Source organism: Crocodylus siamensis, chromosome 15 (assembly GCF_052110815.1).
Source record: "Crocodylus siamensis isolate JL-2025a chromosome 15, ASM5211081v1, whole genome shotgun sequence".
Classification (NCBI taxonomy): domain Eukaryota; kingdom Metazoa; phylum Chordata; order Crocodylia; family Crocodylidae; genus Crocodylus; species Crocodylus siamensis.
The window spans coordinates 39,891,985-39,963,788 of record NC_143409.1 but is presented as its reverse complement, the minus strand read 5'-3'; the positions used below and the strand labels follow the sequence as shown (position 1 = coordinate 39,963,788).

Below are 71,804 nucleotides of genomic sequence, written 5' to 3'. Positions count from 1 at the left end.
ATGGGGAGGACTATGGGGGGCACAGGAGAAACCTATTCCCACAAACGTTTCTGCAGCTTGCACAGGGAGGATGCAGTTGTGGGGTGGACACAAATGGATTTGGACCTTTATGGTAGGAAAGGAGGCTGTAAGGTGATGCAACCATAATTCAGAGGGTGCTGGAAACTCCTGAGACACACACAGATGGTACCAGCCAAAGTTACTCCTTATTTCAGGGATTCACCAAGAACCATATTGTGGCTGCTTGCATACAGGAGGGAGCCATCTCCCATCTCCTCTGGTGCTGCCTCACAGCACATGCCACCACCTGGCCTTGGCTGCATGTGCCCCAAGCTGAAAAGGGAGGGGAAGAAGGCGTTTGTACACTGGTGGCTCAGTAGTTCCAGGAACAGGTGCCTGAGGAGCTGCAGGGGAGGGGAATGCCAAAAAATATAAAGGACTATCAGCAGCCATCTTGCCCTTGGTGCCCCGCAGGTTTTATACTGACTCCTGCTCTAAGATCCTTGCTAAATTCAACTCTGGTATATTGTACAAGTCAACTGAGTCACCCTAGGGATGTTTAGCCTCGGGTCTCTGGACTCTTACCTCTCACATGGACCACACCAGTCATGCTTAGTTAGTCTTCATGAAGCTTTTATGTTGTGCACCCCCACCATCATACATAGCTGTTCACGGCACAAAAGCACCACATTATTTATTCATCCACATGAGGAATGGTGGAGGAACTGGAAAAAACTGCTTCTCTTATTGTTGGAATTGAAGACCCCACAGAGAGAGCTTTTTGTTTTTAGGAATGACCCTTTAATTCTCATTTTCTTGGCTAATATAAGGGATCCATCTGTTCTGTTACATTTTTGGCAAACAGACACCAGCTTATACTATTATTACCTTATTTATTCACATAGCATGCTCACTTTTTATCTGAAAATTAGTTACTGAAATTGCGGTTCACATCTTAAACGAGGAAGCTCATTCTGAGCAGTGAAAAGGACAGATTTTTCTTCATTCTGTGTTCCTAGAACAAAGCATGCGTCTCACTTGGGAGCATGTGATATGCCAATAAGTACGGTAATCAACTGAGAAGCTACAGCTTCTGCTAATAGTGTGTTGTCATTCCCGGAAATGGCAATTTGAGTACCTGCCCTCAACCCTATCCCCCTGCCCAGCCTTCTTATGTTAGAGGAATGCTAGTAAAACTAGACTTCCGGACAATTTGGGCTTGGTTTTTCGTCCCAACAATCCCAGGTCCAGTCATCATCACTATGTTGTATAGGCTTATCGTTGCCACATTAATAGTGCTACTCTTCTGTCTTTTCAAAGCCCATGTTCAGGTAGGTAGGTGTGTGTCTGTGCATATTTGCCATCCCCCCCCCAGTCCATTGAGTTTGCTTTTTCAACCAAAACTGATATTAAACAAATCTGACAATGGCAAAGGCTTTCATTCCTTAGTACAACTAAACATTTTAGCAGAAAATAATGTTAAAAGTTTGTTTCAGGTGGGTTGTTACAAACTGGAAGTTAGCAATGCTGTTTCATGATCTCAGCACTTGCTATTTTATTAGAAGGCTCAAGATTTTTTGTGCATTTTTAGCACCTCCGTTGTTGGAATTGTGTGTGTGTGTGTGTGTGTGTGTGTGTGTGTTTGCGTGTGTGTGTGTTGGGGAGGGGGAGGAGGCGTGGAGTCTACTCCAGGGTAAAATTAGCCCTTGGAAAGCCAGAAGTATGTTACACTGTTGTACTAGTCAAATATTATTCCCAAAGTGGCCATCTGCTCAATGCAAACCGGCTACTGCAAGCTTCCTCAGAAAGAAGGGGCAAGGTGCTGCAGATGCCCACTGAGACAGCTACTTTGGGAGATCCAGATACCTGTCCACTCCAGCCACCAGCACAGCTTACACAGCTGTAGAAGAGCTTTGTCTTTTGTGGCAAAAGATTAAATAGGTTGAACAAACCCACCCACCCTGCACCTCAGACCCCTTGTCGTGTCCTCAAGGGCTGCTACCTCTCTTTGAGGAGGAGCAGTGTTCTTCACCCCTACCCCAGCTTGGGTTTAAGGCTGCTTTCCCTTTGCAACACATTGCCATTATCCCAGCAGGTCTGTGCTTGCGCTCAGATCAGCACCAGTGCACCTGCTATCTTTCACAAGTCATTCTTTTCATTTAGAGCAAAAGCGCCTGGAGACAACATATCTGGGAAAAATCAAGCCATTTGTCAGTCAAGCCTTATCTACCAAGTAGGTCAATAGCAAAGACAGCACCAAACCAGGCAGTTCTTAGATCCAGTGTGGAGGGACTCTCTTCATAGATCAGGGCTGTTACTTTATACAGATCTCACCTCCATTATCTGACCTGTTAAACCAGCACAGGCAAGTTTGGGCTGTTTTTCTCAGGCACGAGACTTCCACGGACATTTTACACCTGCATTGCTGGCAACTAGCACAAGTGTTCGTGACCCAGGGAATCTGTTCCATTGTGCCGGGGCACAGACGCACGTAATGCTTTTGCTTTTGCTAGAGACGCGTGGTATTTTCCAAGACTTGTATCAAGGGTCTCTCACATCTCAGAGCACCCCACCCAACCAAAATCCCCAAAGCATCGCAGCTCTTGTACTACAAAAGATACCTATATTTTATATACAGGAATACGGTACACAAGACACACACCTTGCTTTGGAAAGCAGAATGAAGGGGGGAAAAAAAGATGTTTCCTGACTGCATGGCTCAATTTTGCCTGGCACTGCTTAGGCAAGAGCTGGAGTATTAACCCTTTCACAACCAGTGATAGCTTGGCAACAGCAGTTAGCTGCTCAACTCCACAGTAGCTGTGAGAGGGTTAACACTGTAGCTCTGACCTTGAAAGGTGAACTCTATCCCCTCCCTCCCTGAGGCCGGTGGAGGGAGAAGCAGGACAGCCATTTTCCAGCATCTCCATCCCGCCATTCACTCCCACATTCCATCATAGCAGGGGGAGGGGAAAAAAAGCCACTTTCTGGCTTAAGACACAACCCAAATTTGGAGGGTTGATTTTTGGGGAAAGGGCGCATGTGTCGGGAACTTGAGCAAATACAGTATGTCACATTCTACTTAGGACTGGAAGGGGCCTCTGGGGCTGCAGGGTCCAGTCTCCTGTGTTCGCAGGCAACCGTATACCCTGTGGGTCCCCAAAAAGCCACTACTTAAGACCCTCACATACACTAGGAAGCCTCCCTCAGGTTCTCACACTCACATGTGTGTTAGGTTGCCTCTTCACACAACCTACACCTGGCCGGATCATAGCCAGGCAGCACGGCCAGCACCAGATACAAGATCTCATTTACCTTCAGTGAACACAGATTGCTCACTTCTGTGGATGTTGATGAACTGCCCTGCACCCAGGAAACACCTGAGCTGGCTGGAGGCTTCCTACATCCTAAGTCTTTTGCTCTTACTGATTCCAGTTTGCTCTTTTCTGATTGGCTTCTGGCTCATGGCCATTATGCTCTCACAGACTCCTAGGGGTTGCTCTCAGATTGATTGGTCTGTCAGCTGTGCTGCCTTGTTCCCTGACGAGGCTCACCTGGGTCGTACTGCTGTAAGCTGGCTGGCTCAGAGCTTGGGTCAGGCTTATTGAATGAGGCAAGGATTTAATGAGCTCTGGCTGAAGGAGGTGGGTGCTGGTATCCACTTGTATAGGCAAGGCATGTTGTTTCTGCTCTGTGAGTTCCTGGAGTCTCTGATGCCTCCTTGGTACTGTTACTCCTTGCCCTACCACCACTGGTGGAGGGGACCCTGTGAAACGGTTTGGGGATTGCTGTGGGACCACATGAGACTGCATAGAATTGGGCCCTCAGCTTCTACTGCTGTTGGTGTGCCTGTACAGATGGTTGCCTGGGTGTGGGTGCTGCTGCTTTCATGGACTGTGAAGTCATTATGACCCCCACGATGAAATAATACCATAAAGGATCCCTCACCACGATGGGCTGTAGGAAGAGTCTTTGCATGCACCAGGAGCTCTCTGCTATCCGGAGAGCGCTCCCTGGTCTTCCTGCAAGGGATCTGTAGCATCCCAGCTGGTAGCAGTAGTAGGGGGATGGGGTTTATATTAACCACCTCACAGGGTCCTCCTCTGAGGTGTGACCTTGTTATTTGTGGGCTTGCCTACATGTTCACTGATGCACCATAGTTACATAGTGCATTAAGTTTGGTACTTGGTTAACCAAGTACTAATTCAATGTGCAGTAACTCATGCTACTGTGCAGTAGCGCTAGCACATGGTTTTTTAGTGATGTTTACAGCACACTAGCCTAATACACTGCAGTAGCATACTAGCACAGATTTTGCATGGCATGCTATTGTGCAGTGTTATTAGGCTACTACACAATCAGCATCTCATGTAGGTGTGCCCTGTTAGACCTACAGTCTGCCTGGCGGGTGTGCATAGAGGGGCTTGCTCCCAACCTTGTCAGTGCTGATGTCCCCATACTGGCCTGGAATAGGCATTCTCCTAGCTGGGCTGGGTAAGCTATGGAGGGCAGTGTGTGCAGGCCAGCCTCTCTTGGGTGTCTGTTTTCCTCAGTAGTTTGCAACCTCCTGAAGCCTGATCCTGAGCAAGGACTTAGCTCCACTCTGGAAGGCTGTGTTGGCAGGGAGCAGGGTGAGATAGAAACAGGTGTCCTCAGACAGATCACAGACCACTGCTCCCTGGTGGCATGGCCAACACCGAGATGATGCTTCTTTTAATTAAGCCGGAAGGGAGGTGGCTCAGTCCACCATCCCCAGTCGAAATGTATTTGCATCTCTCAGACCCACTTGAACATGTGGATGTCCTGCCATTCCCCCCAGTGCTGCATCGACTGCACTGCTCTCTGCCTTTGGGAGGGTTGTGTCTTTGCCCCCCTCCTGCTAGGCTGCAGGGTTCCCAATCTGCTGTTTTCTCACTGGCCTGTGTCTGTCTAAATAACCCTCTACTTGATTCACTGCTCTTATGGGGAGACTTGGTGCTTTCTCCGCTGGGCCCTGAGACATCCAGACAGACTGCCCTTTGAGTTAGGAAGAGGTGCAGGAGGCTTGGAGGGTGCTGCCACTAGGGACCCTCTTAGTTACTGGAGGGGGAGTTGTTAGAGGACTCGGAGGGCTTTGGCACTGGGGATGCTGTGGGTTATGGGGGGAGCACTGTGTCACTGGCTTTGGGCTGGGGCAGTAGCAGGAGGGCAAGTTGGGGAACTGTTCACCCAAAGGGGTTAAAATGAAACAGAAATAACCCAATTCCTGCTGCAGGGAAGTTGGAGAGGACAGGAGAGAAGCGTTGCTGAGTCTCCCTTCTGCCTCCTCCCCACACTGCCTTCCCCACTCCATTGAACAGGCTGCCCAAAAGGAGGAGTGTAAACACACAGGTGGAAAGACAGACAGCGCAGGAGGAAGGCCAGATGGATGGGAAGAACACGAGAGCTGAAGGTTTCTGACAGTCACCAGAGCAAGCGAGAAAACCACACACTCAATTTTGGCATCAGCTCTTTGGCTCAGATCATTTCCCCAGTTCATCAGTCCCCCTCCAAGGGGCGAAATGTGCTGCAAATGTCATGAATGAATCACAGCAGGGAGATCAGCCTTTGCTCACAGACAGCTCCGGGCTCTCCTTGTCCTTAGCTCACTCTATGGTGTTAGCTACGCAAACCCACTCTGCTTTTTTTAAACAGATAAAATCAGCCCTAAGCTTCCTCTTGTCAGTCACAGAAGTTAGGCGAGTCTCATTTTCCTTTTGAGGGCATAAATGCCTTAAAAAAAGCATTAAGGAGTTAAGTCATTTGTCAGGGTCAACCTATTCCTTGAGTTCTGGCGCCATCATGCGGCTGTTTCCATTTGCTCCTTTCTGGTAAAAGTTCCAGCGTTTTGCCCAGGCCAGTGGTCTCCAAACTTTTCTGATCGCACACCCCTATCAGTAAACAATTTTTGAGCATGCACCCCCAATATATGTATATTTATTTATTTATAAATTATATACATGTACTACTCAGTGTAACACGTACGAAGTTTGGAGAGCACTGGACCCTGTACTACCGTACCTCCGCGTTGTGGAACTCCCACCTTTCCCTCAGGATACCTTGCGTACCGTACGTGACACGTGACCATCTGACATACAGACTGAGTGAGGGCACTAGTGTCAATCCATATATTAAATATTAGTAAAGCTTAATTTCTTTCTTATTTTTTTAGATAAAAAATAAATAGAGAAATTCTAATATTTTCTTCCCGTACCCCAATGGATTGTCTTACGCACCCAACTTTGGAGACCACTGGCCTAGAGGACCTAACCTTCAACCTTTCCAACTTTCACCTTCTCACTGGGTGCGTCTACAAGAGATACTTTATTGCGCAGCGACTAATTTGCTGCACAGTAAAGCATCACCATCTACACATGTGTGGCAATTAAGGTGCAGTAGATTAATTTACTGCACTACTGGATAGCCCTGTCAGATACAAGTGATATCTGTTAGCACAGTAAATTACTGTTTAAACACACACGTAGATGGCGACGTTGGGATTTAGTAAACTAATCCCTATGTCATCATCTACATATGTGTCTAAGCGCAGTAAGTTACTGAGGTAAATTTACTATTTACTAAATAGTACCTGTGTCTGATGGGACTATGCTACAATGGAGTAAATTAATCTATTGTGCACTAATTGTGGTGCATATGTAGACGGTGATGCTTTATTGTGCATTAATGTACAGTAAAGCACGTGTGTACGTGCACCTGCTGAGTACCTCAGATAATACCTACTCCCTCTCCAACCCTCCTCTCAAAGTTGGTTCATTGTACCGTGTATTCATTGGTTAAAATGGACAAACAGTAGGCCTGTGCGAGTCGGCAGCGATCCGATCCGGCTTTGGATCCAGCCGCTTCGGATGGCTGCGATCCGATCCAAGCTCGGGACCGGGTTTCTGTCTCGATCCCGCCGAAGCTTCAGAGCCACCTCAGAGATCCGGCCATAGGGTAGAATGGGGAATCAATGAAATAGCTATAACGTTGTTGTTTTTTTTCTGGTTTGGATTAAACTTGCAGAAATGGTAGCCTCTGCAGAGAGCATGAAGCCCGCCAAGTTTCAAGAAGATCGGTGGAGGGGTTTTGAGGAAACTGTACCCCAAATTCTTGAAAGCAAAGCTCCTGTCATGTCTATGTGTTACACCACAGAGGGGGCAAAACTGCAGGGCTGGTAGCTCTTGCTCAGGCCATGAAGCCTGCCAAGTTACAAGGAGATCGGTGCAGGGGTTTGGGGGGAACTGCACCTCGAGCTGCGGACAAGCAAAACTCGTGCCATGGGTGACACTGCGTGTGCTAAGGCACAGCGGGGTGACAGCTGCAGGGATGGTGGCCCCTGCTGTGGCCACAACACTTGCCAGCTGTGGAGGAGATGGGTACAGGGGGGTCCCAGGGCCCTGCACCCCAAGCTGCTGACAGGCAAAACTGGTGCCCTGGGTGCTTGTGGGACTGTGTCCGTCTTGGGGCAGTTGATTGTATTGATTCTTTCCTCTCCTTAGCCTGGTTTTGTAGGTGATAATTGATGGCAATTAAGTGGCTACATTAGCTAAGTCCTGTGTATTGAGCTGGTCCCTGAGTCCCTGGTCCCTGAGTGAATCATGATTGATTGGTAACTGGGAATGCAGCAGCTTAGCAGCCAGGCCTGCGGCAGTGTCCCTCCTCCCTGCCCCAAGACGGACTTAGTCCCACAAGCACCCATGGCACCAGTTTTGCCTGTCAGCAGCTCGGGGTGCAGGGACCCACAACCCCCCTGCACCCATCTCCTCCACAGCTGGCAGGTGTTGTGGCCACAGCAGGGGCCACCATCCCTGTAGCTGACACCCCACTGCACCTTAGCGCACACAGTGTCACCCATGGCATGAGTTTTGCTTGTCCACAGCTTGAGGGGCAGTTCCCCTCAGATCCCTGCACTGATCTTCTTGAAACCTGGCAGGTTTTGTGGCCTCAGCAAGAGCTACCAGCCCTGCCGTTTTGACCCACCTGTGGTGTAACACATTGACTTTTGCTCTCAAGAATCTGGGGTGCTGTTCCCCCCAAGCCCCTGCACCGATCTTGAAACTTGGCAGGCTTCATGATCTCTGCAGAGTCTACAATCCCTGAAAAGTTCATCCAAATCGGATGAAAAACAACAAAGTTATAGATATTCTATTGTTTCCCCATTATACCCTATGGCCAGGTCTCCGAAGCGCTTTGGGAAGCTGAACGGGGCGGCGCTTCGACCTAGACGTGCTGCTCCAGACCCCAAAGCGTCCGAAGCTTCTCTGGATTTGAAGCTCTGACCAAAGCCTCGCACAGCTCTAACAAACAGCACTGGAAAAGTTACTGTCCCACTGAGGACAAGGGCTCTAGCCATAACCCAGGGAGCTCTCTCTTTTAGGGTAGCATCCAACACACCAAACCACCCTCCCTTTGGCTTGTTTTCTTTGCCCTGGACTCACATACCTCTATCTTGGCTGTTCAGTGACCAGATAATACATCTGGGCTTGCTGAAACATCCTTTGAGCAGGTCTAGGTATGTTTGAGATGTTGCACTTGTTTCAGAAGCTACCTCACCTCATCAATTTGTACTAAACCAGTGGGTCTTAACCTTTTAAAAATCAAGGCCCCCCTTCGAAAATGCGAGCTTGTAGCTTTCACTCATTTTTGACTACACAAAAATAATAGAGCAATTTGTCTGTTGCAAAGAACTCAGAAAGACCACACCAGGGCAGAAATGTTTCTACCCTATGACTTCCTATTTGAAATCTCTGGGTTTATCTTGTGAATCATGTTTGTGCAGTACTAACTTGTTTGGCACAGCACCCTGGTTGAGAATCACTGTACTAAACTCGCAGAAGGCAGGCTTAAAACCTCTTTAGAAGACAGGTCTATGCTACGGTGATGTCAGAAAACCACAGTGATATTTTCAGAGCCATGGGACTTGTCATCATCTATTCTGAAAAGTAGTTTTAGGAGCATTTTTGTTTTCAAAAAATTGTTATATAGGAAAGAAAATGCTGTTTGTGGGAGTCAAAAACCTCTACAGCCATTCTCTGCCAGGTGCATGGAAAGCCAGTGCTCTCCCAGATGCATGCGTGTGCCTGTTGGCCACTAAATTCCAAGGCTGCAAATACAGCCTGTTGCCCAGCCCTTAATGAAGAGCACATCTAATCCTAAGAAAGCCTCTTGTACAAGGGCCCACTGATAAAGTACAAGATAATGCTGTGGTATCCATTTGCATAGGCAGTCAAACAGGATGTTTCTCCTTTGCTTTATCTGTATACTAAGGGAATCAAACTCAGCCTTTCTCCCAGGACAGAGTTTCTTCAAGACCTGGTCACCAGCTGATACAAAATTGGTATCACAATGGTTAAACCAGGTTTTAATGCAGCTTCAACTACAACCATAATTGTCCATAAACCAAATGACAGCCAGTTGGCGTAACTGCCTGGGGAACACATTCTCCTAGATACTGATTCAGTTGGCTGTGGTGGGGGGTGAACACCCATCTCCTCCCACCACCTATGGGCTGTTTGGCTTTGGCTCTGAACTGGGTTTTGGTGTGCCCCAGGCAGGTGCTGGACAATACCCTGCCTTTAAGTACTCAAAGCAACATGGAAATAACTTGTAGTTGAAAATGCCTGGTTGGCATTTTGATGTGCTTTGAGTTTTTTGATGTGTAAATCTGATTTTCATACCCATATCACTTAACAAAGTTTTTCCATGAAAAAACAGGTCACAGTGTGCAGAGCAGCTGAGGCATCTCTCTATGCCCAGCCATCAGGTTCACCTGCCACCTAGACCCTAGATTCTCCATCTGTGATTTCAAGTTCTCCACCAGTGTCTTTGTAAAACAGGCCCGTAGAAAGTGGTACAGCAAAAGTGCCAGTACTGTAACTGCATTGATGCTACAAAGGCCTCCGCAAGGGTAGCAGCTGCTATTGCTCTGGCTTATGAGACAATCTCCCAGCAAGACATCCATCTGAATGAAGAAGCTATGGGGCAATTCATCAGTTGCAACCATTTTTTATCTTGGTTAAGACCAGATCCAGCTTCTTCCAAATTCCTCTGCAAAGGTAGAACAACACTTTAAATCCAGAGAGTTTATACCATTTCTCACAAACTCATGTTGCGCTATAAAATGGCTGCAGGAAAAAGTACCTGGAAATATATATGCTTTTCTCAATGCTGGCATGGAGCAGAGCTGATTCAAATGCAGTGCCTTCTGCAGACCTGCAGGGAACAAAATCTGCATCGATCAAAACAGATCCTTGTTTTGCTCAAAAGAGAGCGCTGCCTGTTTTCTTTTGGCTTCCTCTGAGTTTTCTGTTTACAACTGAGCTGGCATTTTCAATGCCTTTCTTTTGGAAGCCTGTGGGGAGGGGAGACCTGTGTCATATATGATGCACTTCTTTCATTTAAGGTTTCTCTTTTATGATACATCCATTTCGGTCCCTTTGTGAGGCTCTTACACACCTCAGCTAGAAGAGCTTGGGAGATGTGGCATTATGGGATGGTTTGGGGAATTTTAATTAAAATACAGGTATTTTTGAAATTGGGCTTCACCAAATGCTATTATCCCTGTTAAAAGGTGTCACACCTAACCTGTAACACAGTTTGGAGTGGTGGGGTAAAGAAACCACAGCAGTAAGTAGGTAATGCTCATACTGCTTGTGTTGATGTCTCAGAACAGCACCATTGCTGAGGGGCTCACTGAGGACCTCCCTGCATAGCAGCAGTGCTGAAATTGCTTCAGTTCAAGCAATGGTATAATCCCCGACGCAACACATCACCCAGGTAAGAAATCAACTGGCCCAAAATTTGGATCCTTAAACCCTGGACAACATACTGTGTGTGGGGTATAAGAGAGGACAGTTGCGACTAGCTGATTGTTTTTTAAGCAGCTCACAGCCATGAGAGGGGGGACTGGGGTTAAGACTATTGCCAAGTCATGCTGGAAGCAGTGGTCTGGCCTTGTAGGGTTGATTTATTAAGTTGGCTGTCCCAAATTTATGCCACCTTCCATTGTTCTCTGCCCTGAAATGAAGTTTTCTTCAAAATCCCTGGACTCCAAGATAGTCAATGGGGAAATACTGCTTCTCCTGAGCAACCAGATAATGTGATTTATTTTCCCAGGTTTCTAGAAAGAGCATGGGCCAATGCTGTTTGACAGTCTTTGCAAGGAAGAGCTACATAAAATTGAACCCAATCTTTTTTTCTTAGCAATAGCACTAGGGCTCTCTCTCTCTCTGAGGTTTCATGTGAAAAGTTGTTGGTAAGTCCATGATTCATTTTCCGCTTCCTCTAGCATTGGTGAGTTAGCATCTACAATGCAGCTCTTTGTGTTTACGCAAAATGATAGGGTTGATAATGACTTGCACACTCCCACTGGGCAACTAGCCCAGCTGCTTTGTTATCATGAAACACACACAAAAAAAGAACATCCCAACCCATCATCCAAGCCTCAGAACGTGGCTGGAAGATTTTGGAGGAGGGGTTCACTCATGATATACATGCAACAAACTCTATGGGAGTGAAAGTTGGAATACAGGGGGCTGGACTAGTTTATCGTGACTTGATGATGTGTTGTAAGGTATTGGAACTCACCCCCTCTCTCACCTTGGCTCAACATTCAATTTAGAGTAAAAATCAGCCTCTTCTAGCAGATAGCATGTCTGCTGGCCCAAGAAGCAGGAGACCCGAGTGCTAGGTCCGACTTCACCCAGAGAAGATATGAGTCTACACCTCCGACTTCCCTAATACAGTGCTCACACCACCAGGACAAAAGTCAGGCATTATGCATGCACTTAGAATCATAGAAAACACTTAAACCCAGAAAACATTTCGCACTTCTCCAACCATCCTGAAGTTAAACCCCTGACTGGTCAAACGAGGGAGATATGTGGGGCCAGCAGGAAGAATCCAAACTAGCTGTGTGCCTCAGCAGAACTGTACTGCTCTGAAAATGTGCAGGTGTGGGGCTATAGCATGAACTGTAGCTCCAAACAGGGCAGGAACTTCTCCACTGCTTCCCTTCAACTGGTTATTTAAGTACAAGGGGCAGCAGCACAGCTTCAGTTAACCACCCCCACACCTGTGATTGGATCCATAGCCCCAGACAACATTGTGCTAAGATGCTGTATGACTCTGCACCCTCTGAATGGAAAGCTTAACAAGGCCCTGAGAGTGGACAGACTTGTCTTGCAAAGAGATAAGCTGCTTCTAGTTCATCATTTAAGTGTGCAGAGATAGGGTTCTGCAGGCTATCAGGCAAGCAGTACATGGTGAGGTAGGTTTGTGGGACTGTGTATGGGGTTGAGAGGAGGTTATCTATGGGAATGAGATGAAGGTGAGCCATGGAATCAAAGGGTGTTGTGGGGCAGGAGACATGGAAATTGGAAGTAAGAAATTTCCATTCTTGCCCATCTGTGCTGTTCAAAGCATATGCATAAGTATGAGAAATGATATCACATTTCCCATAGTATTTTCTTTTGTTTTCTGTCCTGCTCTGAACTCTTTCAACAGAACCCCAACCAAATCAGGTCTCCAAAAGTTCACAGATTTTATTAGCGAATGTATCCAAAGGAAAGAAGGGGGAAAGGGAACCAACTCTTTCCAGAGGGCATCTGTAAGATCTGTAACACTAATATGTGCTAAAATTCATAAATACAAAATGTTGGTGCAGGTTTGTGGGCGTGGGTCATTATTTACATGTTGTGACAAGCTGCTGGCTTGCTTTTGTGAAACAACATTACAAGGGCCATTACAGGGCCCCATGTTTGTCTATGTGCTGCTGCCACCACTGCTTTTTCCAGAAGTCCCAGTCTTCTGCAGCCGGCTAGTGCTTGGTTGTCGAGGCATCCTTTGAGCAGATCCTTCCCGGCTGCTCCGTTCCGCCAGCGCCTGGGCTCCACCCACTGCAGAACTGGTTTTATTTCTCCCTGGATGGACAAATAAACATGTTAACTTTAGCATCCCAATCTCACATCATGATCATGTTGCACCCACGCTGCTAGTGTTCCTCGAGACTTCGTGCAGTAGGTAAGATTCCATTAGATGTTGCAAATTAATCCAGCATCCAATGTAGGTAGGCAACTCATGAGCTGTAACTGAATTGATGTCAGGTAGCATAAATCCAAATCCAACTGCAGCAGTGGCACTGAATCATATTCAGCAGAATTGGTTTCACCAAGAAAATTGCACAAATGGCTTTGTTCTTTAAGTGAGATTGGTTGTGTGTGATTGCACAGGAACACCAGCATTGGAAATGGCAACTTAGGAAGAATTTAAAGAGCATCTAACATGTCATAATTGGGATATAAGCCAACGTCCCCGAGTCCATGCCTCTGCAGTCCACAGTCACAGAGTCATGCTGAAATCCCTCTTGTTCAAGGCACTTTGTTAAAGACCTCTCAGCTCCTGGGAGCTTTCTGATTGTTCTATTGAGCTTTCTGGCAGTTTGGGGGCTTACATTCATTGCATGGCTGCAGTGAGGCACCACTGAACGTTCATTATAAATACAGTGTTGCATTTGGGCTGTTGTTTCCCTGTCTCGGATATTGAGAGGTGTTGCAAGATCAATGGCTACACAATGTACAGTAACCTCCCTTGATGTCATTTGGAATGAATCCTGTTTGTATTGCCAATCGGACAGGGAACTGTAGAAACTTTATTCCACTGTTGCAATACTTACCAAAAAAGTCTTTCCTACATGGGAACATTGCTGTTCCCTGAAAGCCACTATGCCAACAGCTTGCTGCACTAGAAAAAACACTCTGATGGCTTCCAAGGAACAAAAATGTAAGTGGCCCATTTGCATTGGTATGCACTCTGACAAACAGGGAGAACAAACCCAGCAAATGCATTCACTGGTCTCAGACATGTCAGTTGCTCTTTAAGAAAAATGTATTATTGTAGACTTATTATCTACCAGCAGTTATCAGCCCAAAGCCAGCCAAACAGCCTTGCAATTTTTCTTCTTAGCCCAAGCTCAAAAGCACTTAAGCAACTTTACTAATGCAAGTGCTGTCAATGGAAGCACACAGACTGTACAGAGGAGAAATGTAACCTTATCCCATTTGAGCCAAAAACAAACTGACAGCAACAATTAAACACCAGGGTTTGCTATTTGCCTTTTGGCAATCCAATAGATGTTTGTATGTGTAAACACCATCTTCCCTCAAATGCATCCAGCCAGCAGGACTAAGTCCCTCCTTTGCTTAGGCACATGACAGCATGTGTATCAAGCCATGTGCATATACAAAATGAGGATCTGAGCACACAAGGCTGGTATAACTAGCTGCTATTGGGAATTGGGCCTTTCATCTTCTGATTTTATATAAATCTATTGTGGAGAAAGGAAGGATCGCTTTGAAGATACAAGTGGTGTGTGTGCCTTCAACCCTCCTCTCCCGAAGCCAGTATTAAAAACCCACGTTGATTACAACAGGTAGGACCAGGCCATACACCCAAGATGAGGGGTAAGACATGCACTTTTCCTTTACCATCTGCATTAAAACAGTATGTCATAATTAAGGAAATCAGTGCATATTAGTGTAAACCACAAAAGGAAGTTATGTCAAATAGCTTCCTCACACAGCAATGAAAATAATAAGGATTGTGCCAAAAGGCCCTTCCCAGACAGTCATTTGGGCATGCAATGTTCAGTGTATGCTTGGTGGTTTGTCGTTTAATGGTTTGTGTGTCCCCTCCAAATCAGCTCAGACTAAACATCCATTTTAAAACCACAGATACAAAGATGCACTACCTCAGGCTTTTAGTTTTTCCCCTCAAGGAGTATTGCAATGGCTTTAAACCTCAGCTTTTGTTTCACTTGACAGATAGAGATGTATCTCTAAGACCACCTCTAGCAACAGCTGGGCCCCAAGAAGCTAGGAATATTTATGAAGGGAGCAGCTGCTGGTTTCTTCACTTCTTCTATATTAGTGCAGACAGGAGGCTGGCGAGGCTATGAGGTGCTAGAAAGGAATATGCAGGGTATGTAGAGTAGGAAGAGACAGGCTTACAAAAGTGAATGAGGACCCATGGGAGACTGCCACACCACCATCTCCAGGTGCTTTTTAGCTGTCGACAGCACTGTTCTCTTCGTCTCTCCTCTGCCCAGCCTATTAGTGGCCCTCACTCAGGGGATTATGTCCTTTTCACTCTTTAGTGGCAGCAAGGACAGTTCATGTTTGATACCTAGAAAGATACCAAGATCTGTTTCTAAGCACCTAAAGGAAGACAAGCATTAAGGAATGGCCAAACATGGAATTGTCAGGAGAAAGTCATGTTTAACCAAGCTGGTTGCCTTTTATGACAAGGTGAAAGGGTTTGTGGATGCAGAGAGAGCAGTGGATGTGATACACTGCAGATTTAGCAAGGTTTTTGCAATGGGAGATAGCTTCAGTCTTGACACTAAACTAAGGAAAACACAGGCTAGCTGAAACTTAAGGCAGGTGAGTAACTGGATCATTGTGTTCCAAAAGGAAATAATGGCTCAAAGTCAAACAGGGAGCAGGTACCATATGACGTTCCCTGGTGGTCTATCCTGGCTGTGGTACTGTTCCAATATTTTAATCACTTGGGGGTAAATTGAACACACACTTTTTAAATTTACAGATAGCCCCAGACTGGGTGGAGTTAGCTGACGCTACAGAGGACAGGATAAAGATCAATACAACTCTGAGTTATTAATAAGATGATTTTTCCAATCTATTGGGTTAAATTCAATAAGGACAAGTGCAAAGCGTCATGTGCAAATCATGGGAAGGGAAGCAAGTCTTCCATTCTATTCAACACTGGTACAGTCTCATCTGGACTGGAGCACTATGTTCAGTGGTGGGCACTGCCCTTCAAGAAGGAAGTGGACAGACTGGAAAGAGTCCAGAGGAAAGCAGCAAAAAAATGATCAGAGGTCTAGAAATTATGGTAGATGAGGAAAGGTGGCAAGAACTGAGACCACTTAGTTTTGAGACGAGTGAGGGAGATTTGATAGTAGGTCTTCAAATAAAAGAAGGGCTATTTATTAAGGATGGTTGGCGATTAATTGTTTTCTGTGCTCACAGGAAACAGGATAAGAAGAAATGAGTTGAAATTGCAGTAAGTTTCAGTTGGATATTAGGAAGAATGCTCTAAATACGGGGGTGAATACACACGGCAACAGGGAGCGTGTGGAATCTCCCTTTCTGGACACTCTTAAGTATAAGTTTGACAGCTCTTTGTTGGGATGGTTCAGGCAGGGATATTTCTGCTTTACAGCAAGCTGCTGGATCAAATGACCTCCTGGGGACCCCATTTCTTTATGATTCTCTATAGGGAAAAACCGCAGCTTCCAAATCTGCCTTTCATTTCTCAACTGCTGCTGCTCTTATGCCTGCCTGTAACAAGCTGAGGAAGCAGACACAACGCTTGGAACAATCCAGCCAATTTCAGACCCCAAGTTAACAGGCTCCTTGGTGCAGCTCCTTACTCGAGTCCCTCTGCCAGCACATGGGGGCTCAGTTACGTGCTTCTGTATCTTAAAGAGTATTCCATGCCTTGGTGTTGCATCAGACCCACACAAACATCATCAGGCGGGCACTGGCCCTAGTCAGCATCAGAGCAGTCACCCTGATTATAATAGCAGGCCTTGAAAGGGCACAGACACGGATGAAAGGGCACAGCCTTGCAGCCATTCTTCCTCTCCTTTCAGTTATTATATTAGTCGTTCCTGACAGCACTAAGAGGCAGCAGCTGATTCCAAATAGATACCGCACCCTTGATAGATCTATATTTCAGGCTGTATAAGTACGCCACAGATTGAAGAGTGGTGAAAGGGGGGCTGCTCCTTATCAAGTATGCCACAGAACAAAGATGTTAAACTTATGGCCTGTGAGCTGGTTCTGGCCCTTGGAGCTACGTTGTGTGACCCAAGGGGCTCAGAGGGGCCAGGAATTTGGGGACACAGCTTGCCACCAAAATCAGAGCAAAGAACCCTATTGGTGACAGATGTGGGCAGCTGGAAGGGAGTAGCAATGGCTGCACTAACCTCTGTGGCCGCTACTGCCACATCCAGATCTGGCTCATGAGGGAGACCTGGGGTCCAGATCTAACCTAAGTGCAAAGTGAGTTTGACACCCCTGCCACAGAAAACTGCTGGTACCAGTCCAGAGACTGGTACCATGGCAGGATTCACTTTAACTGAGCAGCGAAGCTCTGGTCTGTCCCCAAGTACAGGTGACAGGAACATGGAACAAAGAACAGTAGTGACTGCAGAGCAGTCTGAAGCCTGCCTGTTCAGTGTCAGCCATAACACATGATGAGCTGCAAGCAGCACTTTGGTTCCCAGATTGTCTGTGAACATGGCCTCGTGCTCTTCCCATGCTGACTGTGAACATGTACGCAGTGAGATGAGAAACTCACTGTTCTCAGTGCTGCATCCCTGTGAGGATAACCCAGGGAATAATACCACTTGCCAACGTTCTCTACAAATACGGTTTAAAGGCAATGGCACAACTGTGAGACTAACTCAAAGACAGAAGCAACTGTTAGATATTCTTTAAGTGGACACACGAAATGAATGCGACTGAGCTGCCAAACTCCTACAAGTCCCGTATCTAAATTCTTATCAGATAGCTCTTGCTTTTGTAAACACAGATAACACCTAGATCTGATCTTTGTGCCTTTATTGGACAAATATGCAAAAGAAGAAACTGATGCTAGTTTGATTTGAAACACTGGTTGGATTGGAAAGGAAAAGGTGTCCTTGCCCATTAGCTTAAATCCTGGGGCCTAGCTGAAAAGGAAGTGGTTGAATTCCTCTCCATTTGCAGGCCATGTGAGCAGACTCAGCAGGCCATGCTCTTCTGCTCTCCTGGTCGCTCCTCCCCTTCTCTCAGCAATCTTCTGGGAGCTCTTGGGCAGGGGATTTACCCTTTCTTGGGACTTTCGGCACAATTTATGGGTCTAAACCAAAATGGCAGTGAGATTAATGTATTATTTAGAGAACTCTCAAACTAGGCTCAGGAACATTGGAGCCCTCTAGTCCTCTAGCCAAAGCCCTATGTGATGATTTATGGTCCTCTGTAACATCTGGCAAGTTACCTGCCTGAGCAAAGTCCACAGCACTAAAATTAGGGAACTTCCCAGGTGCAACCAGAAGGAAAGTACCTTGCTCACAGCTCTGCACTAAGCTGTTACTGCAGAGTCTCTGTATCTGTGGGCATCCATTCCAATCAGCCCAGAAAGTAAAAACTTGGCAAAAAGACATTTAAAATACAGCTGCTGTTGTCACTGCCAGACAGCATTGCCCTCCTGCCTAACAGCCGCTTGCGACTAAAAGCAGAACATATACCAGAGGAAAGGAAGAAAAGGCAGGAAACAGCAGAGTGAACCGTATGGTCAACCTGCCTCTGCAGTCTCTGGGAGAAGATGAAGCTAGCAACCTCCCAGTCTATAGGCCTAAGGAGCAAGGGGGTTGGGGGCAGGGGAATGACCCCATATTGCTGTGTAAGAAGTCACATAGCTACATTCTTCTGAAAGGCAACAGAAACAAAACATGATTTTCTGGTTGAACTAGATCAGGTTCCCAGAAGGTGCAGACACAAGATCTTTATCCTTTTGGAAGGCTTTTGAAGCAGGTCTTAGAGGGATTTTCCAAAGCACCTAGGAAAATAACTTCCAATGATTTCAACAAGCACCTCTCCCAACCTTCAGTACTTTAATATGGCCATATGTACAGAAGGTTTTATCTCCGTGAAATATAGACAGATGTGGGAACTTAAGGATAGCTTTAAATTATATTCTAATAATAATAATGGGATCTTTAAACATCTAAGTGTGCCCCTCATCATTCTGCTGGGAAAACACATAACTCTGCTAGTTTTAAGTGAAGGTCTATTATCACTTCAAGCAAGAATTGTGGATGTGGTTTTAAACTCATCTTTTCTTCTTGGGGCCCCGTTAATATATTGAAGTCAACTATAAACACTCATCTTGTTCACTCTCTTAGCTAAAGTGATGCCACCAAAGATGACAGAGAAATAGGCAGTGTCCTAAGGACTTAGAGGGAATAGGTGTATTAACCTGGGATCTTAAACAAGGCCTTACAGGTTCTTTTAAAAGTTGGAAAAAGTTTAAGACCTCTCATTTTTTTAACTGAGAAGTTAATGGAGACTGGGTCTTTTCACAGACATGTGGTAAATTATCTACTAGGTGCCCCTTAATTAATGATTAACAGAGAGGAAAAAAAATCAAAATCAAGAATTATAATTCTATTGAAGTGATGTTGTTGTTGTGATGGTCCAGAAAATAAATTGGAGAGGCAAGGAATTTTGTAGGTGATATCTTTTTTTGGACTACCTGCATGGTTGGGACAGACTCAGACAAGCTTTCAAAGTCCTTGCTTCAAGACTTTAGCAATGTAATATATTCTATGATTCCAGAGATTAGATTAGTTTTATGTACCACTCTGTTTTTAAGTTACAAAGAAATTCAATTTCACTCTAATATGTATCTATTTTATACAAGAAGCTTTTTTTCACTACCAATACTTTCAAGATCTTCTCAGGAAATTGTGAGCTCCCCTTCCTACAGACCAGAAGGCTCTGCTGCTAGACAGAGAGAAACCATGTCTCTTATTTGGCAGCAATCTCGGACAGTGCTAATAACCAAACAGTATGTCTGTTTTGCTCAACATAGTAATTATTCATGTTGTCTCAAGAACTGTTGGATGAGGAAGAGGAGAAAATGGATACAATACTGTCCTTGCCAAAGGCATCCGCTTTTCACTTCAGGTCCTTATCCAGTTTGGAACATACCTTCATGCTAATCACACTGCGGCTGGTTAAAAAGGTAGGGTTTGCCCTAAGCCTGAAAGATGGACTAAGCAGCACTTTATAAATTATAACGATCACACCCACTGCAGCAATGAGATGCAATGCTCTTCTCCAGCCAAGTTCATTGCTGAAGATTAAATCTCGTTTGGTGTGCTCACCTCAGCCTTCCTCCCAGGAGTGAAGATGGATTTCCCTGTCTTTAATATCCATAGAGCAGTATACATCAGACAGACAGATGGTGAAAACTTTTTCTGCATTTTCTAGGCCAGAAACCAGGCAGGTAGTGAGGGTTAATCTCAATGTGTCTAAAGAAACTAAGTTTACATGATCTTCTGGACTCAATGATCTTCCAAGGTCCCTTCCAGCCCTCATGTCTATGAAATCTATAAATTTTGGCTTAGCTGGGCTACCAGCCAGCCCACAGCTTTGCTAATACTTCATGATGGAAGATACTGAACAATGGACTTTCACCACAATTTTTGACCAGAACCATGCCTGGGGGAAGACCCCAACTTCACACAGATGCAAGTGTCTTCCACAGAGGTAGAAAATGAGTTCAGCTAAGCTTGGAAAGGCCTCATTCAAAAGCTTGGTGTACGGATCGGCATATGTGCACAACATTAAGATGCAGAACTTGAACAGAATTGGGTTGTTCCCTCCAACTGTGCTGCTAATTATTCTACTTGTAATGCTTCTGAACTACACATTGAGACACTTGCCTCATGGACCATTTTTTAAACTCTTTAGAACCCAACACACCTAGAAAGGAAGAGAAGAACGTGAAGTTGAGTTACAAAGCAAGGAATCCCATGGCCTTAGGTTCTACGAAGACTGAATGCTGATGACACAAGAATTTCTGCTGTTCTGTGGCTGAAAAGACACTGTCCGAGACTCCCACAGCGGGGGTTGCAGAAGGAAAGAGTGGCTGGTTGTGTTTTTTTAAACTTTGGGAAAGTCTTTTTTGTTCATATTTTGATGAGGAGGCAATTCCACATGGCCTAAGGCAGGAAGAGGGCTCACTCCTTTTGGGCAGCAGCCAACAGAACTGATGAACATTCCCCCCAAAAAGGTATGCTGAGATCAAGGTGGATTAAAAAAAAAAAAAAATCAATGATTTTTTAATTTTAAATCAGATTTTATTTAATTTTTAAATTTTTTTTGTTAAGATGCTTTAAAAAAAAACACACCCTACATAAAGATAGTTTTAATTTATGTTAGAGCTCAGAGAAATCATCATGTAATAGGGGTTATAACGTCTAATTGTATACCATTTGAGACAATATATTCATGTAACTTTTTTTTTTTAGAAAAGTTTTATAAATATGTCATAACAGGTCATGGACTATATTAGGGGCCCAATTTGATGGGGTTCCCAGAGGGTCCTCTACAGATTAGTAAAGAAAAACACTCTACCCAATGGAACTTGGTGCTCAGTCTAAGAGATTTCATAGATTTCATAGACATTAGGGCTGGAAGGGAACTCGGAAGATCATCAAGTCCAGCCCCCTGCCCGAAGGGCAGGAAGTCAGCTGGGGTCGTAGGATCCCAGCAAGATAAGCATCCAATTTGCTCTTGAAGGCGTTCAATGTAGGTGCTTGAACCACCTTTGATGGCAGGCTGTTTCCAGACCTTGGGGGCTTGGACAGTAAAGAAATTCTTCCTTATGTCCAGCCTGAAACAGTCTTGTAGTAGATCATGACCGTTCGACCTCGTCATCCTTTGGGCGCTCTGGTGAACAAACATTCCCCCAGGTACTGGTGGTCACCCCAATAAACTTATAGGTGGCCATCAGATCACCCCTGAGCCTGCACTTTTCTAGGTTAAAGAGCCCGATGGCTCTCAGCCTGTCGTCGTAAGGTCTGCTTTCCTGACCTCTGATCATGTGCGTGGCTCTTCTCTGCACTCTCTCAAGCTTCTCCACATCCTTTCTGAATTGTGGAGCCCAAAACTGGATGCAGTACTCCAGCTGCGGCCTCACCAAGGTTGACTACAAGGGGAGAAGGACATCCTGGGATTTGCCTGAAAAGCATCTATGGATGCAAGCCAGCGTTTTGGTTGCTTTACTAGCTGCAGCATCGCATTGCAGGCTCATGTTCATCTTGTCATCAATAATGACCCCCAAATCTCTTTCTTCTGTAGTGCTAGCCAGCGTAGCACTGCCGAGCCTGTAAGGATGCTGCAGGTTTTTTTCCCCCCCCAAGATGGAGAAAGGTGCATTTTTCGGTGTTAAACACCATGAAGGTTCTTGTCCGCCCATTTGCTGAGCCTGTCCAGGTCACCCTGGATCACCCGCCTGTCTTCTGGTGTGGATGCTTTGCCCCAAAGTTTGGTGTCATCAGTGAACTTGGCCAGTCTGCTCCTGACTCCAATGTCCACATCATTAATGAAGGTGTTGAACAACATGGGTCCAAGAATAGAGCCTTGGGGGACCCCACTGGTCACAGGACACCATGATGAGTGACCTCCATCAATTACTACCCTCTGGGTTCCGACCATGGAGCCAATTTCTCAGCCAGCGGATCATGGTGGACCCAAGCCCACAACTGGCTAGTTTTGCCAAGAGATAATCATGGGATACCAGATAGAAGGCTTTTTTGAAGTCAAGATATACAACATCAATCTCTTCTCCCTTGTCCAGGTGATGTCACCTGGTCGTAAAAGGAAATGAGATTGGTCAAGCAAGACCTACCGCAACAAACTCGCGCTGGCTATCCCTTAGGATGTTGGCGTTGGGCTGTCCATTAAGGATGGCTTCTTTAATAAACTTTTCAAAGATCTTCCCCAGGATAGAAGTCAGGCTGATGGGCCTATAGTTAGCCGGATCCACCTTCCTCCCTTTCTTGGGGGATCCCAGTAAGCATCACTATGATGCTTAGTTTCAGTTCTCAAACTGTGCATGTCTCTCCAGAATAACATCCTTGTTAACAGCAGTATATGGAAATGAGAGATAACAGACCTGATTACATACCTATCAGCCCTATCATCTCTCTGCAAGTTTGTGTACATGGAGTCAAGCCCTTACCTCTCTTTAAAAGTGCAAAGTTTCACAAAGTTAAGGGCGGGGGGGTAGATCCAGGCAATGAGTAGGAGTCTGGAGATAAATGCAAGGAAGGAGAGGTAATAGAAACAAGAGAGAAATTTTGAGTAGGATATTCCAGAAGTCTCAAGGGATACATTTCTGAGTATAGCTGCTCCACTGATTTAAGATCTAGTGAGGGGATAGTATGATAGGAGGGAAAACCTATCATGGTAGCAGGCTTGCCAGGCTGTAAGAGAGACCCTGTTTGGGATATTTTAATGAAGGTTATATCAAACAACAAGAATGAACTTGTAGAAAACAAAATTTAAATTGAGGCTTCCTGACTGAGACAATGAAAGATTTTGTCCCTTCTGTATCACCCTTAAACAGCAGGGAGGGGAGTATACCAGTGGCAAGCGTGTCCATCAGCAGCAGTGGGCTGCAAACCAAAATGGAAATGTTAAACAACAGTGACTGAAGTGGAGTGGCCAAATAAATAAACAAACAGCCACAGAATTGCACAGAAGGTCATCTAGTCACTTCCACAACAGCCTGCAAGAGCTGCTTCCCATAATACAACCCAGTCTCAGGTGCTTCACTAAGATCCAAGTTTAATATTCCCCTAAATTCCAGAACCTGAAAGCTGCTTTCCTATGGTTAACATACTGGTTTGATCCCTTTTATTCCTAGCTGCTTGTCCATAGCTTTAACTTGTCATTTATAAAACATCTGTTCCTCTCCTAAACTGAGATTTACCCGATTTAGACCTATCATGTCCTTTTATCTTTTCTAGTAAGTCAGTCAGTTCAGCCCCTTAACTGCTTAAAGTAACAGAAAATCTCCCCAATGTATTGTTATTTTTACACACAGCTGAATAAAGAGGATCTATTGCCTCCCTGCTCTGAGACAAAGCTTTTTCATATGAAACCTAACATTACATTACCCTTTTCTGCTACCATATTAATCAGGATTACGAATTATAATAGGCGCATATCTGGCAATTTACATGCCCACGCTACTAATAAACTGCTTTGATTTAATGCAACATGGAATGATATATTGCACAAATGGCAGATGGGGCCACATTTTCAAAGAGCTCATCATCTTTTGAAATATTTGATTTTCAAAGAACTCTTCTGACAAATCTGTTCCTCAATGCCACATGCACTTTGAACATGTAGCATGCCAGGAGACGGGTTCTCCGCTGTTTTCAGCTTCTATTTCAGATCTAACCTTGACCCAGGTTAGAACAGCCTCAGGGTTGTTCTAACTGCTTCCAATTAAGACCTCCAAAGAACCATATCCCTATGGGGCATCGTCAGCATGTACCACACAGAGTCATCATTTCCCCTTTTGCACAGAAGCTGGCTTTATGCCCATTGAGAACTCCCCCATACTGAGGGTACCTTCTCCAGAAGATCTGTACTGTCCTAGGGATTCAGAGAAAACAGATGATGAAAGAGAACCAAAAAAAAAAAGTTGTAACAAGAACATTCATTTTGCACTTAAGCACTCGGGTCAGGTTATACCGAAGTCAAAGCTATATATATGTGCAGCCTTAACTCTGTTCCCTTGTCTATAAGCAAGACACAGTTACATAAATAATACTCTGTTAAGATTTGTTAGAATTTGTATTGTAAGGTGAAATGTGTCATTGCCTAACCTTTTCATCATCTTCTAAACCTGGACCAAAGTTTTCATACTGGGGTGCCTAAAGCCAGGGTCTAAATACAAGCAGGTGACCTTTTAAAGGCAATGAGGATCTATGGATCTGAAGTGGAATTTGTAGGTTCTAAGCATTTGGGGGTGGGCGGGTAGTGGTGATTATGTGACTCGAAGTCTAGGAGCCTAAATATAATCCTAATTTTTGGAGGGGGAAAAAAAAACAAACTATCCAATATGTATCTAACAGAGGAAAGGGGGAAACTTCTGCAGTTCAGAGCTTGGCAATTCATTCTGTACTGCATTATTGGTCTTATACACACAAAAATTAGAAGCAAGCCAAGGCCCTCCGTAGGCTCTGCACCTAAAGTCTAGGGAAAGGATTCTCAACTAGGGTGTCATGGCATCCTGGGCTGCCTTGAGATCCTTTCAAGGGTGTTGTGGGGTGCTAGGCAATGTTAGCACTACTAGGTATGCCAACAAGATTCACATGATAAACCTAGAGAGTTCAAACAGGAATCCATGGTGCCAAAAGTGTTCAGATCTGTTGTGGCCTTTCTGGATTCTTTACAACAGAAAAATTGTTCAATTATTTTCAATAGGCTAGAAAATGGGTGAAAACCAGGAGCAGGCATTTTCCAGGGGTCCCTCAAGCCTATCAAGGGGCGCGCCTTGAGTAAAAAAAAAAGAAAGAGCCCCACTTGTTTCTGGCAAAATCCTGGGATCACACAGCCTCTGACAGAAATAATGGAAGTACTGCAGCAGCATCTGAAGTGTTTAAGTGTTGGGTTTAACTGAATTAAGCAAGTAAAGGAATAATATAAACAGTGAAGCTGACTTCAGTTACTTACTTTACATTAGAGGCAATTTATTTTATGCCTACATTATCATTTTTGACACCTTCCAGTGCTAACACTGCATTCCAATGAAGACAGCAGAATGAAGAGGACAGTTTACGCTTCTCAGCTTTCATTTCTGTTTTTTCTACAAACTCAGAAAGGCAACACAGAATCATTTCCTACTTGGTTTGTTTTCCTGGTCTTCTTCATGACCACATGGGCTATTTTGAAGAAACAGCCCAAATTCTTTAACACAATTCTGCATCAGGAGGTTAAAAATGGCACTGCAGCACCATATGCGCAGCTCTAAGATTAGTAATTTTCAGTCACTGATTTTATACATATCTTTGCACGTCATGTAAATGGCCCATCCTAATACATTTTGCATACCAAACACTTCACGAGATAAGTTTTGCTTTGTTTTCTCCACCTTCCAGATGACATAAGTAATCTCAAACAGAAGGGGGACAGAGGTTATTCTCAACTTGGAATATTTCTTATTTTGAGCCAAATAAGTAATCTTAACCTTTTCAGAAAATGAAGTTTTTCCCAGAGGTTACCTTCCATTTTCTGAGCATGGATAATCTGTATGAGTGGGCAAGGGTTAGAAGAGGCACTGACAGTAAACCTTCCAACTAAACTCTAGATGTAACCCCAATTACAGAGACTACTCTCTCTCTCTCCATAATAAAAAATGTTTATGCAGAGATTTATTTTATGTAACCATACAAAATTATTTAGGCTCCTGTTGCATAAGAAATCTTGTTAAGCGCATTTTAATGAAGAATGGGATGCTACGGTATCTGCCCCAAGTCAGAGCAAATACTTGTCAGACCAGGACTAAACACCAGTCTCAAAGACCCAGATCATGTTATGTTACAGCAGAGGGCTCACCAGCCAAGCCACCTCACTTCTCTGCATAGTTTCCCTCATTGGTAACAGAGGTCTAATGAGATGGCTTTGGACTTCCCTGGCACATTCATTCATATAACCCATTTTGAAAATTACAAGTTTATGGTATTGCTATTTCACAGTGGTTATTAAATAAGACCTATTCTCAAAACACAGATTGGACCAATTTCTTAGAGTGATGTTGGTATAGACAGTGGTTTAATTTTTAGTTCTGGAATAGCTTGGGGGAAGATTTTTCAAAGGCCTGGGTATATTTAGGGTGCAATTTATTAGTTCTCCTCAGGCTTTGGAAAGATTTCAATATTATCATGGTCAAAGTAGAGGAGTTCAGGGGAACAAGCCTTTGACTACCTTAACATTGTTCTGTATAAATGGAAAGCAAGAACATCCAGAAATTCACGGTGTGGTTTTAACTTAACATTATGTATCCCTATGGATTTTGATGTGACCGCTACAGTGATTTTTATAACCAAATATTTTTGGAACCTATCAGAGGTCATGCTGCATGTTACGTAAGCCAGGCAGGTCAAATTTAGCATTTAACGATTCAACTGATTTTGCAGGCCCTGTAAACTCACTCCTTGCTACTCTAACCACAGAATGGCCAGAGTGTCCAATATTTGTCATCATATCCAGGAAAGGAAATGGAAAGGTAGATGAGGGGAAGAGTAGCCCAGCAGACTCCAAATTAACTCAGGCACATTCCTCCTGGGGTCACAAAGTCCCTAACTGTCCTACATCTATGAGCCAAACAAGCTGGAAGAAGAAAAGCTGTACCTCTTGTGGAAGAGAACAGGCTCTCTGGAAGCCAAAGGCAACCACAGGAACCCCAGAATCATGTCAAAGCCTAGACTTCATGGCTCACACTGTGGACTGTAGGACAGAATGGTCACAATGCCTCTGCAGGCTGGGGGCTCGGGCCCCACCTCAGGCAACTAGGTTTTCAGCAACCTCAGACTTCACTCCTTACACTCTCCTTATTCCAGGACTGCAAAAGCAAACTTCACTGATAGCAAAGATGGCACTAAGCACCTAGACATGTCCCTCAAAAGGCTCACTGTTTCATCACCAAGCTCAGAGCTTCAGCAACCACATAGCGAAGCACATACACTAACCACTGTTTGCAAATTCAAAGGAAGAAACTGCTTCAGAGCTTGTATACATGGAGAAGTCCAGAATGAATGTTCCATGCTAGTTCCCTGGGTGGATGGGCCCACACCCCACTAGAGTACCTTCATACAGTTTACCTTAATGGGTCTGAGTGGACTAAGCTAAACAGCAAAGATGCCCCAGGAGCAATCAGCACGTCCATGTCCAGAACAGCTAGTGTGCTGTACACTGCACTACCTTATTTCATAGCAACTCCACTATGGAGGAAAGCCCCAGCTATACTTGTCCCTGGATAAGTTGTCCCTGTGTTTGTCCAGAAACAAAAAATCCCAGATTGGCACATACATCGCCTTTCTAATACAAGGTTTAGTGAGCAGCTGAATACAGTGCCACTTTTCTGCCCCCAATTCAATGATGCAGTCCTAGGATAACTGTAGTGATACAGTTTGCACTATTCTGGAATAAACTGTAACTACCTCTTGCCCAGGGAATTTTTTTTAGCATTTACCCAAGGAAAAGAATCATGGATTTCTATAAGACAGTACTCTGTACCAGCACAAAATGGAAACATGTATCAGGTTACCTACTTTTTTTTTTTGCCTGAATTGAAACACCTGTAAAGTTGATAACCCTATGTACCAGTAAGTTAGGAAAGTGAGTGACTTTAAGTTTGTAAAGAACTTTGAGATTTACTTTTTTTGGCTAACACACATACTATAAAGAAAAAAGTTCAACCTAACCAGGTAAACTGTACGCTAGCATCTGCCTGATCAAGAACATGAAGCAACTGCTGAGAGGCTGGGAACGAGACAGATGACTAGTTCTCTAGACCCATAAATTGCTATTTCTATGAACTCTCCTGGCCCACTTAATTTCACTTACAGCTGAAAGCTACTACTCTCATCTGTCTCCAATGATTGTTCAGAGTTCCTAGGCAGCTCATGACTCATTCTAATTTCAGGGTGGATTTGTACTGCCCATAAACTTTATGATTTCTGTTATGAAGGAACTCAATTTCAGAAAGCTGCTCAAAGTTAAAAAGCTATTAACACTGAGCATCATTTTTTCATATTTGTACATTTAATTTTAGTAAATACAAATGTCTAGTTAAGAGTCTAGCCACTTGCAAATTCAGTTCAGGAAATTTGGGCCCTGAAGTTGGTAATAGCCATCTTCTTAAGCTATGGAAGTTATGCCATTGGTCTTGCTTGAGAAGAAAATCTATACTGCTAAATACACAGAATTTCTATGATAGATTCACTTATTAAATAGACTGCTGATAAAAACCAAACAGTTATCTATATGCCAGCAGTAAATGGTTTATTAGTTTCTCTCTGAATTTTCACAGAAGTGTTACACAGTCCCTATTTAGAAGACAAAATGTTGGCATTCTTCATCCAAGTCATTTTACACACGCTAGAAAGATTCCAGTGTGTAGAACTACTATATAGCAACAGGGTACAAAATTTAGACGCACAGCACAGTAACACTGTTCAATAAAAGACTATTTTTAACAAAAATTATCCACTAACTGCCCTGGATGGGGAGACAATTGCTGTCTGTTTTAGTTGCCGATTTCTGCCAAGGTGCTTTTTATACACACTTCCACACAGACAGCAAGTTTGAATACAGAATTGGAGAAAACATAATAAGCAATGAATGATTTACACACATGCCCAAAACAAAGAGACAAACATTTTTAAAAGAAATGAATTAAGTTAATTTTCAGGTCCTTGAGTCTCTTTGCCAAGTTGTAGTTAGTTTAACGGTTGCATTGTCCTATTGTTTAAAAAAAAAAAAGACGAAGATCTCCCTTGTTGCTAACTGAACCCCACATAAATAAAAAGGGAAATTAGTTGATCGAGAGGGAAGACTGTGGCCCTGATTCCACACACAGTGCTTATTAACTGTACAAAATATACATACTGGAAAGGCAGAAAATATTTTTCCTTTTAGTCTTTCAGTGATAATAGTCTCATATGGCATCAGAAACAATAACAGGACTTAGAATCCAACCTTCTGTCTGACAAGCTAAGTTGTAAACATACAGTTTCAATTTAAGTTTCAAAGGCCAAGAAAAGTTTCTTCCTACACAAAGGGAGCATTTTCCTTCCTGAAGTTACTGAGTGGGAAGAGCTTGTTTTCTCCACACAGGGATATTGCTTTGGAAAGCCTGTAACACTTCCACAAACTGTCACAAAAACATGAAGAGTTATGAAAAAAAGCTACTGACTTCACCAAATGGTGCACAGAATTTCCATAATTTGTTAATGCATTTGGAGCTGACTCAGTACAAAACAATTCCCAGGCTGTTCCTCATCTGCTATTCATGCCCATTCATCTATCAGTTCCAAGACATCTTCACTCCTTTCCTGCACCGCACTTCTCAAAGCTGCATCTGAAGCTACTCACCATCACAAAAGCTGCCACAGTTCCAGAGTTCTGCTACCTTTGGAGAGATCCTCTACTCAGCGAGAGTTTGCACTCAGACCTCCTCTCCCAGCATTTTAAAGGGTTTAAGTATGCACTAAAGTCACCCTTCCTACAAAGCAACTCAGTGATCTTTGCCCAGGTCACTCCTAGGAACAGCAGAAGATTACATTTTCTGGGAATCAAACCTCAAATAGGAAGAAAAAAGAGTAACAGCATTTGAAGTGGGGTGGGGGGAAAGATAACAATCCCCATTTTCTCTAGGCATCCATCCAGGTTTTTATATTGGCCACCCTGCATAGTACTTAAGTGCCTCTCTGTTATTTCCAAAAAAAGATGTGCTCACAATCCTGTGCAGCCCAGCTCATCTGAAGATCTCAGGGGACTTCAGAGCCAGTTTCAGGCAGGTTTCCCTGTTGGCATGTTGCCCCTTTAAAGCCTTCTAGCATTCTTCTCTATGGGCACCACATAAACTTGTTGGAAGGAGAGAGGTAGGTAGCAGTGTTAGTCTAAAGTCAGGCAGAAGGTAGGGTAGGATGGCACTTCAGAGATTAACTAGCTCAAAGGAGGAACAAGCTTTTGTGAACAACAACCTGTTTTGTTGTGCTGGAGGAAGGAAACTGTTGCCTATGTAAGCTTATGCCTCTTTGAGCTAGTCAGCATCTAAGGTGCCACCCTGTCCTACCTTCTGCCATAAGCTTGTTAGATATCAAGTTTGTTAACTAAGGATATATGCAGCATTGCTAAAAACGTGACAGGAAGGCAGCAACAGATTTGTGTTGCCCAAATTATGACATTCTTGTTCCTTATAAGATTGTTTTAGCTAATATTTATTCCTTCCTTTCACTACTCTGACAGTCTAGATAGGCATGATTAATTCCACTTCCCCTAAAGCATTACACACCAGAATGCCACTTATATGCACGGCGGTGCAGTTCATTTTTTCAGAATGCTAGAGATCGTTAAACTAACAAGCACAGGTGAAGGGTGATTTTCAAACCTCATAACTCTCACACATTTTCAGTGGGGTGCTGAAAGATGCTCGCTGTCCTTTCTGTTAAATTTCATCTTATTAGCTCAAGGTTTTTTTTCCCCCCAAAATGCAAGAACTAAAATTCACATTTTTTTTTAAATAATGGCAAAACATATTTTGCTGACATCTATCATTTGTATTCTGGTGGCACTACAATGCGATAGCCACCGTCCATCCACACACACACACACACACACACACACTGCCCCAGACTCCCAATTTTTTACAGTCCAAGGCAGAGACAACAGAGTAGGAGAGAGGGTCACGCATGCATCCTATCCACAAACCATGGCCTGTATTTCGCATGCTATATGATATACAAGTCTTGTTAACCAATCACTCTGGATGTGCGAGTCTGTCTTCCAACTCCAAAGAAGTCTGAACATAAAGAAATAAAAACACACCAAATTTATTCCACTGGAGGGATTCAATAGAAAATCTAAGTGCTGGGTTTAGCCATAAGGAGATGGACAGCAGGTGTATATATTTTTGAAATGGGGAAAGCCAGTCAGATCTGCACAATGGAAGTTAGGGGTTTTTGCAGAAAAAAAGATGGTCAGGGCTGCTGGGATTTGGGCTGGCCACACAAGCACATATCATTACTGCTAAAAGTGGTCATCCATGGAACAATTAAAGAGAACAAAACCAGTCTCCTTCGTGTTTCAAAGTTCCTGTCCCACTTAGAGAAATGAGGCAGTTTGCATCTTGCAGGGCTAGGGCTCAAGCCTACAGGCAATTCAGTTCACCCTCTATTCGTGTGTGTGTGTGCGTGCGCGCACCCCCGCACACATGCACACGTGTGTGTGTGCGCGCGTGTTCCAACAACAAAGGTAAGACCTTTCTATGTTTTGTAAAAGAAAGGTGAAATTCTGAAGCATGGTTTGACAGTAAATGATGGATTCTGTGACAATTCCATGGCTGTGAAATATGCACTGGGGAAAAAAAAAGAAAAAAGAGTGCCTGGCATATGAATTATACTAGGCATTTTACAAAATGAGACAGCGCGCTGATATGAAAAGCGTATGAAGTAAGGAGATTACAGGGAGAAAAAGATAAATGACAGGGACAAGAGTTATAGTTTAAAAAAAAAAACAAAAAAACCCCACCCGAACCCATCTTGGAGCAATTTAACCATTTGCTTTTGCTTCTATTCCCTTCTGCTTTTCAGCAGATTTCATGGAGCAGAACTAAAGGAGAAATAGCAGGAAAAAAGTAGACAAAGATGGAGCAGAAGAAGAGTGGGTTGAAAGCTTAGCATGACTGGTAGGTTGAGGCTGGTAGCAGGTAGTATGGGAGGCAGAGGGGATAGTAGAGACTAAGAAAGATAAACCAACAGACTTCAAAGAAACCATTTTTCTAGTCTATACGGACCTGCACAGGGAGAGGGTTTTGTACACGTTAAGATGATCAGGGGTGCCATGAGATCCTTTTAAGGGTGATGTGCAATATTAGATACATCCAGAGATTTCAAATAGGAGTCAGTAATGCTAAAAACATTCTGCTTTGTGGCCTTTCAGAGGTCTGTGCAACAGAACTGCCCTATTATTTTTCCATAGTCAAGAAACAAGTAAAAACTAAGAGTTGGTATTTTTCTGAGGGATGCCTTGAGTCTAACAAGGTTGAGAACCACTGAGCTAGTCTGACCATCATTCACAGGCCAAAGAACATCGTCCCCTCCCCAACACGGACCCTTAACGAGCCTACAACTTATGGCTGAATTAGAACATCTCTTAAAAAGACATCCAAACCGAACTGAAGGACTTGGAGTGACAGTGACAAAGTTTAACACTCTCAAAAACTTTTTAGCTGAACAAGGCAGAAGAAGATTCAATGACTGAAGCCAGTCACCAAAATTCAAATCAGAATGTAAATATACATTCTTATAGTTATGTCATTAATAATGGAAGAGGAAAGGATTTCTTAGGCTGATATCTTTTATTGGACCAACTATATAGTTGGGATACATTTATTAAGCTTTTGAATACAAGACATAAGAAATCCTTGCTTCTCCCATTATTAATGACAATATCTTTCATTTGAAAGCTTGTCTAACTTTATCCCCAACTACAGAGTTGGTCCAATAAACGATATCATCTTAAGACATCCTTGCCTCTTACATTATTTCTGGACCGTCACGGCTACAAAATCACTCTTACATTACATTAACAATGGGGACATTTAACCCTAGAGGTGAGACAGAGTGGTGGAGATATGCCATCTCCATATGCAGGCGTGGAGTTTATTTCTGAAAGGTTTCCTCTTACTCAACCATAAACCATTAGGCAGGAAGCACTAATACCTCGATGAACTCCGGCATGCGCAATGCTGAGCAACTGACTGGAGGGGCAAAGTGATTCTCACTGGCCTGAAAACCTACCAATTATGAATGTTCACTGTTAGAATCGTGAAGAGTGTGATGAAGTTATGAAATATACGTGGGTAACAAAGATTCTATAAAAAAAAAAGGAGCTCCAGGAAGCCACTCATCAGTGGTCATGCCTGTTATATGGGCTGAGTAAGGATATCACTGGAGAACAGAAGAGACACAGAGGCTGTAGGGAAAAGTGATGTGGGAGGGGCATTCATTATCTAATTTACTGGGATACAAAGTAGAACATTAGTGTACACAATACCAGGGGAGAAATATTGTGCTCTGTGGGAGAAGTGGTAGAGGCTCAAAAGTAGCCCAATGGGGACAGAAAAATCTAACTGCTGCCTAACCGTTATTAGGTTATATTAATTACTGATGTATTCAGCCAAGGAGGAGCAATGAACCATATACAAGCTAGTCTGTACTAAAACTAATCACTCTTCTCCAAATACAGATTGGCTAAGCTCCACATGTCTACAGGGTCTGAAGATATATCTCATTAATCCTCTGGCCTGAACCAGTCACTGAGGAATGCCATCTTCACAGAAAAGAGGCAGAGACAGTAATCTGACAAATGTTTAAGCAGATGGTGTGTGGGCTTTTCACGGATGAGATGCCAAACCCATGGAAGAGGCTCAAGCACCTAGGGTGACTTAAAATCTCTCTCACTGTGGTACCCACTACAAACAAAGAATGAAAATAAAGAATTTGGTCTCCTTTGCTGCAGCTGCCTGAAGCAACCCCACTAAAAGACAGAGCGTTCCTTCCTCAAGTTTGGTTACTAAATAATTAGTAAAGACATTCACCTGCATGTCAGAGGGTAAGAAGCAGAGACAGAGGCCAAACATGCTCTAATGAAAACAGTTTTAACTGCTGCAACTGTGATAAATGCCAGTTAAAAAAAATGGAGAACTATTTCAGGTCAGCTTCTTTCAGTTATGAAATTTTCAAGCCTAGAGCAGGTTTCTGTTATTAAAAGGATTTTATCTTTCAACAGGACATTTTGGATCTCAGCAAACAGCTAACATCCTAATAATTCAAAGGTCAGACTACTGACTTTAAATCCTGAGAGCCAGATGGACACTTTCAGAAACATCTCCCAAATCAGAGGAACTGGAAGAAGTCTGTAAAAGATATCCAAGCTAAAACAAAGGGAAAGGTAGTCTGTTACTGACATTCAGTCCTGGTCAGTTATGAAGCAGACCTAGAGAGAATCCAGAAAGAATACATCAATAGACCATGTATGTTATTCACCATAAACTCTGCTCACACAGTTTCCACAATGGAGGGTAAACTTTCCAAGTTATTTAGGTGCTGAGAAGAAATCCTTAAAGTTAATGAGATTTAGATTCCCAAATCACATGGGTGACTGGACATTATGGCTCAGGTGTACATTGTGTGGAGATGGCTGGATACCTCAGACACTGCCTAGCAAAATATGGCACCAGCATGGGACAATGAGAAGTTGAATCTCCAGCAGTGGCAAAGATTCAACAGACACAGCCAGAACAGAAGGGAGTGCTAGCCAGGCAGTGTAGTCACTTTTGCTTTCTATGCTGCTTTGAGGGAGTGATTCATGACTGACTTTGTTTTCTCCTCATTCTTACGGACATGGGTGGATGTATATGTGAATGGAAACCTGCAGATTTGGAGATCCAGCAACAGCACAGAATTTACAAAGAGAGCCATCCCACACTTCTCAACAGTTTACCTTTGGTTTGGAAGCATCTGCATGAACAGTCTCAGTACTGGCTTTTGAGGCCTTGGTTTGCTTTGGTATGAATGGCCCTCCTTAGTGCTCAGCAATATTGCATGGCTTCAAAAAAAATGATCGCCTTAAAACCACTCTCACACACTGGGCAGGAAGGCTGCTATTATCTGGATCCAAGAAAAAGTTATCAAGTGTTCTGATAACAATCACGTATCAGCACTCAAAAGACTTTATCCCACTTTCCCCATCAACAATCCAGGTCCTTCTCAGTCTTTTTAGCTAATAATGTTAAGGGTTTAACATGTATGAATATCATACCAGGCTCTTCAGAGATTTGCCTTGAACCTTGAAGGAAAAGCCACAGCAGGAGAACAGGTGGTGATGCCCAGAGGTTTTTAAGATAGAGGCCCAGATAGTGTCTCATGTGTCCAGCAGGTTTATCTGCTTGGGAGAGATTCACGTTAGGACTGGACATGACTTGGAGACTATCCCACAACTGCTTCAGGAACAAAGAGTCAGCATCCTGGATGGATTCAGGAAACAATTTAACTAAGCCCTCAGGAAGCTCATGATGCAGGTGCCTTGACTTCACAGGTGGGACTATGCAGATGACACTTCAAAGGAAAGCCTTAAAACACAAGGGGAAAGCCAATCTCTACTTCTTGGATGATAGGAGGCAAATTCTTTGGGAAAGGTTATTGCTGAGGCAAGGTTTTTTGCATCACTCTTCCTTTTCCCCCTGCCAAAGCAACGGATGCTGCAGAGTGGACTAGCTGGACCATAATATAGTCTTCTAGTTTCAGACAGTAGTCAGTATAGCAGAAATTAAGGCTTTGCATATTGGCAAGGGTCAGAGTCTAAAATATTGTTAATTGGAAGTGCTTATGTGCAAATATGCACTTTGTCCAAGCTGTGAACCAAAGGAAGAAAAAAATCAATTTCAGTGGTAGAAAAGGATGCTGGACACTACAGGGAAGCAGAAACCAGGCCTACAACTCATTTGTGATTCTCAGACATCCCCATCACACCCAAGACACCGAAGATGATGTGGTAGGTTTGCAGTGAGAGGTGAACATCTGCTTAACCTTTCCATGAATTTCTTCTGCTGCCAATATTGGTGCTGTTGCTGATAAGGGATCCATAGAACAGGGTACAAGACTGAAGAATATGCTGCCTCTTTTAGGTGAAAGATGGAAGCTGTACCTCTGCTCTGAATTAAAAAAAAATACAGGCACAAAGCAACTGATCTGATGTCCTTCACTTTTTCCAGTGTATCATCTGAAGAGACACTTCCCTATTACACTTACTTCAAATGAAAGGTTCTCATCTCAAATAAGGGTCTCAGCAGACAGAGGATTTCTTAATGAGTGCCTCTCATTCTGGTCTTGGAGCAGTTTAATACAAATTCCAAAGAGTCAAAAGTAGAGTTTGCTACCAACAACTACCCTACTAAGGGTATAGTGGCAACAGTTAGATATTATGATGTACAGTTTTGCTGTCTTCATTTGTAAATGTATATAACCAACAGCTGCTTTAAACCATTACGCAATTTTTTCTGCACACTGTTTAGATGTCACATTGTTTAAGCTTCAGAAAATACTTTTTAAAAACAAAAGGGTCACTACTACATCTTGCACTTTCTTACAGTACCAGTCCATGAGTATAGCTGAGGCTGAAGGCAAGTTACAAGGTATATTACAAGTGGAAATCACCCTTACATCAAGGCTGCCTCATCATCATAACACTTTTCAGTTGCTTACTTTAAACCTCAGCAACAGCAGGGAGGGCCAAACTTTTTGGCAGACTAGCCACAAATTAGCTCCACATCCTCCGCCAATGCCACTCTTATTCCCCTTTACCTACACCCCTACCTGATATGCTGCTCTTGTTTCTACTCCCTGAATGACTGTTGCTCTAATTTCATTTCTTGCTCTATCTGCTGCTGTGCTCCTTGAGTTGCTATGTGCCATACACAGAAGCTGCCCATACTGCTTGTGGCTTCTGTGCCACAGATTGGCCACTCCTGTCATGCCTTACTGCATTGTGAATGGCTTGAAGCCCAAATGCATCTCAGGTAGACTTTCCTCAGCAACCATACCACCACCTGCTTTCAGGGCAGACACAGAACAGTGAGGACCAAAATACTGAACAGCTGCTGCTCTTTTCACTAGTTACTATTCATCTTGTGCACCAAGTGAGGCATGAGTCTGAGGGGAAAAAAGTGCGAGCTTGTAACTGAAGATTACACACAGAAGGAGCAGAATTAGGTTACATCAGCTACCTTAGTTCTGGCATTCCTGACTGTTGAATGCTACATTTTAGTATCTTAATACTCATGTAAAGTACTTTTTCAAAAACAGAATTGGACATTCTTATGGCTTTGTAATACATGCTTAAAATAGAAACGTTCTACTTGCATTAGCATAGAAATCTCAAACCTATGCTGTTCTCTAGCAATACTAAAGATATACAGGTTAAGAAGCATTAAATTGCAAAGGTTCAGGGTTGGTATATTCTCCAAGGTATCCCAGCTCAAACACAAGCAGTTGCTCCTTTTGCATATGAATGGCAGTGCATTTTGAAATGGCTTCATAACATTCTGCTTGCTCGCTCATAGATTTTAGAACTACCAAAGCACACATTGCCCATGGGGCCTGTGCTGACACCAAACAACAGTCATGTTTTTTGGCTTCATGACACTAATCACAATATTTAAAGTTTAGCTTTTGAACAGAGTGACAGAAATCCCTCATCTTCCAAAACAAGAAGTGAAACGTGGGATTTCTCTTAAAATCCAAAGACAAGTTAATGGGACAGAAACTAAGCATGGAAAGTTTCAACCCAAGAGACCTGTATGAAATATAAGAGCACCTGAAAACACAGGCTTTGAATGAAAACTGCTTTGCAACCTTAACCTATATGGCCATGCATATGCCTGGTATAACAAGTCAAGCATTATTTGAGTTTATACTGAGTCATCTCCACATGTGCTCTCCTGTAAAGTGCCTGTACCAGTTTGTGTTTATAAAGCTACATTTATAAAACACCTTGACAAAAATATCCTCAGTGCATAATAAATGCTAAGCCCCCAATCCTGCAATTTGTTGAGCAGGGCATGAAACCTTTAACAAAGCTCTCAGTAGGCAAAGCAGGCCACCCACACACAATGAACTGCAAGGTAAGTGCCAAGAGTCTGCAATTCCTAAACCAGATACATCCATTTACTCTCTTGGATGTGTATACATATAGCACTCTCTACACCGAGAGAGAGAGAATTTTTCAGAACTGGATTTTCTTCAATTTCTGAATCAATTTTCTTTCTTTTTTTTAATTTACATTTTATTCTTAAAAGTAAATCTTTGTTTCTGAAATAATCTACTCCTGAAAATTTAACATGAGACTCTACTGTTTAGAGGGCACACGGGTTTCTCTTAGGCTAAAGGAATCACCATGTAAGTGCAATTCCTAAAGTCATAACAGACTGCACAAACCCCAGTAGATAAACTAATAAACACAACCTGCAAAAGGAGAGAACAGGCAGCAAGAAAACTGGAAGGAACCAGGGGGACCTTGAGAGAGAGGCGAGCAAGCATCAGCAGGACTGTAGACCACAATCTTAGTGGCTGTTAGTCTCGGAGGTCGAAGGGCAGAGGAAAAGGAGAGTGGTGCAGGGATTTTACTGTTCTTGGCAGAGACAAATGGGACCTCTGATTCAAAGAGAGATATAGAAACACATTAAAAACAACATATGTCTATTGGAAAAATAAGCAAAATCATAAACATAAGAATGTTCAAATAGTCTTATGGAAAAAGAAGTAAGAGTTATTTCTTGAAGCAACATGGCTTGCATGCTTTGTTAGATACATGAATATCATTGTCAAAGTGACTAAACAATCTATGGTTACGGTTCCCTTCTAATTTAAAAAAATCCCCAGATGAACACCTTAACCTTGAATAGTTTTATGTTAAGTCCTACTATGTCTATCTATCAATCTATAAAGTAGTTTACACTACTAAATATCTATCACTATTTGTTAGGTATTCATAATTTCATACCTGTATTTACCATGTTGCTTGCTTGCCATTAACACAGTAAATCAAATATTTAACACCCTCTGCAGTCTTCTGACACTGCTTACAGATATTTAGAATTACATCCAAACACTAATGAAAACATATAGTCAAAGTTTGAATTGATAAGGCTGTAGGTGAACCATGACCAGAAACAAATGTCTGGTGAAGCACGACGAACCTGGTTCTTTATTCAACTAAGCAATTGATTCACATGAGTCACCAAGTGAATCAAGTTACAACACAGGCAAAACCTCTAGTCCAGGCAGAACCCTGGAAAGAATGTAAGGGAACAGATGGAGACTGGAGGCCCAGACAAGTCAGGTCACTGAAGGTACCTACTGATTTGTTATGGATTCCTCCCTAGCTAAACGGCTACCCTTTCAGTATTGGGTGCAAGGGGAGTAGTTCTTTAGAATGCTTTTTCTAGCTGTTGAGCTACCATATTTACTGAAATCCAAGATGATAAGATTATCCGTGCCTGACAGTAAGTGTCAGGGAGTGGAGGGGGCAGAGGCTGTGGGAAGCAGGTGGGGACAAGGGAATCAGTGGTTTTAGGGGACAGGTGGCTGCTGTGACTAACTCTAACCCCAGGCCTGGGTTGGGGCCGGAGCTGCAACAGCTGCCTGCCCCCTAACTCACCATATACTCAAATCCCAGATGAGGGGCATCTTCCCCTCCCCCCACATTGAATGGGGGGGGACCTCATCCTGGATTTGGGTACAGAGGGTATTTATACTCTGGTGGTCATCACAGTAGAATGAGCTCCACTGCACCTTTAGCAGCAGGTAAGAACTATGCCGTGCTGGGAAGCAGGTATAGCAGCTTCCCTCGACATAACAGAGTGCCCTTGTCATTTAGAGCACAGAAAAGTCAGGATGCAATAAAAATCCTCCCAGAAAGAGGGTAAAAAGCCCCTAAAAAGCAACGTTACAGATATACTTTTAGAAAGAAAAAGAAAAATGCTATTTCTCTATAACATGGCCTGGGAGCACTGGGATGCATGTAGCTGGGGAAAGGCCTGGCAGGAATCTGATTGTTAGCCCATGAAATGATGCTGGGGGACCCCCGGTGGTGTCCCCCCCCCAGCCTGGCCTGTTTCTAATCCCAGGGAGATGCAGCTTTACCCATGTGACCTAGCCCAGGGCCAGACCCAGGCAAGTGCATCGGAGCACTCCCATCCATTTCATTCCTGCTCCACCCCATGGTTAAAACCACCTGCCTAGCAGCAGCATTTCTAATCAGGCAGCACTGAGGGCATCCACTGACTTCCTGGCACATTATCATCTACCAGATCCCTTCTGAGCTCTCCCTTGCACACAGTGCTAACAACCCTCTCGCCTTTTTAATGGTCTTGCCGTTTTACCAGGCCAAACTGCGTGCTGCTGCCAGGTTGCTGCTCCTGGCAAGGGAGCTCCTACTTCGCAGCCCTGCCGCCTGCTTCTAGCTGGTCCCAGCGACGGTCTATTCACTTTTGCTTCCATCTTAACCTGTGCAATGCAGCCCCCGGCCCCGGTTTGTGGTAATGCTGCTAGCTTCTTTCTAATGGTAGAAAACCAGGTGCTGTCACATGCAACGACGCCCCTCACCCTCTGTGCCCCCTCCTCCACATCCTAGACCTGCCCATGGCTGCGTCAAGGCCAAGTTCACGACCCCAGACCTCCCCCCCTCCCCAGGACGCGCTCCTGACCTCTAGCCTCGGCGGTGGGGGGGGCGGCGGGGCCGCTGTCCGGGGCGGCGGCGGTGGGGGCCGCCAGCCTCTGCCCCGCGCACATGGACTTGAGCATCTGGAACACGGCCAGCGGCGCCACGTTCATGCGCAGCAGGTCCAGCAGGATCCTGGGGAGGGGGGGGCAGAGCGGGTCAGCATGGTCCGGGACCCCCGCCCGGCCCCAGGACCCGCCGTGCCGGGACCCCCGCGCTCACTTGAACACTTCCGGGTCGAGGCCGCTGCCCGCCGCCTGCGCCAGCTCGAACAACTCCGCCTCCTCCGCCGTCAGCAGCTTCCGCCGCGACCGCACCGACACTGACGCCGCCTTCCCCAGGGCCGCATCCAGCCCCGCACCAGCCGCCGGCCCCGCCGCGGCCGGAGCGGACATGCTGAGCGCTGCTAGGCAACCACCCGGAAGCGAAAGAAACGTCACAACCCAACCTCCTCCTCCCGAGAGGGCGGAACAACACCTCGATCCGGCTTCCTCGCTGCTACTGAGCATGCGCAGGAGGGGAGGGTCGCGCGGGACTGTTTGATGTCCTCATAGTCATGCAGCGTGGACCGCCAGTCTCTGTGGGCCGCCTGCGGGTGGCGGCCGGCGGTAAACGTGGACCCCGCACCCCGATGGATCAGATGTTTAAAACACCCCGAAGGGGTGGGTCCCGCTGGTAGCTGTCGTCGCTGTTGCGTTCGCTGCTGGGGCGAGGGACGACCAGCACCCGAAGACATCAATTAAAACAGTCTTGGTCGGGGTAACGCGTTGGCGTCCGGCGCTCGATGTTGTTGGCGGCTGTCTAAAAGGCTAAAAGCTTAAAAGCGTAAAAAGCTAAAAGCCTAAAACCGCAATGGGGCTGCCACTGGGTAAGGCGACCAGTGCCTTAAAAACACCAATAAATTAAGGGGGACAACAAAAGAGAAAACAGGATGTGCCCGTGCGGGTCATAGGGTCAAAACCAGTGCTCCCCCGGGGCACACCGAGCAGAGCACCCCGGACAGCGCCCACCAGCTCACAAACTGAGGGAGCTCGCTGGCAGCTACTGCCCAGTGGTACTCCGCCCGGAGAGGCGCATGAAGGACACCAGGGAAAAACACCCCGAGGTCACTGGGAGCCTTCCCGGCCAGAGCCTCCTTCCTGGGCCGCCAGATGACAAGTTTGGCCAGAGCCAGGAGGAGGTTGACCAGGAGGTCCCAGGCCTTGGTGGGGCGGTGGATGGGGTTTGCGTAAACTAAAAGGTGAGGGGAGTAGTGCAGCCAGAACTTGAGGAGCAAGTTCTGGAGGAGGAGGTGCAGGGGCTGCAGTCTGGTGCACTCGATGGCAAGGTGCGCCAGCGTCTCCCTCTCGCTACAGAATGGGCACTGGTCGGAGACCGGTTCAAAATGGGCCAGCCGCAAGCCGGTTGTGACAGCCCCGTGGAAGAGCCGCCAGCCTACGTCCCTGGTGGTGCTGGGGATACGGTCAGAGTACAGGCTCTGCTACCGGGGCCTGTCGGCCTCACCCTTGCCAAAATAGTCCTGCCAGGCGGTGTCCTGGTGGGCTGCGAGGGTGGTGCGATGGATCACGCAGGAGGGGTAGTGGCGACGCGAGCGGGCTCCGGCTGAGGCCCAGACAGACCCCGGATCAGACCCTCGGGTGTGCCTGTGCCTGACTCCCTCTGGTCCCATCCAGACCATGGCGTCTGCCTGCTCCGTGTCGACGGGCACCCAGTCCCCCCTGGTGAACAGTTCGCAGGCGGCAGGCGCTGGTTGGGCCACGCTTGGCAGAGGTATGCGGGGGTGCGGGCAGCTCATTGGGCCCAGATGCCACAGGGATTCGTGCTGGGATCCAGCTAGCAAATGCCCTGCGCAGCGTGGAGCAGGCCTGGCATGTGCTAGTGCAGGGGCGCCGCTTTCCATGCCCTCCCCTGAGGCAACGGTGTGAGCTCGCGGAAAGATGCGGCTTCCTGCACAGGAGCAGGGGCTCATGGGGATGGAGCTGCAGCTTGTGTCCTGTTGAAACAGGAACGAGCCCAGAGTTAAGAGGAGCAGAGCGTGTGTGGGCATCTGGTAGGACTGACGAGAGCCAGCAGGAGCTGGGTGCTTCTGGAAGTCCCACTTGGCACTGACCTGTGTTGTCAGGTGCCTGAAGGCCTCAGAACCAAGCTTGGATCAGTGATGCTGGACCCATGCAGGGCAGAAAGGCTCCCTGCCACCAACTTCCTCTGTTACAGTGATTGGAAACTTCCTCAGAACTTGTCCCATTCCCCAAATTGCCCTCAGAGCTGGCTTAGCTTTGAACTAAGTTCTCTCACTGCAGCATTAGTTCTTCTGGCTTTTGTCTGTATAAGATCCATGTATGAAGAAGATTTGCCTGCCCTGATGGGGCTTTTTGTAAAGGACAGGGGGTCCACAGCTTTCTTTTAAAACTACTGGGTGGAGGAGTGCCTCCCCCCCTTTATCCAAGAGACAAGTGGTTAGAGCACTCCCCCTTCTACCACCACCTCTCAGAGCCCCAGGTCCATTATATTCCTCTGCCCAAGGTGGTTCAAAGCAACAGTTTCCTTTGCCCCAGTGAGTGCCCTAACCACAAGAGAACTGGTTGCTTGGGAGGGACACTGCAGCCAGTGGCCTTTTGGATGATTGTGGAGTGTACCTGGCTCAGGAGAGGAGATGAGAAGCATTTGGCTTCTTTAGCCTAACCAGATGACAACTTGGGAGAGCCTATGACTGCCCTATAAACATGTTGGAGGGCCAGCACCAGGGAGGGAGAATTGCCATTTAAGCCAGGGCTGTCTGACTTCAGAGTGGGGGCCACATGTTGCCCTGGTGACTGCACAGGCTGGGTGCTGCAGGGGTTACACTCAGGCACTCTGCCATTTGCAGCCCCCCTGACATTCTGCCCAAACCTGGTACATTCAGTCTCAGAGCCAAGGAGCATCATTGACCCCCATGAACTGCTGGACACACCGGTGTGGCTGGGAGCTGATCAGTGGTTTACTGTCCTTCACAGAACCAGCCTTGGCTAATGGAAGGGGGCTGCACCCATTCTTCAGCCTTCTAAAGGGGCTGATGCCATTACTCGCTGGGCATGAGCTGGACAGGTGCTTGCAGGGTGCAGCTGTCCAAGCAGTTGCAGCCCCACTTCAGCTGCCAAAAGAACAGCACTCTGACCCATAGTTTTGCAGCCAGTTGGAGGGTTAAACCTCCGTTCAGGCTGAGCCTCTGATGGTACGATGAGAAGGCAGGAATTAGCCCGACTGCTTTGTAGTCCACAAGGGTCCAGGCTGCTTGTAGGCCCAGCTTGTCAGCTCAATTCCATTGAAAGAGCCATTGGATTTTCTGACTGTCACAAGCTATTTGCTTATTACACTGCAGTGCCTTGCTCTGAGCTCAGGCTACCAGTTTCCCAGCACCCAAGATGCATCTCCCTTTAGCCTGGCTTTGCCTTTGATTTCCTCCTCTCCCCAGCTCAGTCATTTCTGATTTGTAACCATGCAAGGAACAGTGGCATTATTGAGTCAGAAATGTACAAAAGCTCACTGCTAATTAAGGACCAAACCCAGGTGCAGCTGGAGCATGTTTTTCCTTAGAAGCCCATGCTGCAGCTGGCTGGAAAATCTGGGGTAGGGTTAGAAAGGGTTTGAGCAATCTTGATCTGATGGGAGCAGTAAGCGGGAGGGGATAAAAATAGACACACAGTTGAAAAGGGCAATTGCAGGGGGAACTCATAGCCACATGATGGTATCAAGACAGTAGGGAGCACAATTTTAACTTAAAAATAAGTATGAGCTAGAACAGCAGCAGCTGCAACACACTGACAGGCTGTAATTTATAAGCTCTCCCTGGCAGGGATCATCCCTGACATCTGCTTGATTGCAGCACAATGGAGTTTGGATGTGGGTTGCAGCCTGTTGATGATATTCTAATACAGATAACTAATAATACACTTAAGTGGGGGGAATAAAGTGCTGGAAGTGTTGTGCACCATGGTACTCAATTCATTTTGCTGTCAGCCTGGACCACAGGCTTAAGATGGGCCACAAGTTCATTGATCCCTTCCAGCAGGTGGAAGGTTAAATGGAGAGTTGGTGTTGTATATGGGTAGGTGCATGTGTGGCTCACAATTACTCTCTCACTGAACAGGCTGTCTCCAAACTCTGTTAGAGCATGGTGTGACCTTACCTTTGTGGTGTAGCCCCTACCTCATTTGTGGTGCAGGAGTACAGAGGCCTATCCATCCCAGAGATGTGGGGCAGAACCAAGAGGTGTGCCAGAGAGGCAGGTGTAGCAACAACTAGCACTTACCCCGCAGCAAGGATGTGTGTGTGCATTAGTCACACTACTGTGCTCTATCACTCCAGGCCTAGACTGAGTCCCTGGGAGCAGGGGAGCTAGGAGTTAACATCCTCAGAGAGAAAGGCATTGGTTCCCTCAGAGCAAGTGGCTCAGGCTCTCAGCAGATTCAAGCAGTGTCACACCTAGAGATCAGTCGAGGCCCTCTGTAGACTCACACAGACCTTTCTGTTACACTCCAGTCATTGCAATACCAGAGATAAAGCACTTGCTTTTTTTAAGCTGAGGGGCTGGGGGAGCTATATTTCTGACATAATTGTGATTTGGGGATCTGGGGTCTCTGGCATAGGGTGGAAGTGCCTATACCTTAACCCAGGCCAAGCTATCCTAGTGTATGGAGCTTCCTCATCTCCATGTACTGGTGGAGCCCTCCCTCTGCTTTGGTCCTGGCATTCCTTGTCTTCTGAGCCTCCCACAGTGACCTGTCATATCATATAAAGGGAAGGAAACAAGACAGAAGCAATTGATAAGCACTGTAGAAGAAAGCTTGCTTCGCTTTGCAAAGCTGTGATGTGTGCATGTGGGAGGGGGGTACTATATTCCTTCCTGCTAAAGCATAGTAGTGTGTTTGTGTGCCTGTATGTATCTGTGGGTGTTATATGATGCTTTCTTAGTGTATATGTCCATGCAGATGCATGATGTTGTGTAAGGTGACACTGCCAGCCATAGTGCTGTGTACATGTGTGTGTTTCTACATGTCTATATGACACAGAGATGGCACTGCTTCCTATAACGGTATATATATTATAATGGCATTGCCTATTATAACACAATATGTGCATGTGTGTGTTTTATAAGGCACTGCCTAACAACCACATAAGTGTATATAAGTGGTATGTTACATGCCACTACCTTCTATAGCGCTCTGTGTTTGCGTATCTACACAGTGTTGTGTTACACAACCCTGCCTGTTATCCATGTACAATGTACGTGTGTGTATTTGTACAATGTGCAAATAATCAGGAGGATGAAATGCCTAAACTATCCATTCAGCCATTAGCAGGGACAATTGAATCTGTAACAGTCACAGGTTATTTGCCACCAGGTCAAAGGGTTACACTGCTGGATAAACTCATGAGGAATAATGCAGCTGTCTCCAATGATGAATGCCATTAAGTCTTCAGAACTGCATTAGAAGTGTGATCTGCTAGGAAAGAGTGGGGGTAGCTTCTATTCTGAGTGACATTGATCCCGACCAAGCCCAGTTTCACTGGTATTAGGGAATCAAGGCAGATTTACTGCAGGAAAGCAGATCCTTGTCACCCTGTTTGTCTCAGATCAGGGCAGGGGCTCTCTCTGCAAGTCAGCATTGCTGTGACAGCTGGTTGGGTCTCTGACTCAGAGCTGAAGGGGTTTGGGAGAGAGCTATCATCATGCTGGGTGATGTGTCCCCTCGGCTTTGCAGAAAAACAAGGGGAAGGAGCTCTCTAGTGTGGAGGGAGGGCACCTGGAGGGATTCACCTTTACTTCCCAGCTCAGATATCATCTGTTTAATCAGCTTGCTGTAGTATCACCTTTTGAGCATCATGAGCACAAGGGGTGAGGAAACAGGGATGGCAATGACTCACATGTGAAGAAGATGAGATCCTCGTGATAAATCTCTTCCCAGAGCAACTCAGCTCCCCACATCCTTGCTTTCTTTCAATGGATTCTGCGTTTTCCTCATTCCCTGCTCAAGTCACAAACCCATGTCTCATCACTACAGGCCCCTGACCCAACACAGCTGTCTGTACTGCTAACTGATCATGGATGTTCAGGAAGGGTAGAACAGCTCCTATTTGAGCCAACAGAGAATGTGCATTAGCTCTTAGGACCAAGGACACACAGGTGAGAAGTTCTGCTGGCGTCCAGTAGAGGGCAATGGTGCCAAAAGCAGAACTGCCCACACTGTTATAAAGAATAGGGGAGTAAAAAGTTTCATGTGTTTGCTTATGAAACTAACTCCAGTGAGTTATGGCTGAAACTAGCCATAAACTGTGTACTGCCATTGCTGAAATGGTGGCAAACACCACTGCCAAGAAGACAGGTTACTTTCAGTTACAATGATATGGTTTCCAAATCCAAGATGACCCTGGGAGGTATTGGATGGTAACAGACACTGTCTACGAGCATTTGGTAAAAGTGCAGTGGAACAAATCCAAAGCTAGACATTGTGTGTGTCAATTTGATTACAGAAACTTTGTCTAGTCTCACAAAAGTCAGGATATGAGCAGATGTGAGACAGGGCATTGCCTATCACCAATTCAGAGGAGAGCTTTCAATAGTAGAAGGGATTTAGTTTAAGGGTGCCAGGATGATGATGATTTCTAAGGTGTTACAGAAATATATGTTAAAAAGGAATCAGGAAGGTCTTTTGAGAATTAAGAAATCCAAGAGAAGATTCAGAGATGATTTACACTGGCCCCCACAAATAAATACTGACATCAAGGAAGCTACTAATACTTGCCACATATACAAAAACGCAGGTCAAGTCAAGGAAACAGGAAAAACTGGATCCTAGGTACAGAAGAGCAACAGACTGATTATGTTAGGAGATTCCAGCCTCTGAGCATCCAGCTCCAAGCATATACACCTGGGCACATGCTGCTGAGTCTGTCAAGGATGCTGGAAGGAAAAAACTGCTGTAAGCCTTTCTGTGTGTGTTCCTTGAGCACAGGGCTTACCTGGCACCTGGGGGCAGCCTGGTCTGCAGGGCAGGGCACCGAGTGTCCTGGCTATGAGACACCAAGGGCCAGTAATGCCATGTGCTCCAAGGAAAGGGTAACCCAGGATACCTTGGCCCTAGCAAAGGGGGAATGTAGAATGAGAACAGTGTGCTTGTCACTGAGCTGTCTGGACCCCTGTAGCACAGGGAGTAGGAGCTGGCTATCAGCCTGGATTAGAGCATTTTAGTGCTTCAGCTCCATCTTTTTGGGGCCATCCTGCCCCCAATTCCTTTCTCATGTTCCCCAAATTTGCCAGCTTGTTCAATTCTGCTATGACTAATACATCAACAAACCCGGTGTCTAATCACAGCACTTGTCAGCTTCCTCCCACCACAGTAATAACGGCCCCAGGGACACTGTGTTGTGTGCTCTGTGTCACCTTCATTCTCCGAGCAGCCCTGATGCAGAGATCCAGAGCCCTGAGCATGCCCCCAGGGCACATGCCTGCAGTGGCTCAGGCTAGAAGCAGGGGGAGGGTGGGGGGTGCTAGAGCAGCCTTCCCTTCCCTTCCCTTCCCTTCCCTTCCATGAGGCTGAGCTGAGGGGGGCATGGCCCAGCCCCAGCAGGACTAGGGAGGGGTTCCCCCCCTCCCCCCCTTGATATCAGAGCATTCATCAGGTCTATTATCAGCATTTATCAACTCATCAGAGAACAAACAGCTGCTCTCATTAGTTCAAACTCTTCTTAAACAAAGAAGACAGCAGGATATTACCAGCTGAGCTTTGATTAGCTCCAAAAAGCCCTAAGCTGATACTGCTGTCTGCCACAGCATAGATCATAGCCAGCATGTGGTCTGCTAGCTAAATGTTGAGGTGTCTGTGTAAGGCAGAGGGGATGTGGATCCCTGCTTAGCAGGGAGTGGGAAGGGGAGGGGGAAAGCAGGAGGAAGCCAGGTAGATGCTGCTGTGCCTGTAAGTCTCTGCTGGAGCTGCAGCCAGGGAGCAGAGGGGAGGGGCCAGCTCTGCTGTGGAGCAGAGAGCCCTGCCTAGCCCAGAGAGCATGCTGGGATGCTGGGGGTGTCTGGTTTACCTTAAACCACCAAGTGGTCTGGGACAGACCGCATAGACTGGTTTGAGCCAAATCAGTTAAGTCTAATACTACACTCAACCAGCTTTATCTCAAACTGGTTTCAGCCATTTTCAAACCAGTTTATGTGCCCTGAACATCTGTTTTGTTACAGGTTTACACCAGTTTCTGATCACTTAAACTGGTTTATGTGTAATGTCTGTCCCTAGCGTGAGTGATTACAGTGAGCCCTGGGGCATGAAGCGGGCAAGTGGCATGCCAGTCCCACCTCCTCTTCCACTGCCCTAGCCCTGCCAGTGTCCCCTGCTGCCCCAGCCCAGGCCCCCTATCATCCCTCAGCTCTAGCATCCCTTAAACCTAACCCTTACCCCTTTGCTGTCCCAGCCCTTGGTTCCTCCCCGTGGCAATCCTAGCGGCCTCAGACCAAGTCCTCAGACATGTTGAGTTATTCTGGGATCCCATGTCAACACTGAAGGCCCCACAAGCACCTTGTAACAGTGGAGGTCAAACTATCTCCTCTGGGAACAGGGAGGAGGAGGAGGGTCAAGGAGGGAGCAGCCAAAATGTCTAATTTCTCTCAGACTTACCCAGAAGGCAAAGCCACAAATCCTTGGAGGGACATGAGAAATCTCTTCTTGGGAGTACGGAGTTGCAGGGCAGGAGAGATCCAATAGGCACTGTCAGAGTCTCAGTACTCTGGCACACAAGCAACACGCCGATGCAGTTCCACCTGGAAACAGGGGCTAGGGCTAATGCTTCACCAGTTTGCCTTTTGAAACAAGTCCCAGCTGATCTGATGTTGTGCTTGTAGCATTCAGTGGGTCCTGAAAAGATTCAGATAATGAAGTCGCTGTAGTGGGGAGCCGTGGCTCAACGCAAGGCCAGTGTTCTGTTCTGTTCTGTTCTGTTCTGTCCTGCATGATGACGGGTGGTGGCAGTTGGCTAGTCAGTCTGCAAGACCAATGCCAAGGACAGCGCACGATCCGTGTCCAGAAGAGCAGGGTGAAGTCGGAGCCTGCTGCCTTTGTGCCTCCTCTGCCAGGATCCCTGCCCTGGGCCTGCTCTGTCCTTAGCTTTCTTGCTCATCACTTCCTGGGGTGTTCATTGTATAACCTGGCAGGTGCCAGTAGTGGAAATGCTCGCTGCTGAAGAGCCCAAGGTCTTGCAACCTTGGCTGGTGACATTTTGTTCCACTCACATTCCATCCATCACCTGGCAGAAAAGCTCGTTTGGAAGGGCTGAGGACTGAGCACTGACATCTATCCCCAGCAGCCCACCAGGCACAGTGATTGAGCATGTGAGGAGAGGAGAACTGACCGTGCTCATCAGAACCTCTCCCTCTGAACGAGAGCTGCTCAGATGATGTCTAACCTTGCCAATGGCAGCAGCACAAGGCTGCTACAAAGTCTTAAACTGAGACTAGAACTGGCAGAACATTAAAAAACATATACAGAGCTATTTCTGCAAACAGGGGTCCTGCATTTGAGCCTTTGATTTTTACCTGGTCCATGAATCTGAAAAAGTTTTCAGTTTTTGGCATAAGCAAAAACTCTGAAAATCCAGACTGACAGAGGCTTTCCCTTTCACTGCTTTTTGTTATTTGTCATTCTCTGGCTTAGAAGTATTGGTTGTCCCTCAGAACACAGAAATCATGGCCTGGGACTCAGGCAACCAGATTGGGAAGATGAGCACTTCCTGATCGACCCCTGGTCTGGAAATGATTTGTTCTAAAGCAAACTAAAGCAATAAAAACAAAAGCCATGTTATAAGAAATGGAGCAAGGATAAATGTACAGCAACACTTAAAATCAGGAACCAAATAAACCCTAGGCCCATTAAAATGCAGGCTGATGCATTCCTTTCCTAGTGCGATAATGAAATACTTCCTACTCTGCCAGCAGCTGTTACAATTCTATGTTTAGAAATCCACAGGACTACATAACTGGTACCCAAGAGTATTAAAAGAACTGGCTGAGGACCTCTCTGAACCATTAGTGTTGCTACTTAATAAGTCGTGGAACAGTGAAAAAATGTAGAGGGCTGGAAAAAAGCCAATGGTGTGCCGATATTTAACAGAGAAAACTGAATTACTTCCTTAGCCTTACATGAATCCCCCTGAAAGTACGGAAAGGCTGATAGGAGACCCAGTCAATAACAAATCAAGTTTTGAAATCTAATTAATGCCAATCAGCATGGTTTTATGGTAAATAAAACTTGTCCAACACATTTGATCCATTTTGGGTGAAACTAAAATGTTGGTGATGAAGAGAACCAAAAATTCTTGGACCCCTGTAAGGATTTTGAGCTGGTGTCACAGAAGACTTGAAAAGAAAAATGAACACTGTATAAAATCAATGCCGCCCTTCTTAAGGGGATTAAAAGCTGGTTAACTAATAGCTCACCAAAAGTAATTGTACATGGGGAATCCTGTAAGGATCGGCTTTCAACCCAAGGCTAAGCAATATTGATCTGGAAGAAAAAAAGAGTCCTGCTGTTTTAGTTTTCAGGTGGACAAAAAAAATTGGTGTCACGGAAAAAAGCATGATGGGGCCAGGTCAGTTATAGAGACCAGTTTGAAATGCTTGGTAAAGTGAGCTCACAAGTAACCCCAGCATATTCCCAGCATAGTCAGAATTCATAGAAGAGAAACAAAACTGAGTCAAAGCCTAGAAAATCTGCCTGACAGTGACAGACTGGGAAAGAGCTATGTGTTTGCTTTTCAAAGAGTAAGAAGTGACTTTGAATTACCTGTGTTGGGAGAGTTCTGACAGTACAGGGCTCTTGAACCTGGCAGCCAAAGGCAGAGAGAGATCCAGCAGTCTGAAGCTAAAGCAAAATGTATCCAGACTAAAAATAAGGTCTGATCTTTGATAGAGAAATTAAAGGAATTAACCATGGAAACAGGCTCATCCAGGAGTGTGGGGGAGTCTCCCTGCCATGAAATGCTTGACTTGAGGTGGACCATCTCTGTCTGAACACTCCACTCCAGCTGCTTCAGGAGACAAAGGTGGGAGGGGAGCTGGAAGCAGAAGTCCTGGAAGATCAATTCTCTGGGCTGTGTGATGCTGAGGTCAGACTGAAGGGGCACGGTGGTCCCTGTAGCCTTGACATCTCTGGCTTAGCGAATCTAGGACAACCTTGCACTTTCAAACATCATGACACTCATGAAAAATGAGGAGCTCTGTGAGGATGCTAAGTGTCCTATGCTTCTTCTTTCCCTACTGGCATCCGACCCTTTAGGTCTCAAGCTTCAAGCAAAAGGCTAGAAACCTGCTGTTTTTAAACCAGATTCCCCTGCCTTCATTTCACTGTCAGTCTTTTATGCTTGTCCTCTTCTTTACCCCTGTCTGTCGAGGCTGCCCCACGGTCCCCCACTCACCCTCAGCAGAGACCATGGTCCAGAATGCCCCATGTCATCCTGCTGACAACACAGGTGTGCAGGTTCACAGTGCCATTCTTTTTCAGGGGTATCTCTGAGCTGCTTTTCAAGATGCTTTTATAGTCGTCTCAGCACAGAGGTGCTTTTCCTCCCAGCACCATTAGCAGTCACGTATACGAATTTGCAGAGGGGCTGAATAGAACTGAAAGCCAAAATCTAACAACTGAGATTTGCCCATCGAGTGGATGTTGCAGTCAATAGATGAATGGGATTTCATTAGGCTAATCCCTGTTTATTGAATCCAGGCAGCATTTGCTTATTCATTTTAATTCTAGGTTCTTTTCAGGTCTATTGTTACCTGGAGAAGTACATCTCAGACCAGGATCCCTAGTTATTCTTTCCCAATCAGCAAGTGTATTAATTTACCAGGAATTGCACCGGTGTTTAATCAACAGCTTTGCAAGATTAAGTTTGGATATCAGATGTTCTAGGCATGCCCTGAATACAGTATGCTGTCTTGCAAGCACTGGCCACAGAACAGCATGGAGGCCAAACTGATCTACCTGGACAAAGCAAACAGCCAGGATTTCTTATTACACTGACTTATAATCCTCAGCCATCAGTTCTTCAGTTCCCTTGACACATTTAATCACACTCCAAGTCATTCTCCTAGGAATAGCAATGCACTTCATCTCCAGGCGCCCCTGGGAACAACCAATCCCTGCTACTTCTTCCATTTGGTGTAAAAGGGATTAGTTTCAAACACTGAAAGCCATTATTTAAAGTTATGGTTTGAGGCTCCTTGGGCCAAAGCTGAGCTCAAATCCCCAAATGCACTCCCCAGAGGTCTTACTGGAAAGACAGCAGATTCAGCAGGCGAGCTCTCAGTTATTTCAGCTGGAGGACAGAGAGAGAAAAGCAGTCTTCCACACAGACTTTTTTTCTTTTGCTGAGTCCTTGGAGCCTCTAAGAGAGGTCATCCATGGGGCTGGTGGATGGTAGACTTTCTGGAGTCTGCAGTGTCTTCAGTAGGTTTGGTCAACGTGGTGACATCAGTTTTGCACCCTGTTGTCAGGGGTTGTTGAAGGGCAAGCAGCCCTATGACTTCTTTGTGACCATGGCTATGTGGCAGCTTTACTGAGCTCAAAAGCACTGCCCTCAAGACTGCTGCACTGCTCTGCCTAGGCTGACTCTGAAACCAAATGCAGTGTAGTCACCTCCGGGAGGCACTTAGTGTGGGCTAGACAGCACTGCTAAAGGACAGGGCAGGGCCAGTTAGCCTGCCCCACACTCAGATGCTCTTCCTCAGTGGCTACATGACATCTGATTTAGGAAACAGCCTGCATGGAGCAGCACGCAATGCTCAAGGGTGCAGAGGCTAGGTGGTAGATGTTTGCGGTGTAGACACAGTCCTTGGACACTCATGGGGCACGTCAACACAGCACCCCTAAGTGCGTCCCAGTAGGGGAGCTTCAAGTGTACCTGGCTCACATTTGGCAACCCTGGAAATCTTGTGGTGAAGTGTCTCTGGAAGTGTCACTTTACAGTTGCTTCGTGGACTTTGGTCTCAGGTGTGCTTAACAGCAGGCTCCAGGGGTGATCCCACAGGGTCTACACTGTTATGCTTCAGGGTTTAGCACATGTCAGCATGAGAGACTGGGCAGGGCATGCTCTGTAGTGCCCCACCCAGAACAGGGACATGGTGTAGGAGACATAGTAACTAGCTATCCAATTTCTACCCTGTTTCTCTGGCACCAATATCCTGCAGATGGCATCAGCGTATAATATTTGCCTTTGATATGTTTCTTATCGGAGGCTTTTTATATTTCATTCATTTCAAAGGCTTGTATTTTTTCCATTAATCTAGGCTCTTCACTGGGATTGCCCCTAGTTATTTAATTTAAACCATTTAATTTAATATTTCAATCTCATATCCTGATTGGATGTTTGTACTTTGATTCTTTTTCCTTCTGGTGTCATAGAACTTCCATCATTTCCAACGTAATCATCTTTTAAAGCAAACACAATCTTTTACAGTGCCTCTAAAGAGAACGTGAATTGTCTGTACATTCTTCCATGATACATGATATCTACTTTCCATTTCACTTTCATACAACAGCACTAGAGACATTATATTGGAAGCACAAGACAGATTACCTGCCCCCTCCCCAAGAAATACACATATCAGACAAATATACAGCTTCAAATTTGGGCTGAAACATGTGAATAGGACTTCTTAGGAAGACTTAACCCCTACAGCCTTCAGTTTTATGGGTCTTTCCAAGTGCTATTTCCTACCAGTTTCCGCACCCATTTTCCAAATGGGATTATGTGAGAGAAAGCAGCAGGCTACTCTGTATAAGAAAGCCCTCATCCATTAACTTTTTAGGGAATCTTTTCAGATAGGGATGGGGAGAAGGGGGGAAGGGAGAGAGAGAGAGAGAAAGTTTGTTCATACGTAAGGCATGAGAGTGTTGCCTAAGTGACTGACAAAAATTTGAAGCTTCTATTTAGAAATCTCTCTTTCTTTTGCCAGGTGGGGAAGAGAAATTCCAAATTTAGCTAATCTGGGATTGTGTTGACAAGGTGTCTCACAACATGAGAATCACTGCTTCCCACTCTCTTCTTTTTCCAGGTGCAGTTTAGAATTAGGCAGCTCTCTTTAGGTACAGGAGGGTAGGTAGCTCTGACTTTGGCAGTTGATGACACGGGAGGAGACCACTGGCCCTCCTGGCTCTAAGAATTGGAAGGAATTAGCAGCCACTAAGAATATGTTGAGGGCATACTAGATATCGATGCATCTCACCTGCTCATGCTGATTTTGGATCAGGTCCTGCTCTGGGAGCATGCAGCCCATCCACGTGCATCTCTCGAGAACATGTGTACACGTACCAGAAAAGCCAAGCCCCTTCCATCTGGAGAGTCCAGCCCAGCAGCTACTGTGCCAGGCAGGGGACCAGGCCTGGCTGAGCTGTTCTTGGTCCTCAGCCCGAACTGTAGCAGAATGACCAGTTATTCAGTCTTCTTACAGCTTTGCTAAGTTGGGAAGGGACCTCCAACAATGCAGAGTATATGGGGCATGAAGGAGCTGTGCTGGCTTTCCTGGCTGCGGAGGCAGGACTTCCTGTCTAGGCTGTGATTCTGCCACCCGGTGCAGGCTGGAACCACATGCCCTGATGCTACACGAAGATGCTGGCTAGGTCTGCTCTACAGACTGCTGCCAGCATAGCACAGAGGGTGGGGATGTGAAGGGGCATGGTTCCTGGCAAAAGTGACCTGAATAGCTGCTGTCACCTAGGCAGGAGTGGGCTCTGCTGGCAAAAGCGTGTTCTTGCCAGTATAAGCTGAGTCCATGCCAGGAGAGCTTTGCTCAGACAGATATGCCAGCAGAGCACACCTGGTACATATTTGGGCGCAGTCACAAACATACAGCTCAGAAACGGAGCATCCTCCCACCGTGCCAAACTCAGCCCGTCTCCCTGAATGACAGCCAAATGACCTGGGCTATTTCCAGGAACGCTTTGCAAGGAACAGATGTTGCTGCAGACAAAATAGCTCTCACTCTATTTTCCTTTAAATGACCCTCATTTGACTAAAACCCCCATCTGCATGCACCCCTGACTTCCCACTGCACAGCTCCACTCTGCTCCATACGACAATTGACAGGAATAGCAACTACCACTGCTCAGAGTCTGGGCTTGGAAGGGAGAAGGATGGTGAAACTGAAGAGGTTTCCATCTGCCTGGCAGCGATGGCTGAGGGGCTGAGGAAAGCCAGCTGCAGTCCCAAGGCCTTGGCCTAGTTCCTCATGGAGCATGGTAGCCTCCCTGCTTGTCCTGCCTGCTGGGTTTTGTGGTGGTTCACTGGCTGCTAAAGGCAAGGCCAAAGTGCATGTTGATGTTGGTCGGGTATTGATGGGGCTACACGGTGAGGTAAGCACAAAGCAGAGTTCAGCTTCCAGCCCTGGTTGGGGCCTGTGAGCTGCAAGCTGACACCCCCAGGAGGGGCTCCAGGAGCTAGGTCACATATGTGAACTGGCCACGCACTTGCACACTTGATAGCCAGATGTGTGAGAGAGGGTTTGGGCCCAGCCCATTCCCTGCTCAGTGTTTATAGGCAGGACCAGCCCTGAGCTGGCCGCATGGCTGTGCCACTAATGGCACAACCACTCCCTGTGGGGCCCCTCATCTTCTGCCACCAGGGAGCACCCTCACAAAACCCAAGTGTGGGGAAGATGGAGGCCTTCCCAGGCAGCTGCAGGGCCCAGCAGCCCCTTCCCATGGGGTGGCATGCCGGGAAGACTAGGGAAGCTATGGGCTCCAGGGCACTCAGCAGACCTGAACTAGCCCAGACATCAATTGTCGGGCTGACCTCACAGGACTTCTTAGCCCAGCGCTGCTGGGGGTGGCTCTGGCTTTGTCCTAGCAACCACAGGTGCCCCCCTGGCAGTGGCAGCCCTTAGCGACTCAGGACTGAACAAGAGGCAGCTGAGGAGTCCCTTGCTAGATTTTTTCATCTCCTCTCACCCATGAGCACTCGTGACACAGAACAAAGGGGTCCATCCCACCAGCGTCCCCACAGCCCTTGCTGGGGCCAGACAGCTCCTTCCTTCTTAAAGGCCTGTTACTCAGCTTGTGATCCATCGGTCCCCCACCATGGATGTGTATGTGAGCATCTTACCGCTTTCCTGCAGCTCCCTGTCCCCCAGTTTCATGCTGTAGCATTTCTGATGCTGCTCACTCACATCAAGAGAAGCTAGAGGACGGCTTGATTTGCTTGGGAAAGAGGATTGGAAACTCGGGACCAAACAGAGGAGCAAGCTCCTGAATGCAGACGAGATCTGGGGCTTAGATTGCAATGCCTCTATCTAAATGGAAATCAGCACTGTCCCTGACTGCAGGTAACGGTCACAAAGCCCTCAGCAGGATGCTCTCGCCAGCAGGCTCACAAGGCATTAGCTGACACAGCAGAGACCCTGCGCTCTGGGCCACTGAACCCAAACCAACATCGTTTTCAGCTAGGGAGCAGCTGAAGGCTGGAGCTGATCCAGCACCTGCTGAGCAAGGAATTGCAGAGCGTGATTCTGTCCTGCCTTTGAAAGGCAATGAAAGTCCCCACAGAGACAACCAAAGAAGGATCTAATCAGAATTACATATAGGTCTGTCAGTAATGTAACACAAACAGGAGTCGTTTCTAACCACCAAAGCCAACAAAGGTGATGAGCATGTTTGTTGGCAACATGTCTGCTTTGCCAAGCTGGTTCTGTGCCTGGTGGGATGAGGTGGGAGGCACTATGCCCTTTAAATCTGTCAAGCAGCTATTTCGCGGGCGGGATGTAGGAAGCCATCCTGGAGAGTACCTGGCTCAGTTGCTGTCCTGGGCTTCTGGGGTCAGAGGAGTGTTCTCACTGCCATCCTCTGGGCTGTGTTCTGCTTTGCACTGGAAGCGGGAGCCTTTGTGCTCTGTGCAGAGCAGTGCATCTGCCCCACACTTTCAGCTCGGGCTCTTAGAGGAAGGCTTGGATTGGTGAAGGGGTTTCATGAAAACGGCTCAGTTAGGCCTGCCCACACTGTCCAAGTACCATGCTAAGAGCACTGTACCGCCACTCGGCACCAGGCACCCCAGAAAGGATGTTGCGTACTTGCCTTAGTGCAATACCAGGTGTGTGTCAGTTGGTCCCCTGTCTCATGCATGCGTATTGACACATGTCTGGCACCTCACTAGAGCAGTAACACTACATGTGTTAGGGTACTGTAGCACAGGCAGCAGGTGTGTATCCCTCACACTCTTTAATGGCTTAGATTTACCCTTATATTAGTTTCCAAGTTCAGTCCAGCTAAAGACTTACTCAACAAGCTTCAGGTTCTGTAGTTTTGGGCCCCTCTACTGTACAAATGGTAATACACCCATAAACTTAGCTAGTGCAAAGTTACCATTGTCCAGTGCTGTGTGGTGTCCTTCCAGAACATAGTGAGTAGATTAATTTCAGCCTCTGAAACAAAAGATACAGAGATAAGTCATACACATCCCTACTGATACTCTCTCAATTTTGCCGTCCCCCACCAGATTGGCAAGAGTGACTTGTAATGATTAAGTAGGGATAGCGTAAGGGCTAACATATTTCTTAGCAATGGTGTTTCCATTGCTTGATGTCTTCAAATCAAGACCAGAGGCCTCTCTGGCATATGATCTAGCCAAAACTGAGTGACTGGGATCAGTCCAGGCACAAATGGATGAAATTCCTTGGCTTGTGCTACAGACAAACTTGGACTCCACTATCAGATGGTCCCTTCTGGCCTTAAAATGCATAGAACTGCCATTAGCAGATATGAGGAAGGATGACAAGAACCTGCCACCATCTGTGCCATAGGCCCCGTATTACAAACCTGGCCATTCTCTAGCTGTTCGCCTGCAACATGTACTGTGTCAAGTACACCTGTGCTGGGGTATGGGGGTACTCCAAGTAGTGGGCCTAGCTGTGACTGCCAGGCAGGGAGCAGTGCATGTATTCGAGAGATACAGCATGCCTCATTCAAGTGCTGAGCTCTGTGAGTTGTGTCATGGGGATCTTTCCATTTAGGAGGTAGTCATCAGTCAGGCAATAAACCTGGCAGTGGTCTCCTGAGTGTGAGGACAAAGGAGTGACATCTCAGGAGGGATTCAGACTGAGACAAGGTGGCTCCTGTTCACCGTGCCTGGCCTCAGCCTGAGGTTTGCTGTGTCAGAAAAAAGGTGTCAGGTGGAGTAGACTTGGGCTGCTTCAAGGCTGCCTCTCTGCATCTCTGATAGTGTCTCTGTAAATTTAATTAGTGCCGTCTGTGCCCAAGGCATTTTTCAGGCTTGGCTTTTGCCTGCCCTGAGTAGGTTTGACACTGTTGTCACCTCCGACTCCTCTGGGTGGGGCTGCTCAGCCTCACATGTCACACCCGTGCCACATACTGCTATCACCCCTACCCAGCTTGCTCCTTGGCTCAGCAAGCACCATGGTGGGGATCACAGAGGTCAGAGCTCTCTGCGTGCCCAGAGCTTAGCTTCTGCCCGTGCAGTGGGATGGAATAGACATGACCCACAGCCTCTCCCAGCAAGGACCTCAGCCATGCTCCTGCCTCCCTGTCCTGCTCCTATGGCCACACTTGCCCTGACACATTTATCTTCATTTGTGTGAGTCCTGGCACTGCCTGTCCATGTGGCACTTGTTAACAATGGATCTGCCTCATTAGCTGGGTACATGGACCTGGGGAGAAGCTGCTAATCACCTTCTCGATCCCAGTTGTCACTGTGGGCACCATGTAGATCACTCCATTGCAGCCTCATCCATCACCTTCCCTGTGGCCAGAAAGACAGTGCCTGTTGTACTGCTGGCCTGCACCAACCCTGGTCCCTCAGAGCTGTCCCCTGTTGCTGCAGGTGGCTCCCACAAGGTGCCTAGGCCTAGTGGGATGCTGGGGTTCAGGGCAGCCACAGGAGATATGCATAGCATCACTAGAGGACAGTGGAGAAGGACTGATACAGCCCTGGGAGCAGCGAATCCCTCCTGACCCCAGCAGGACTGCCATCCCCACAAGTTGGTATACTCTATCACCGCTGTGTGCATAAGGGTGCCCAGTGTGAGGGTGGCAGCATCCTCCTGGACTTGGCTGCATCCAAGCCTATGCTGCCTGCTAGGACAGAGGGATCATCTGCTGCTCTGCTGGCAGGATCCATCCCATTCAGGACCTGGGATAAGGGACAAGGGAGTGATGTGATATGATGTGGGGTGATATGACATGACGACATGGCTGGCTAGTGGCCCCAAGGGGATTACTGAGATCAGGGCAGCCTTAGCTGTCCCCTTTCTTCAGCAATCCTTATGAACAGCAAGAGGCAAACTCCTCCCTTGAGCCTACAGTAGCAGAGCATGTCCAGCCCTGGCTGCTGCCCTGGCTATGCTGGCTGGGAGCTCGGTTGGGCCACAGCACTGTAAGGAGCAGGGCGGGCATCTACCATTCCAGCCTTCCAGCCAGGACTGGGGTGTCCTGCCACGTCCTGGTAGTGGCTTGGCTCTCACTGTACCCAACTGTTGTGAGGTGCAGGAGCACAGCCCCATCCCTGAGAAGGGACCACCCAGTCTTATAACAGCCCCCTCCCCTTGGCTCTCCCCAACAACTCTGGGGCCTTATTTGGCTATGGTGACTTCCCTGCCCCCAGTGGTGTACCTTCTGCTCAGAGCATGGGGAATGGAGCTGTGAAGAACAGCCTGGAGCTTTATTTGCCAGGCCAGCAGCAGCCTGCAAGGCTGAGATGAAAGGTAGCTCCCTACCAGTGCCAGGGCCCTGCTGCCTGGCCCCTGACACGTGGACACATGGGCCTGGAATAAACCCTGGCAGAGCCAAGGCTCCCTCCCCAGCTCAGCATCTCTCCTCCCAAGCATCCAGTGAATGCATCTAAATTACCTCCCCGCCCCCGGGGTGACACGACCTTGGGTTCTTACATATACGCAGCCCTGGCAGTAGAAATACATTTACTGTAGCTGTCAGGATGGGAACAGGATGCTTTATGATAAAAGAGGCTTATCGCCGCTCAGTGGCCCAGAGCAGGCTGGCTTGGAGGATACAATTACCGGCTGCGCTGATGGGGGTGTCAGTGGCAACCAGACACGAGTTTGAATTAATGCTGTGGCTGCCGGGGTTATGGATGACAGACAAACAGCAGGGCCATGTGTTACCCCGACCTGCTGCGTAGTACAAATGCAGTCCGAGGATGAACTCATCACTTAGGTGCCATCACTATGCTCATGTCCCAGGGGGGTAAAGGGAGAGTCCCATCCCAGTGGGGGAGGGGCATGATACCCCCACCCTGCCTCCTGGCACTTGGGCTCTGTCACCCTCCCTTCACTCACTGCTGGGATGATCATATGCTCTCCTATGAGCTCAAGGTGATGTCTGACAGCAACAGAGACATACAGCAGGTCACATCCTCCCAGTGATTCCCAGACAAGACAGAGAAGGCCGAGAGTCACTGGGGCCCACACATAGGCTACAGCTGAATACACCCAATCAGATGGGCATCTTTTTGTGACCCGCAGGGCAGTGTGCCTAGAAGCAGGGAGGGGCTTGCAGGGGCCAGGTTGGGAATGTGGTACAAGCAAGACCCTGAAGCATCCCATGCTCGCTGCCTCCCCTTGGACCCCTTGTGGGATGGACAGCTGGAGGGCTGGGGCTGAGTAGTCCAGCAGCACCCAGAGGCAAGGATGCAGCAAGCCAGCCCTCTCAAGGCTGGTTCCCCATGGAGTCTTTTACCTGAGGGCAGGTGTCAGCAATGTTTTTGGGCAGAGTGCCAAAAACACCTGCAACCTCCACTTGTAAGATGTTGGCGTGCCATGCGCGGATGGTGATGGAGCCACGAGGTGCCTGATCCTTGTTGTGGCAGTGCAGGCCTAGCCCCTTCTCCACCATCCTCCCCAAGGCATGCGTGCCAAGCAAAATGCCTTCGAGTGCCACACTCTGGCATCTGTGCCGGGGGTTGCCTACCCCTGCCTTACGGCAAACGGCTCCTGGATCAGAACAGCCACGCTTACACTGCCTCAGCCTCCCTCAGCACAGGGACAAACAACTCCACAAGCTGCTGCATGGCTGATCACCTGTGCCTTCTGCTCTGTGCACCTGAAGTGTCCCAAGCAGGCCAGGGTCAGCCAGCTGGACTTTCTGATGACCTTAGCATCCTGCACTGCTCCTGGATCACCAAACATAGGGGAGTTTTGTCAGCTCCCCCAGGACATCTGCCAAGCACTTACAGCCTGAGGGAAAGATACTGCTAAGCATTTTCCACAGACTTAGCACAGCATCCCTGCCTGCTGCCCAGCCATATCCACAGAAAGGGCCTTCCCCTCCAAGCCACCTCAGGTCAAAGCAACCAGCCCCTCACTGAACCCCAGGGTCAGTGCACATGCTGAGAAGGGGAGAAGAGTGCACCAAAGACTCAACTGAAAATACCCTTTGTTCCCCAAAGCTCAGAGCTGTTGGCAGGAAACTGGGCCCCTCACCAAAGCTTGCTCCTACTTCCCAGACCTCTGCAAAGACACTATCTCCCCTCTAACAGGGCAGGGTTTCATAGCGGTGAGGCTCTGCAGACTGAGATGCCCTCACACATGTTGCCCTGCATGCCAGCCCTTTCGCACAGGTGCCGGGGGGAGGCAATCAGAGTAAGCACACTCCTAGAGCAGCTGGTGTCCCATAAGCTCCTGACCCCCTTTGGACTCGCTGTAATTTGTCCATCTGTCCAGACTCAGTGCCTCAGGCCTAGCACTGCCCAGACACATTGTTTAGAGGCAGCCATTGTCTTGGCCTGATGTGGGACCAATAGCTTGAGATTTATAATTCCTGGGACACCTTTGACTCATGTTTAGTGCCTGTCCCAGATGCCAGCTTGTAACAGCTGCAAGGGGTGAATTTCAGGCCAGCTGGCCTTGCTCTGTTGCTCACCACAGCTTGGGGTGCCTTGCCTTTTCAGTGGATGATCCCTAGCTGTAACAAGCTGTGTTTTATGGTGGAAGATCAAAGGAATCACAGAGCAATTAGCCCGTCATTTGCTGACTGTATTTAGACCAGCCTCTGCTTTGCCTCTGAGGGACAGTTAATTAATAACTAGTCATTAACGATGGGGAGGAATAATTCTGTAGCACTGTGTATTTCATTAAGGCTTCGATCTGTGGAAAGTCATGTCCTTTCCCAGCACTAGACTGTGCACTCTCAGGGGTACTCAGGTTGGGAACTGTGGCCCCCACAGCAAAGCCACGGACTTTGCAGGTCCAAAGGGAATAAAGTCTGTGGCAGGATGTCATTTCTTCAGCCTCTGTGTATGCCATTCCTTGGCACTGCCATGTACCTAAGGGCCAGGGGAGCTCTCCCACTTTAACAGGTGACCTGGTAGTCACCCCTCCCTCCCTCCAAGCCACACAAGATGAGTCTAAACTCAGCAGCAATGTCATAGACTCACAGAACTGTAGGCTTGGAAGGGTCCTCAAGTGTCCCATCCCCGGCTTAAGTGCAGTAAATACTAATTCCTAAACCACCCCTGTCAATTGCTTAGCCAGCCTTTTCTTGAAAACATCCAGTGAAGCAGATTCCACAACTCCCCTGAGCAACTTGTTGCATTGTCCTAAGCCTCTTAACGTTGGGAAGATCTTCCTGAGGCTGAATCTGCTTTGCTGAACTTGAAGCCCATCGCCTTGTTTCCTGAACCCCATGGCAAAAGCAATAGGTTTTCTGGCATCCATTCAGATATTTGAAAACTGCTGCCATGTCCCACCTCATGTCCCATGAAATGAAATGACACTCTGAGCCCCGCTCCTAGTGGGAAAAGATCCATGTTAAGCAATTCACTGGCATCTCCAGGACCCTTGTTGACCAATTTGGCAGAGAGCACAAGGACTGAAGGGTCCCTAGAAAAAGTCTGCTATATGAATGAAGACAAAGCACAATCTCTGCACAGCATAGGCAGTTCAGACATTGGAGGACATATCTAGGCATGCTACAGGCAGGGGTCAGTCCATGGGCATTCAGGAAGATGTGCCCTTTCACCAAGGTGTGATATGCCCCACTCTGTCTGTTCATGCTGCCAACTGATCTGGAGATGATCAGAGCTGGTACAGAGTCTTGCAAGGTCCTTGCTCAGTTCCTTGTAAACGGGCTATGAGGGTGATCTTCACACTGGTAGAAGCCAAACATGACCAAAAGGGATTAGAAGCAAGATCTGGAATCCCTCCCACAGGACTTAAAGCAACAACAACACAAATTTCCAGGAAGGACTGAGGGAATCAAAGGTAACGTGATTCTAAGGGCAGCAACTACAAAGTAGTTGTGCAAGTCTGGAAGTCTACCCACACAGTTCCTGGTCTGTACTGTCAAGGGTTGATGAAACAAGCAAACCTGGCTGGCATGAATCAAAAGGTCTGGCAGGAAATGAGGGAGACTAAGACAGTGTGCATCACCATACTACTTGCTGGGCGCATCTACATGTACATTAATGCAGCTTTTCTAATGTGTATTAAATTTAGTACCTCCAATTTGAGGTACTAAATTAATGTGCATTAGGCTGTGCTAATTAGCAGTAGTACATCTTCATGTTTTTTTAGTGACGCTAAATGCACAGTAGACCATTTTACTGTGCATTAGTGTAATGTCATGTTTTTTTACGTGACGCTTAAATGAAACCACATGTGTAGGTGTGCCCACTGATGGAGAGGAGCTACAGCTCGGACATTAGGAGCCACAGCCATCATTAAGACCAGATTAAAAGGAAATCAAATTGTCACAGACCACAGAGCCTGAAAAATCTGTGGAAGGCCAGGTGTTTAAAACAGTGTCCCACCCCATTTGAAGTGCACAGGCCTGATGGGAGAATTCAGGTTGTGCCAGTTCAAATACTGAAGAAACTTACTTTTTTTGAAAGGAAAACTCCTTGAGAGACTAGTTTGGCTTAGTTCAGCACTACAGCAAAAATGAATAGCTCAGAGGGTTGACAAAGAGGGGGGAGGTGAGATGGAGAGGTGGGGGCTTTAGAAGCTGACTTGAATTGCCCAGCTTTGATAATGCCTTAGAAAGGGACCAAGTTATCCAGACCTGGTTCAAGCCTCGAGGCACAGATTGGAGCCCAGTTTGAGCTGGCCTGGGAACAATAAAGGGCTAGAAAGAGGAAAGGGTTCCCAGCAAAGGATAAACTGACAACTGGCTGCTTTATAGACACAGCTGGACTTGGACTTGCGGGTCAGGATCAGTGAAAGGAGACCAGAGATGCTCTAAGAACCTGTGGAGTTTATCACAGAATTTGAAGCTTCCTTTACACTAAAACAGGAAGCAACTGTTGTTGGTAAAGATGATGGCTGACCATCATGAGCCTGTAAATGCTCTTGTTTAACTTTTCCTGGAAAGCAACTGTTACTTGTCTCAGTTGGAGACAGAATACAGGACCGGATGGATCTCTGTTTTCAGCCCGTATGGGACTTCTGTTCTTTCATGTGACGGGAAGAGGGAGGTTTATGATACTCAGAAAAAGTAGCAAAGGAAAGGAAACTGGCCATGGTGGCAATATGAAGGGGAACAATGAGATGCTGGTCCTGGTAAAAGCTTGGCTATAAAAAAGAGCTGTATTGTTATAAATATAAGGCTGACCAGGACAAAGCACCACAAGCATCCAGGAAAAGTCCTTCCCCAGATTTGGGATCTGGGGACTCCAAGCTGAAGGAACGGCACGTGGAAGTACAAGATTCAGCCCAAGTTTTCCTTTAGGTCCAGGCAGTTAAACAGCAGTAAGGAAACGTGGCTCCTGAATGTGTTATAGGAGCAGAGACAGGCATAGAAGAGGGAACAGTGGCTCAACTATAACACCTATGAGATAGGATGTGCTAGAAGGGTGGGGGAACAGGGTCTCAACAGAGGCCATGACTGGGAAACCTGTGTGCAAAAACTTAGGAACACCGGGTTTTATTACCAAAACTCTGAAATTTGAGCAAGAACCTGGACAGCTGAGATAGTGAGTGCTCAGTGTGCATTTCATTAGAGCTAATAACCATGCAGGAAATGCCAGGAGAGCATCCTACAAACTCAGTCAGAGGAAATTCCCTTTAAAAATGTGACCCAAGTAAAACAGATGATTTGAAGGTAATTGGTTTGCAGTGAACCAGTTGTCCTGCCTCCAGGGGCAGAAACCACGATTACAGCTACACGCTGTAGCAGTTTCCGACAAGGGAATGACGAAGAATAGTTGAAACCTGCCAAGAGACCCAGGATCTCAGGGGAATTTAGGCTGGTAAAGTCCTGGATTCCTGTTCATTTGCTGAATGTTTTTGACAAGCAGCAAGTGATTAAAAAAGAGAAGGTGTAAAATGTGAACCATGGATCTCGTAAGTGCTGCTATAGAGGAAAACTACAAAGAGGAAAGGAGTGGGAAGGTAAGCGCTGAGAGTTTTGTCTGGACTAGTTCCAGCCTGTAGCTCTCCACTTCAATGAGGAACAGCCAAATGGTCTGAGAGGTCTGTGGGCTTGGGGTTGCTTCCCCAGTACAGCTGAGACAGAGGTCCTGAATAGAAAGAGACTGACCCTTTAAACAGGCTCAGTACCCTATTAAAAGACCTAAAATGTAAAGGTTCTTGCCTACTGCCCTGCACAGGAGACAGTCTGGATGTAGCAGCAGGTTCAGTCTAGTTTGCCAGAATGCATCTTAGAAGCTGGAATCACAAGTGGAAGTGATCAAAGGGACAGGGGATGTCTGCTTTTATGCAGGACAAGGCCTATGGAAATGTAAGGACATGGCTTTTGGTCAATTCACTAGCTCTGTTTAAGAGGCTAGTGGGTATTGCACAGCATGTCTCCTGCAGCCTGGCTGCTGTTCCTAAGTGATATCCTGTTGCATGCTATGACCCGTGAATGAGAACTGATGTGTTTGCATGCAGTCTGTGGTAAGCTGAAGGCCCCTGGTCTGAAACTGAAGCTGAAATAACAGGATTTGTTCCAAATTGTGATAGCTGTGTAGGCAGCTTAGTGGGCCACACTGGTTTTCCTAGGTCTGTTCCCAAGCCAGTGATTCAGGATACAGGCATGGAACAGCCCTAGGCCTTCCCAGAAGTCTGGACAGCCTTTATCCAAGCAGGAGCTGAGGCAAATGATGAAATGCTAGCTGCAAATAAACTTTAAACAGAAGGGCACTTTGCTAAGGTACTGAGCAGGTAACTGTCACTTGATGATAGGACCAGCCAGAACAACCATCCAGAGAAAGGCAAAGGGGACATCAGGCTTCCTCCAAGTACCCAAACACTGTGGGTATTCAGGCCATCTTCCTGCTGAGTCTCACCTGGCCTTGCTAGGAACACCTCTGTCCAGCAACTCAGCAGTGTCCTGACCTTCACCCATGGCTTCTGGCCTGTACTGAGGCCACCTGAAAAGCCCTGGTCCCTTCCCATGAATGAGGTGATACCTGGGACATGCGCAAGTCAAGGGTACTTCTCAGAGGTTAGTGCCAGGAGAGCACAAAGCCTAGAGAACAAAAGCTAGAGGCTCATGGGCTAATTGTTGCTTAGGAGACCTGGAGCAGGTCACAACTTTCCCACTCTTTCCATAGCACTATATGAGGAACCAGCTGACTCTTTGCACACTCAGTTCATTAACAGCCATTTCATTTCCATATCATCTCCATTAAGTAGGAGTTAGACAGGTGCATGCAGCTCATTACCATTCACTTTATTTACACCAATCCACACAAGAAGCTTATGAGGCTCCAGACAAATGAGCTGGATGTGAATCAGCTCATTAGGGAGCTTAATGATCAACTGCTGTAAATGTCTGGGACAGAGAATGAGGTTTAAATAGTTTCCATAATTCTCATTGCCTCTCTAGCCCCCTTTGTGGCTTAGTTCCCACTGGAGCACATAGCCAGGCTGAGAGCTGGAGGCTGGAGCTGTGTTATAGTTTCTGCTGCTTTTTTGTCCAAGTGACTTTTGTATGGTGGCATTGATAACTGGCCAGTACATGAGGGACCCATGGTCTGCAGACCAAGGTAGAATACTCAGCTGCATCTCAACACCAGCCCATAAACTCAGGAGACAAACTTGCAGTGCATAGAAACCTGGGAAGGGGATGCTCTGTGGTGGGACCAGAGCACAGATCTTTCCCCTGCAGTCAGAACTGTCCTATCTTGCCTTCTTGGTAGAAGCTACTCTCCACTGTGGGGATGAGCAGCCTGGGATGATGGGTGAGATGAGGACCCCATGCCACCCTGAGGATGTGCAGGTTGGGAGGTTAGAGGGTACATTTCCATTCCACATGCACCTTTCTCAGGTTTGGTGCTAGTGGCTGGAGCCTAGCCCTTGTCACTGTGATTCTCTGTCTCATTAAAGACCTTGCCAGGGGTAGAAATGCACAGAAAGGGCTAGGATCCCTTGCAAATGCCTTTTTGATCCTCTAAAGGTCTCCATAAGAAAATTCCATGCCCTGCAGTGGGAAGTGCTCTGAAATTCACCACAGTCTCCCATACCACAAGGCCAGGGACGAATGAAGAAAGAAACCTCCTTATGTTCTTCTTGTCTGATTCCTCCAGGTCAAGATAGGAGTGTCATGATGAGGAAAAAATAGACAAGCTAACAGAGGGGAGCACTGAAGGGCATCCCCCATCCTATCCTTAAGACAGGCTGCTAAGGGCCCCATCCCACATCTGTAGGTACCTCAAGTATGGACTCTATTACTGCAGCTCCACATGGTCATCAGCAGGTACCCTTTGGCCTAGCGACCCCACTGGCTTGAGTCTTCTGGTTCCACCCTGCTAGCAGCAGTCACTACAGACATGTCTGAGGTCCATCTCTGATGCACTTTCCCAAATCAGCTGCTTGATCCAGAATGGGGGTGGCCAACTTGCTGCACAAGTACCACAAGTGGCATGGGCAGCTTGTGTGTGTGGCATGCAAAAGATCAGGGAGGCCACAGGCAGGTCAACAGACAGGGAGGGAAGCAGAAAGCAGAGCAGAAAACGTGTTAGGGAGCACAGAGTAGGGAACAGAAAGCAGAGCAGCAGATTGGACAGAAGAAGATCATAGTGACACTCGGGGAGGATGAGGGGCTAATTTGTGGTATGCCTGCCAAAAAAGTTGGCCCCTGCTTTAGCTAGAACAATCTCATGCCCAGCTGGAAGCCCGCCACTTATTAAAGACATCTGTTATTTTTATACCCATAAATATCTAAGCCAGGAGGCAGCCCCCTGTGTAGCCTCTAATGAGAGGAAAACATTGGGAGTGAAGTTGAGCTGTTCTGCAATAACGGATGAAGACTGCCTGCTGACTGGGTGATGGGAATGTTACTGGTAAATTTACTGGTTTTGTCTAAAGTGGCTGTAAAGAGAAGCAGGCAAGCAAGCAAAGTAGCTCAAGGTGAGCCCCATCCCTGCAAACATTTGAAAGCTGTTAAAAGACAATGATAGGTGGAGAAAAGGCCCAGGTATATCAGAGGCTGTAAGAAGTAGGACACTCTCAAGAGAGGCAGCTGTACAGGGGACCAGCCTGACAGGGTCTGTAGGAGTTTGGCCTACTTAGCTCCCTGCAGGGGCTGGAAAGCTGTGAAGTAGGGGTTACACACATGTCCCTCTTTTCTCCCTCCTGCTTTGTTCCTGCTGTTAAACTAAGCAATACTTTGGCACAGGGAAGTTGTCTGATGCCTCTCATCATGGTCTGGTCATGGTCTCCCCAGAGGGGTGGGCCGCAAGTTCAAAATGCCCCCAAACACCAACCCAACTCACGCAGCACCCACCAAGCAGGATGGGACTCTACTGTCTCTGCCTATCCCGCTGGCTCCTTGGGTCTCTTCCTCCAGACCCTAGGAGATCTCTCCATGTCTGGCTTCCTGCAGCACCTTCCTTCTCATCACCCACCCCTTCCCATGATTCCAGGGTGTGCTCACGGCATCCACACAACAGGGTACTGGGCACCTGTCAGTCCTTGCCTTTCACCTGTATTACTGAGCACAGAGCCACAAAGCAAGATCTGGATTTGGATCTCAGCTGACTGTGTAGGAGACCAGGGTGTATGCAGTCTGACATAATAGTTAGGCCACTGAGAGAAGGCTGGGGTCAAGGGCTGGGTCAGAGTTCAGGAGACACATTACCAAATCTGGAGGGAAATCCAGAAGCAGAGTCCACAATGATCCAAGGATCAGATGCCAAGTTATCAAATCCATGGGATAATCTATGGGGCAAAGTCCAAGAGTAGAGCCAAACTGGAGGCAGGAGCCAGGAAACAGATCCACCAGGAAATCCAAGGCCAAAGCCCAGGAACAAGCCAAAAGTAGGGTCAGGAACCAGGAGTCTTGCCACAGCAGACTGTTGGCTGGTCTGGAGGTCATTGCTACAGGTGGGAATAAGTGGGGAGCCTCAGCTCCCAGCAGCTAATCAGGAAGCCAGCTAGTTAACTAGCTGGGGCAGAGCTTCCCAACCAGAGACCCAAGGCAGGCTACCTAACAATCAACCCAGGCTGGGCAACCTCCCCAGTGATGTCCCAGTGACATCCCAGTTCCTAGCTAGTGACAGCGCTGCTGGTTGGCATGGATAAACTCTGATGTCACAGAGAGGATGATGGCATCTTCAGCATCAAAGAGCCATCAGAGGGCACTTGGTGATGGAGGAGGCAGAGATGCCTGGCCCAGCAGTGAGGGGCGCTGGTGCTTCTCACTTCTCATGTCCTCTGGCTGAGTTTGCTCTTTGCAGGCTGGTCTCACTGGGCTGCAGATGATTTTCCTCTTCATTAGAGAAATGCTTACCTGAATGGGATCAGTGATTAACCCCAGAGGCACACATTCCCTGTGCAGGGACCCAGAGGATGCACCCATGGCCCTGAGCTGGCTGGACCCCAATGCTGGCAGGCTGAATACCTTCTTCCAGTAACGGGCAAGAGCCTGGAGGGGAAGAAGCACAGGCTCTGCGAGCAGTCTGGAGAGCAGGCTCCCCTCACACGCACAGCTCCCTCCTCTGTGTCTGAGGGAAGGAGTTGTGGCCACCCACTCTACCCTGCATGTGGTAGCTCCAGCCTTTCCCTCTGTCCAATGGTCCCCTTAGCCATTAGAGAGCAGGTCAGCTTACAGACCATCATCCCTCCCCTGACTGGGCTGGGAGAAGGAGGGAATCAGCTCTCCACCAGCAGGCTGAAGGCAGAGTTGCCAGCTATCTGAACAGCCTCTGCAGTCAGCCTCCTGCTGCCTAGTATGCATGTCCCTGGGGAAGAGGGGACTCATCCTTCCCCGCTGTTTGAGGCTGTCCGTAAATGCCCTTTGCTGCTCTCTCTCAGAGATCCATCACTCTGCAGGAGCTGGGCTTGTCATTTCTCAGTCATTGCAGAAAGAGTGGTTTTCTGCTTCCTGCTATTCCCAGGGAATGACCTCCCAGCCCCACTCCTCTCTCTGTTTTGAGTCATTCAGAGAAGTGATTTTCCTGCCTTTCCTCTGGGAGCATGCTCTGAATGCTGGGCCCAGGAGGTTGTGGCGGGATGTCAATTGGAGCCCAGGGCTCCTCCACACTCAGCACTCACAAGCTAACTCCCTCCCAGTAAATGGGCCATTTAATTGCCAGGGAACACAGCAGAGCAGTGGAAGAGGAGCAGATGGGGCTCTAATCAGAGGAGCAGAGCCATGGCATTTCTGCTGTCAGAACAAGCCAGACTGCAAGGAGGGAAGCAGCGGCAACAGCAAGATGGTATCTGCCCATAGATGCCTTTGGAAAGTCCAGTGCAGGGGTTGGAGGGTTGTTCAGAAACAGACAGGTGGGTCAGCGGTTTGGGCTGTAGCTGATGGGGAGGAAGAGGTGATTTTGTGTCTGCTTTGCTGCAGGGCAGATCGTTCCAGGCAGGATCTACAAATTACCGAGGCACCTTAGACGTGTCTACAAATGATACTACGTCACCGTAGCAACACGCTATGGTGACATAATGTCAGCAGGCAAAAACTGTGATGCCGCAACTATGTTACCATAGTGACATGCTTCCTGGGTATAGTGTGTCCCTACAGCGACATAGTGGCTCAATATAACCATGCGCCACATGGATGGCGCAGTACGGGCACAGTAACAATGGCGCCATAGGGACATGTGTAGATGCACCCCTTAAGAGGCAGGGAGGTGGCCAGTGTGATTTATCAAAGCACCTCGGCATAAAGGGCAGCTGAGGCCCTTTGAAAAACA

The 71,804-nt window shown here is 46.8% G+C and overlaps 1 protein-coding gene across 2 annotated transcripts; it reads right to left on the bottom strand.

Annotated features, from left to right (window-relative positions):
- Nucleotides 1–12,542: 12,542 nt before the first annotated feature.
- On the bottom strand, nucleotides 12,543–41,459 carry LOC149852403 (mitotic-spindle organizing protein 2B-like). 2 transcript variants are annotated; one of them, XM_090028972.1, is made up of 4 exons: nucleotides 40,899–41,459; nucleotides 40,663–40,811; nucleotides 38,420–38,608; nucleotides 12,543–12,938 (listed from the first exon to the last, which is right to left on the bottom strand). In XM_090028972.1, the coding sequence occupies exons 1-4, from the start codon at nucleotides 41,183–41,185 to the stop codon at nucleotides 12,781–12,783; spliced, it is 783 nt and encodes a 260-aa protein (XP_089885098.1). In that variant the 5' UTR covers nucleotides 41,186–41,459; the 3' UTR covers nucleotides 12,543–12,780. The 2 variants fall into 2 exon arrangements, with proteins under 2 accessions (XP_089885098.1, XP_089885099.1); XM_090028973.1 differs by lacking the exon at nucleotides 38,420–38,608 and having other exon boundaries at nucleotides 40,899–41,148.
- Nucleotides 41,460–71,804: the final 30,345 nt, after the last annotated feature.

Excerpts from the sequence above, each read along its gene's own strand:
- LOC149852403 (XM_090028972.1), bottom strand. The coding sequence starts at position 41,185 with ATGCTCAGTAGCAGCGAGGAAGCCGGATCGAGGTGTTGTTCCGCCCTC. Across the intron at positions 40,812-40,898 it reads CTCGACCCGGAAGTGTTCAA|GATCCTGCTGGACCTGCTGC; the intron begins GTGAGCGCGGGG and ends CCCCCTCCCCAG. Across the intron at positions 38,609-40,662 it reads CCCCACCGCCGAGGCTAGAG|AGGTCCCATTTGTCTCTGCC; the intron begins GTCAGGAGCGCG and ends TCTTTGAATCAG.